General features: G+C 32.3%; 2 pseudogenes; one reads left to right on the forward strand and one right to left on the reverse strand.

Moving 5' to 3' along the window:
* The first annotated feature begins 13,675 nt into the window (after nt 1-13,675).
* Nucleotides 13,676-14,946, forward strand: LOC149572126 (protein CYPRO4 pseudogene; annotated as a pseudogene).
* Nucleotides 14,947-17,568: 2,622 nt separating this feature from the next.
* LOC149572127 (EID1-like F-box protein 1) lies at nt 17,569-55,196 on the reverse strand (annotated as a pseudogene).
* Nucleotides 55,197-72,089: the final 16,893 nt, after the last annotated feature.

A 72,089-nucleotide genomic window follows, 5' to 3' on the forward strand; every position in this document is an offset into this window, starting at 1 on the left:
CAATAGAAGAGTGGAGCTAGTTTTTAGTTTTGTAATTCTCTTCTTTCCTTTGTTGACTACCTGAGGGAGTTTTATTTCAAGTTCTATTCTCACCTTTACTTCATCATAGGTGCCAAATTATGCAGCTTTATGGTCAATAGGCTCATTTAATAGTGCTTCAATAATGTCCTTGGTTTCATCAATGTTAACCTGATAACCTTAGAGGCTTAACCCATACATTTCTCAGTCTAATTGCTTGAATATGTACTTTATCATAGTCAACCATACGACAAACATCATCTTTGTAATCATCAACAAGTTTCTTTGGTATCCTAAATCTGTTATTCATCTTTTCCTTAAATGCATCAAAGTAGTTATCCATAATACTATTATAGTTTTCTCCCATTTTAGCTATATATTCATTGATCTGATAAATAAAGAGTGAACCATTACAAGGATTTTTCTTTGAAGTTCTTATACTCTCCATATTTTTGTTGAACTGATTTAGCATCAACTTAGCGAGGTCAAGTGACAAGTTATTTTTGACCACTTTGTATGAGAGATCCACTACTTGGCATGATACACTATTGAGTCTGCTTGATCTATATATTTTGTGCATGATGACATGTATCCTAAATTTCAATTCCATGTACACAACTAATCTTCATTCCCCTTCCATCCCACTAAACAAGGGTTTTCTTTTCTAGTTCAACCTGACTTAGGGCTTTTGTCATTTTTTCTTTTGCTAGCATAGGAAGACCAATGATCCTATGAATCATCTTCTTGGTTATCATAAAAGGTTGTTCTAACTACAACTAACCATTATGCACATGACTGAGGATAAATCTTATCCATTTGATCTAAAAATCTTGTGGCATCTGTGAAATATGTGCCAAACCTTTGGCTTCAAGTTGTTGATGTTCTAGTTTTAGTACGCGATTCACACATAACTTCTCCAGGGTTTCATCCATTTGTAGAGTTCTAATATATTGAATAGCACACCAAAAATGTGAATGAATATCATTTATCAATAGTACCCTTAATAGAATTTGATATTGTGCTCCACTCAGATGTAGGGTTTATGTGATATTTGAGCTCATCTTGAAGTCTGATGCCTTTCAGTCCACATCTTGAACCAACATATTAGATCCCTTCTTTGATTTACTACTAGTGGATGCCATTTTCCTCGATAGGGTTTGAGAGACCATGAAAAACTTTTAATGGTAATTCATAAAGATTTTTCAGATGCACCAAGAAAGCTCTGCACAAATAGCTCTCAAAAATTCATGGTGAGAAATGAATTCAATTTACCTTTTTTTTTATATCAAATTTTGCCTTCCAATCACCAAAAATGCCTGGTACAATCACTTTGCTGATGATAAACTATCTTCCACTTGGCTTGAATTAAATTCTTGGTATAATCATTCATGACTCAGTGTCCACAAAACAATCTTAGTAACTCCTAACTATGCTCGATAGGGTCTATAACCTGACCTTGCTTGGTAAAGACTAGCATTTTATTAAATGCTCGATAATCCCTTTGTATCTTCAATGATGATATGGATCTTTTCATTCTACTAACTGGAACTGATGTGAGATGCCTTCTTTAGAATCCTAGTTCTAGTTCTCCTTGCAAGAGATCAAGTGGAAATGCTTGAGTCACCCAATTCTTGAGTGACATGTTCCTCATTGCTTGGACTTGCATTCTCAAAAGGTTTTGGAGTCCATTGCTATCTCATTTTCTTTGTGATATTATTAGCCTTGGCTTTATTTTCATCTTTAATTCTTCTAGTATTCATACATTTCTTGGCAAGATAACCAAGTTCTGTACAAATGAAACATCTTCTGGTAGTGTCTTTTGTCCTCATGTGATGTTTTACACAATTTATTCCAATGTGTCCAAATTCTCCACAGTAATGACATCTGCACTAAGTGTTATAGTCCTAACCAAATATAACTTCTACAATCTATTCTTTTGGGTTCAATATCCTAGTTTTTCATTGTGAATATTTGTGCCCATGTTTCTTACATTTGTGACATTTGCCTTCAAATTTAAGTTTCTCTTTGCATTCATTAGGTCTATGACCATGCTGATTGCAATTGTAACATTTTCCATTGAATTTATCTTTCCCATTGCTCCAACATTTTTTTGATGTATCCCCTATCTTACCACAATGACTCCAAGTAGGTCTCTAATTCTTTTGAGCTCCTTTCTTTGATGATTCATCTTGTTCTATATATCCAATTCCTACTTTTCCTTTTTGTTTGTAATGTCTTTGCTCATTCAATTGATCCATATATGCTTGATATTTCATCATCCTTTCATTGATTTTCTTTTTAGTGTTTAGGTCATTCAGAAATCTTTCAATTTATGATCTTAGATCCATGATTTCTTCATTTAAATTAGTGAGTTTGATTAATGAAGTTTTCTTGTTGAAGGGATAGGTGTTGAATTTAATTGTTCTTTCCTTCTATTTCTTATTTTGTCTTATTTTTCTCTTCCATGACTTCACACAATCTTATTGACTAAATTTCTTTCTCTCTTCTTAGTTTTCTTACCTCTTCTTGAAGGTTACCATTTTTCTCTAGTAGTTCTTTGATTGCTTCATTGGCTTCATCTAAATTGTCTGAATGAATGTATTCAATTCTTTCTTCTATGTAGAGTTTTTCATTCATTTGGATTGCAAGATCTTTTCTTCTTTTTAGGGATTGAGAGTGTTGTTCCTTTACATTCTTGATTTGTCCAATAGCTAATTTCATATCTAGCTTCTCATTGTCAATAGCCTTATCAAGTCTGAATACCTCCATAGCCTCTAATCTTTGCTCAAGCTATCAAACTTCTTTCCTAAGAACCACAATGTTCTAATACCAATTGTTGGAAATATATGTGATAAGCTAAGTTACTGAGAGGGGAGGGGTGAATTAGTAACCTATAAATCTTAATCCTTTATTAGTAATTAATCCTTCTTCTATATTTTGATCTAATATCATGAATGAAAAACTAAAGTATCAAATATTCATAACACTTTTGACACACAATATGGTGACCCAAAAACCTTCCAAATAGAAAGTAAAATTGGGGTGGGGATGATATCCACAAGCTTTATTACTATAGTATAAAGTTTTCCTAATAAGGCTTACAATGATCACTTCTGATGATCTACCTTATTAGGAGCAAGAAGGACTACTAGGTCCACCTTGCAAAAGGATTTACAAACATAAAATAAAGTATGTACTCAGTAAAGAGATTTAAAAAAGACTATTAAGTCTATCTTGTGAAAGGATTTAACTGATACATGTGTTAGGATGCTTGGTTTTTTTGAGTGAGATCCCTTTGGGTGTAATGATCACCTTGCTATGATAGATAAATCTTTGTTACTCCTTATACTGATGTAGCTTTTGTACTTCACACTTCTGCTCTTCTCTTCTAGTTACATTACTTCCATACTATGTCATTCTATTGGATGTGATACAATACATTACATAAGTACCCATCCAAATTAAAATTCAACAAATTCGGCTACAATACAAGTTTACACAAAATACACAAAGTCAGCCCAACTACAAGAACTTGAGTTTTTAAGACTAGCTTGTCAAAGTTCTAATACTCAACATCTACTATCAATATTTGGCATCATCGTGCATTTGATAGATGTACAAGCTTGGTCCATATTGATCACTTGTAAGTAGTCTAGACTCTATTTGCACTAGTGACTCAGTAAATACTATGAAGGTTGAAATATAAACTGAATCACCTGATTCACACTGCATAGCTCAGTCAATGGTATCACAATGAAATCAATATAAACTAAATCACTTGGTTAACATTGAATGACTAGTTAAAACTAGATTCACATCACTATAACTACAAACTCAATAAGTACTGATGAACTTGGTTTGCACTGAGGAACTCAACATACACTGAGATGCTCGATTTACACTGTTGATCACCAACTTGGTAGAAATAGTTTGGCACAAATTGAATAATGTTCCTTAAGCATAGTAGCAATTGTAGAACTTAGTAAAGCCTAAAATGCTTGGTTAACACTATTAACTATAAAATAAACTCGGTAGATACTATTTGTCTAAATAAGTGTGTGTCACTAATAACAAACATGACTATAAATTCAACATTAGCAAGACTCTTCTATTAACTAGGACTTCTCCTTTTTTAGCATCTTCATCAACATGCACAACTTTGACCTAGCCTTTTGTTCTTTGATTGGTCCTTCCTTGGCACTGGGAACATTTAAATGCTCTATTCCCTTCTTCTCTACAAAGAAACCATTTTCCATAGAAGCCTCTTCATCTAGATCCTTGTTCCATTCCTCTTCCTTTCTAATCTCTATTATTTTGATCATGCAAATGAGTGGAATCATTTCCCCTCTAGTTTTGACTACTACTTATCTAGCCTCATCCTTATTCTTTTGATCATCATTTTAGATTCCATAAGACTTTCTACCATATCTTTCCCCTTGATCTCTACCAATATTTTTGTTATCAAATTTTTTTCTTAGCTTTTCCTCAAATATTAGGGCAAGCTATTATGCCTCCTCAATAATGATCACTCAAACAAGACTCAAATCCTCTTTAATGCTTGTCCTTAACCCATTAAAATAATTGAACACTTTCTCCTTATTAGCTTTTGCATGGCTGGTTCTAATGAGAACTCAGTAGAACTCTTTTGTATACTCTTGAAAAAAAATTCTTGCTTGCTTCAACCTTTGTATTTTCTTCAATAAATCAAGCTCATAATCTATAGGAATGAACTGTTGCTTCATTTTAGCTACCATCTAATCCCATCTAGTGATTTTGTCTTTTCTTCTCTTATTTTGATCCAACTGGATCTCCTACCACTAGATCTTTGGATGACCCTTCAGTTTGGCCTTCATAAACTTGACCCTATTTGGATCTTCAATATATTCATATTCAAAGTACTCTTCCAATTCATTAATCTAGTTGATTAATTCCTTTGGGTTGAGATTTCCCAAAAATGTGGGAATGTCAAACTTAGGTCTCTTAACAATATTGGAAATGGCTTTAAAAATCTTTACCTCCTCTAGGTTAAGAACTTCCTCTACTACAACTTGGCTCACATTTCCTTCTTCTTCTCTTTCATCCTCACTTTCATCATTTCCTATGACAAGATTTATTCCTCTACAAATCTATTCTTGCAATGCTTGCATTTTCCTATGGAGGGTTCAAAAATTCTTAGGCATAACACCTTTTACTCTTCCACCACACTCTCTTCATGGAGGCATTTTTGCACATCTACTAAAACCCTAGCGAAAACTACCTCACAATTTTCAATCTATCTACATGGTAATCCCAAATCATGGTCCTAGTGTGAACTACCTCATAATCAATGATTTTTCCACAAACTTAGGAACTCCAGCTCTAATACCACTTGATGAAGGGTACTCCCCTTAATACCATAAGTTACACATAATAGAAACAAAGAAACAACAACATTTGCAAGAACAAAATATGGCCTTCTTATTATCGCTACAAATGCAAAATTAAAGAATTTATAACTACAATATGCTAATCGATGTAGGTTCCTTCATTATAGTAATCTACAAGACAAAGATGTGAACTATCACCTAGAGTTGTCTTAGATAATGTTTGGGCCTTTTTAAATAGGAAATTTTATGTCATCCGAGAAGGTTCTAGACACTCAAACTTAATACCTAGGGCTGACAGAACCTAACAATACATATAGAGTTGGCTAAATATACTTTTTGACATTTATTTTAGAGATTTTGGGTAGCCCATATTTGGAAGACCATAACTCTCGAACTGTTGCTTCAATTGGCTATTATAACCACTTTTTAGAAACCTTAGCTCATGCTCTATAGGCTAGGATTGGCACAAGTGTCCATCCATCAATTTTTTGGGCCTCTTCTGGGGCCTCTAAGTTATTAAAAAATGATCCTAAAGTTTTTATACCAAAATTACACACCAAAAATCTGTAATAAATTTACAAACACATATAATCTGGCCATGAAACTCTACTAACAAATTGATATAACTAAAGTGAATCTTCACCACTAAAATTTGACATTCTAAGCTCATATGACTAACTTACCAAGCATAAATCCTCTATAGACAACAACTTTACATTAAGAAAACACTTATTGAAACAACCAAAAGGAAATATATTTGGGTGATGCAAGATTTCTCTTACACCTAGGATGCTCCTACATAAGGCACCTGAGGTAAATTAACAAGTGACCCCATTACATCTCAAGTATTAAGAGGAAAACCAAGATAGTTAACCTCCTCCTTTTTTAGCCATGATGAATCTTCTATCGGCTTCCCTTTCCTTTTGACTAGGTATTCTTCATAAGTTTTTTTCCTTGTACTTTCTCCAACATGAATGTCCAATATTTCCTCAATCTCTTTTGTGGGTGAACTAGTTGCTGGAATACTCCACTGCACTTTTTTAACTTCATCCTTATCACCTTATTCATGGTACTCTATCAAATTTGAAATATTCAATTTAGTAGGAAAATCCATTTTATAGGCATTTCCATAATCGTGCATTTCATCTATCTTGTACGATCCAAAATTCTCCATTTTTAGCTTATTATTTGTACCCACTAGAAAATGATCATTTTGCAAATCAACCATGATATAATCTCCAATCTAAAATTCTATATACCTCCTTTTCATGTCTTCTTGAGCCTTATACTATGTATTCATCATGATAATGTGTTTCCTTACATCCTCATGGATATTCTTCAGTTGTTCAGCAAATTCTTTTGCTCCAACACTCCTTATCTCTCCTTTATCCAACTACCTCAATTCAGAAGCATTTGTAAGACTGATCCCATATACAATCTGGAATGGTGATTTACTAGTACTCATTTTGATAAAATTATTATATGAAAATTTGTCCTATGATAAAATTAGATCCTAACATTTTGGCTTATTTTCAACCAAACATCTCAATGAATTTCCCAAACTGTGATTCACAACTTTTGTCTACCCATCAATCTATGGATGATATTATGAACTGATCAACTTCAAATTTGTCTTAAATTTCTTCCACAATGTATGCCATAAATACCCAAAAAATTTGATATCACGATCTAAAACTATAGGCTTTGGTAGACCATATAGTCTAACTACTTCTCTGAAAAACAACTCTGCCACATGAACAACATTATTAGTTTTCTTGCAAGGAATTAAATGTACCATCTTTGAAAAAATTTCAACCACAACAAAATAGAATCATGCCATCGCTAAGTCCTTGGTAATCCAAGAGAAAAATCCATGCTGACATCGTCCTATGTCTTATTTGGTATAGGTAATGGTTGATACAACCCTCTATTTTGTATCATTCCTTTCCCCGTCTGATACACTCTACACAAACTTATTCACATCTTGATCTAGTTGTGGCCAATAATAATTCTCAGGAACCAAAGAAATGGTTTTATCTCTCCCAAAATGTCCAACCAATCCTCCCCTATGCTTCTCCTTGATAAGATTCATTGTCATTGAACTTTTAGGAATGCACAACTAGCTTTCTTTGAACAACATACCATCTTGGATTATGAAATCCAACCACTTCACCCTATCAAGTGTAACAACTTTTTGGACAAGCCTTCCATGCTTGACAAAAATTAGGATCCCCTAGATACAACATCTTCAGTTCCTTAAATTCAACCACCTCAATCCACATCTCTATTAGAAAAATTTTTCTTCTACTAAGAACATCTACAACTCTGTTAGACTTCACACTCTTGTTTTTTAACACAAATGTATAAATCTACAAAAACTCAACCCACTTCAAATGCCTTTGGTTCAATTTTTTTTCACAATTTAAATATTGCAAAGCTTGATGATCATTATACAAAACAAACTCCTTAGGAAGAATTTAGTGTCTCCACTTCTTCAATTCTTGAACTATAGCATAAAATTCATGATTGTAAACATAATATTTTTTGTTGGCATCATTAAACTTCTCACTGAAAGAAGCAACATGTCTACCTTCTTGGCTCAAAACAACTCATATTGCAGTACCACTAGCATCACAATCTACTTGAAACACCTTGTTAAATTATAGAAGTGCTAAAACATGTTTCTTTGTTACTTTTTGTTTCAATAGATTAAAATTATTATACTCTCCTATAGCCCACTTCAATTCTTTTCTATCCCCACTCATTATTTCAATCAAGGGTCCACAAATACTGCTAAAACCTTTTATGAAATTTCTATAAAACTAGCCATTCCATGAAAAGATCTTACCTCTATAGCAATCTTTGGAGTAAGCCATTCAAGGATAGCCTTCAATTTCTTTGGCTCCATTTTAAGACCTCCTATTGAAACTACAAATCCTAGGTACATCAACTCCTTCACAAAAATGCACTTCTTCAGGTTTATCAACAAATTTTCTTCCCTCAAATTATCAAACACATTTTGAATATGCATCAAATGATCCTCCAATGTCTTAATAAAGATCAAAATATCATCTAGGTAAACAATGAAAAACTTACCTAGAAAATCCTTCAGTACTTCATTCATGAGCCACATGAAAGTGCTTGGTGCATTGGTTAGCCCAAAAGGCATGAATAACCATTCATACAACCCTTCCCTTATCTTGAAGGTAGTCTTCCACTCATCACCTTCTCTAATGTGAATTTTATAGTAGCCACTCTTAAGATCTATCTTTGTGAAATACGCAACTCCACTCAAATAATCCTTAATATCATCCATCCTTGGCAATGGAAATCTATACTAGATTTTGATCCTATTGATAGCATGCGAATATGTGCACATCCTTTGTTTTCCATTATTCTTTGGTGCTAATATTGTTGGTACAACACATGGATTCAAACTCTCCCAAATCAATCCTCCTCTAACAACTCATTAAATTTTCTATTCAAATCTTTACTATTTGTTGGTGTCATTCTATGTGCTCCCTTGTTTGGAAAACTAGCTTATGCAATTTGATCCATCTAGTGGCTAATATTCCTCACTAGGGGTAATCCATTAGGTAAATTAATTAACACACTATTAGAAATCTTTTTTAATTATATAAAAAATAAATAGGTCAACACTTCATACCTTGGAGAAACTCATTTCCATCAATGAAACATATTCTGGCAGCACTACATACCTTTTCTTCTTTCTCACTTAACATTTTCAAATTATGCTTCACTCCATTCTTGGCCAGATTGTAGGTATTTGTTCACCCATCAAGTACAACATGCTTTTCAAACCACCGTAGCCTACCCACCAACATGTGACATATGTCCATTGGTGTGATATTGCAAAGTACCTCATTTTGGTAGCTTCTAATCTTGAAAATCACTAGGCATTGCTCACTGACAATGACCTTGTGGTCATCTTGCACCCATGAAATGTGGTATGGACACGAGTGTTTTTGTGCCATAAACTTCAAATTTTTGACCATCGAATCTAACACTAGATTTTTAGTACTTCTACCATCAATGATCACATCTTAATACTTATCTTCACATCTACACCTTTGCAGAACAAGTTCCTTCTTTGATCCGATTCATCCTCGCCATTTAGCAAGACTCTAGAATTTTAACTAGAACTTATCCTCTTTCAGCATCTTTATAATGTGATGATCTATCATCTTCATCAACATTTGTAATTGTGGCCTAGCCTTCAATTCTTTGATTGGTCCTTCCCTCTCTAAGGGAATATTTGAATGCTCTATGTCTTTATTCTCCAAAGTGAAAACATTTTCCACAGAAGCCTCCTCTTCCAGATCCTTTTCATCTACCTCTTCCTCTCTAATCTCTATTGTTTTCCTTATGGAAATGAGTGGGATTATTTCCTTTCTAGTTCTAACTACTACTTCTAGCCCCATCCTTGTTCTTCTAATCATCATTTTGCCCTTCATAGGACTATCTGCTAGATCTTCCACCATGACCTCTACCACTATTTTCATTATCAAATTTTCTATTTAGCTTCTCCTATGTCTCTTCAATACTAGTCACTTGAACAAGAATAATCTCCTCTTGAATTCTTGGCCTTAACCAATTAAGATAACAAGCCATTTTCCCCTTATCAGCTTCTACATGGTTGGTTCTAGTGATAACTCAGTAGAACTCTTCAATATACTCTTGAGTAAATTTTTCCACTTGCTTCAACCCTAATTTTTTTTAACAGATCAAGCTCATAATTGATAGGAATCAAGTCTCTCTTTATTTTAGCTACCATCTGATCCTATCTGGTGATTTTGTCTTTTCCTCTCTTATTTTAATCAAACTAGATCGCTTGCCACAAAATCTTTGCATGACCCTTTAGTTTTTCCTTTGCAAACTTGACCCTATCCAAATCTTCAATATCTTCATATTCAAAGTACTCTTCTAATTCATTGATCTAGTGGATAATTTCCTCTAGGTTGATATTTCTTGAAAATGTGGGAACATCAAACTTAGGTCTTTTTCTTGAATTCTCAAAATGGCTTAAAAAAAATTCACCTCTTATGGGGTAAGAACTTCCTCTACTATAGCTTGATTTAGATTTCCTTCTTCTTCTCTTTCATCCTCATTTTCATCATCTCCTATAACAAGATTCATTCCTCTTCACATTTGTTCTTGCAATGCTTGCATTTTCATTTAGAGAATTCTAAAATCCTCAGGTTGAACACCTTTGACTCTTCTACCATGCTCTCTTTGTGGAGTAATTTTCACACTTCCACTAAAACCCTAGTGGAAATTGCCTCATAATTGATGACTAGTCTAGACACTCAGCCCAAACCATAGTCCTAGTGCAAACTATCTCACAATTAATGATCTTTCCTTACACTTAAGAACTCCAACTCTGATACCACTTGATGAAGGGTGCTCTCCTTAATACCATAAACACATAATGGAAACAAATAAATAACAACATTTGCGAGAAGAAAATATGGGCTTCTTATTATTGCCATAAATGTGGAAATATAGAATTCACAATTATAATATGGTAACCCACATGGGTGCCTTCATTACAGTAATCTACAAGAAAAAGCTATGAACTATCATACAGAGTTGTCATAGACATTGTTTGAGCCTTTCTTAAATAGGCAATTCTATGGTGCCTGGGAAGATCATAGACACTCAAAATTAATATGTATGGTCGATGGACCCTAACAATACATGTAGAGTCATCCAAATACAATTTTGAAATTTATTTTATAAATTTTAGGTAGCTAACTTTGGAAGACCATAACTCTCAAATCATTGCTCCAACTGACAATTATAACCACTTTTCAGAAACCTCAACTCCTGATGTATAGGCTCAAACCTATGTAAGTGCCCAACATTTGATATTTGAAGCCTCATATAGGGTGTTTAAGACTTGTAATACTAATTCTAAAGTTTTTATACCAAAATTACACATCAGAAATCTATAATAACTTTATAAATACATATAATCTATCCATGAAACTCCATTGACAAATAGATATAACTAAAATGAACCTTCGCCACTAAAACTAGAACAATCCAAGCTTGTATGACTGACTTAATATGTAGCTAGCCTATATAGAAAAAAAATCTACATTAAGACAACCCTTATTGAAATAACTAAAAGGAAATATTTTTGGGTGATGAAAGATTTCTCTTACACCCAAAATGCTTCTGTATCAGACACTTGGGGTAATTTGAGAAGTGACCCTGTCATGTCTTAAGTATTAAGAGGAAAACCAAGATGGTTAACCTCCTCCTTTGCTAGTAATGATGAATCTACTACTGGCCTTCCTTTCTATTTGACTAGGTATTCTGCACAAGTTTTGTTCCTTGTATGTTTTCCAACACGATTGTCCAATATCTCCTCTTTATAGCTGAACTAGCTGCTGGAATACTCCACTGCACTTCTACAAATTGATCCTCATCACCTCCTTCATGGTACTCTGTGAAATCTAAAATATTAAATACTAGTGAAATATTCAATTTAGTAGGCAACTCCACTTCATAATCATTTCCCAAATCATGTCTTTTCTATCTCACATATTCCAAATTTCTTTATTTTCAATTTATTATATGTACCCACTGGAAAATGCTCCTTCTGCAAATGAACCATGTTGTCATATCCAATATAAAATTCCTTATACCTCCTTTTCATGTCTACTTAGCCTTATACTATGTATTCATATTGATAATGTGTTTCCTCACCTCCTCATGGATATTCTTCAGATGTTTAGCAAATTGTTCTACTTTAGTACTACTTATCCCTTCTTTATCCAACTGCCTCAACTTAGAGGAATTTTTTGGACTACTCCCATATACAATTTGGAATGGTGATTTACCAATTTTCCTTTTGACATAATTATTATTTTCAAATTTTGCCTCAAGTAGAATCAGATCCCAACCTTTTGGCTTCTCTCCAACCAAACATCTTAGAAAATTTCCCAAAGTGTGATTCACAACTTCTATCCACTCATTAGTCTTTAGATGATATGATTAATTGAACTTCAAATTTTTCTTCACTTTCTTCTACAATATATGTCATAAATACCTAAAAAAAAATTGTATCATGATATGAAACTATAGTCTTTGGTAGACTATGTAGTCTCACCACTTCTCTAAAAAATAACTCTGCCACATGAACAACATCACTAGTCTTCTTACAAGGAATGAAGTTTGACATCTTTGAAAACTAGTCAACCACAACAAAAATAGAATCATGCCCTCATTGAGTCCTTGACAATCCAAGAACAAAATCCATGTTGACATCCTCCCACGACTTCTCTAGCATAGGTAATGGCTAATACAACCTTGTATTCTACTTCACTCCTTTCATTAGTAGAATTTTGCTAAATAAATGACTATGTGACTAGAACTTTTAGTCATAGGACTAAAATTTTTAGTCATGTGACTAAAAGTGATCAAATTCTAGTAATGTTTTGTAATTTATAGGTGACTAAATAAATGACTTGTTTGATCATTAAATAAAATCACAAGGTTAGACAAAGATAAGTGACTAAATAATTGATCAAATAAATGACTAAATAATTGGTCATTTCTATACTTTGTGAATATTATATTAAGAAAAGTATAGTCATATGGTGTGGATTTGAGGGAAAGTTTTGAGTGTTTTAACATAAGGTAATTGATTGGAGTTGAAAATAAGGGAAAGGAAACATGTAAAAAATTAAAGTAAAAGATGGAATTTGATGTGTCTTTCTAATATTGGATGATTGGACTATTTTGGATATTTTTCATATTGAAAAGGCCTCAAAATGGGAACTTTTTCATTCTGATCTACAATTTTCATGTATTGAAGATTCCAATAAATTTATGTGGAAGATTAAAATGATGTTAAGACTTGAACATTTGAATTTTTTCATTTTTTAAAGAAAGATTAGAGATACTTTCCAAAATTTTAAAGGAAAGAGAAATTTGATATGAATCCATAATAGTTTTTTTATAACTAAACATCTTAATAAGTTATATCCAATATTTCTTTTTAAATTCTAAAATTAATTTATATCCCTTTTAAAGTTTTAATGATGACATAGATCTAAATTGGTACCCATAAATCCCAATGGCTAGTCTTTGATAATAGTATTGTCATTTCATTTGTTTGTAAGGGAGATCAAGAGGAGGATAAGCATGAAAATAATGACAATGAGAATGTGGAGGAGGAGGAGGGTGAGGAAAGTAAGAAGGGCTCCAAATGCTAGTTGGATGATTTCCTACTGATTAAAATATTTTATGATCAATTAGGAATGGATTGTCTCAAAGGGTTTTGTGAAGAAATTTTTTTGAGTAGAAATATAATAGGAGATTTTTCATGGATTTAAAAAATTTCATTTTTTATAATAGGTACTTTATGGCCACCATTGAGGATGAAGTATTAGAGGCATACAAATATTTTCCATGGGTAGTGAGAGTCATAGATTTTTGGTTGGGGAATCAGGGGTTGAGGAAGTGAAGAATATGGGTAATGGTATCTAGGGAAAGAGCTTGATGGTTAAGTTTCAATTGGGAGAGTTGAGGTTTGGAGGCTATGGAAGTGCATCTTTATCAATACTCAAAAGGCATTGCTCATGAGGGTTGGGCCCAATATATTTCTAATGATCCCTATAGCAGAGGTTCATTCTACCAGGGTTCATTAATTAGACATTAAAAGTTGAAATTTTTTCATGGTGTTAAAATTTGAGAGGAATGGAACTCCCATTACAATGAGAGATATGGCCAATAGTAACAAGGGAGCACAATTAGATGCTTTAGAATTGATCTTCTTAGGGTTGGATGATAATCGGTTGTGCAGGTAGAACATGAGGGAAAAGTATGGTAATGTGAATATATTGATATCCCTATGTTGAATTGGATAGAAGGCCATCAATTTTAAAGAGACACCAAATTCTAGTGCTTTGATACTATAGGTGATGGGTGTGTTGTTGTTTTTTCTACTAATGTGATGATTAGGATTTATTTGACAAGGTAAATGACGATGGTTATGCAATTTTTTCCTAACATTAGTTCACTAGTGTCCTATGTGGATGATATGTATGATGGAAAGTAGGTTTTGCAGACCACTAATACTTACCCAATTCTCATTAGTACTATTTTCATCAACAAAGATGGGAAGACCAAGTTTGGATTTACTAGTAGAATGGGGAGCAAGATTATAGCTCCAAAGAATCTTAAACTAAGTCATATGGATTCACATAATTCAAGAAATAACAAATTTCATGTTGCACAATTCTCTTTGGTTATTGCTAGTTGCAAGCAAGAGGGCCATTTTGTTGCTAGTGTTGGTAAGTTTACTGTCATTTGGAATTTCAAACAATTCAAAAACAAAAATCATGATTTCTATAAGAGTCAACAAGGGTTGAAAAGTTGTTACTATTACAACATTATTCCAAAATATGAATTTGATGTTGATGGTAGATTCATTCATTAGAAATATATCATTATACATAATCTTGAAACTCCTTTCATTGTTCCAACACCTAAGAAAGTTAGCTCTTTTAGCATAGTATCTGGGAGGTAATTTCTGTTTATAGTATTTTGATCTCTCATTTGTTTTAACTTATAAATAAATTCTTTGAAACAACCACTTAAATATTTTGTGTTCCTTTTTAAATTTTTGTGGTTCAATATTGTATATTTTTTGCCTTATGCAATACAATATACTTGGAAGGTCATATAAGTGTAATTAAATATATCTATAGGGGGTAGTTTACTTCTTAACGATCCATGCAAATATATGATTTATTTTCTCCCTTCTTCAAAGATAGTTATATTCTTCTCTATTAACTAGAGGACATGCAACTGTGCTTGTCAAAAGGTTTCAAAGAACATCATCTTCATAGATCTTTCATCAACTTGTCCTCTTAATTCTATATTACTTTCAAGTTGTCTACCATGTCATTTTGTAGTTATTCATTTTGATAGTAAGTGTACTTTGATAGTTTTAACTAGAAAAAATAATGAAATGATGCATATATTCTATCATGTTTTTATTTACATCTTATAATGATAATTCTCTGCATAGGGTTCAAATTGAAGCATTTTATAAAAAATTTATTGCAATGTTTCGATCTTTCATATTTCTAATATTATATGCATCGTCTATGTGCTTATGAATATTTTGGCACTGAAATGGAGAATAATAATGCATTCCTTGATGAAAAATGGTTGTTAATTTAAATAAAAATTTTGTGCCTCTTTAATGGTTTCTATAAATATTATTTGAAAATTAAAAAATTTCCTTTTTTCTTATTACATAATAGGGCCCTACCCAAAGCAAAATATAAATATAATGGGAGTTCCAACCTATATCTTAAAAAATGATAGACTAACCATTCAAAAAATAAAACATAAGAAATTAAACCTAATTCCAAAAATAATCATTAACCAAAAAAAAAATCATTGACAAGGCCCCATCCACAAACTATAAACCAAAAGGACTAGCCCCTCCAACCACTTTGTTCACTACCACATCTTCTTTACCAATTGAATGAAATACAACTGTATTACCCTCACAAGGCACATAAATTATGGGAAATGGTATTATATTGACCTCCTCCCATGGTTTTGCTTTCACTAGTGTCCCATAAAAAAAAATTGGCATGGTGAAAGTACTAGACGCCTATAGATTCCCTTGAGAATATAGTAGCATAAGGATCTTCACCACTGTGTAAGGTACTACCACATGATCTAAGTAGCTAGAAAAGGGGACTAATGGGGCATAAAATCCAATTATTTCATAAGTATCAACTAATATTCCATATGCATGTTGTATGTACAAGGAAAGACTCTTTCCACATCTATATTGCCTAAAATTCCATTGCCAAAATCACATTTTGAAAGTAATGCAAGAAAACTACATCAAAAGAAGATCAACAAATTTATTCATCTTGATAACAATGCCAAAGCTTCTAATTAGGAAAAAATCCTTTATGATGACTTTTGATTATGTTAAGAGAATCAAGTTTTACCATTACCTTCTTGAGTTCAAGAGAAGAGACCGATGAGATCTAAAAATTGAAGGGTACTATACTATGATTAATGATTATGTGTGTATTGTTATGGTCATTAATATTAATGGAAATGTTTGATTTGTATTAGAAACATGACTTAGACTATCTAAATAGTGTATATTAAATGGATTCAAGGGTCAATGACTTACATATCCAAGTCCCTTCCACATTTCATGAATAATCTTATATATTTAAGAGACCATTACAAGTTCATTTTCAATGAAAGATCGTACTAACTATGATTGTTACTATCATAATGATAGTTTGAACAACAAATTCCAAATTAGAGGGTATAAATAGTATAAGATCATTTATGAATGATCAATTTTTTTTATCAAAAACTTATCCAAATTTAGAAAATTGTGGGAGACTCCAAATTCTTTTTATGATTTATGATTAATTTTTTTCATACACTAGGGTTTGAAGATAAGATACTTCACCTCTAAAATTCCCACAACTCATAATTTTAAGTAATAAAACTAAAATATCCCTTAATCCTTGAAAATGTGAAGTCTTAAGTCTTATATAGAACTATAAAATTATGCAAGCATTTAGACCATATTTGTGTAGCAATGAAGCAACTAAAGATGGCAAAAATATGGGATTTGACAATTCCAAAGATAGTGAAGGTAGGATACAAAAGCCTCTGTAGATAGAAAATAATGTAAAATTGATGATCCAATTATAAAATAATAATTATATAAAAAATATAAATCATTTTAAAAAAATAAATTAATTGACAAGCAACATAACATAAAGGAACACCAGAGTTTTTCTTTATTAAAAATATTGCTTTGTCCAGAATTATGTTGGGGTAGTCCCCAACATTATATGCCTACAAATTATGGAAGCTAATCCTAAAATTAAAAAGGTACATAATAGAAATTTAATTATTTGTTATTAAGTACCAAAATAATATTATCAAGGTTATAATTTTTCTCAATCCTTAAGACATGACATTCTCCAAACAAGAACATATTATATGCCCAATAGAAAAAATAAAAAATAGAAGAAAATCATCAATCACATGTCTCAATTATCATAATGATTTGAGTATACAAGAAAATGTAGAATAGAGATAAGAGAAGAATTATTAGTATTACAGACATTTTCCCATGCTAGGTTACCCTCTATTCTTCCCCTTTCGACACACTATCAAAATCTAAAATGGGAAGAAAAGTTCAAATTCCTATCAAGTGCCCTTTGAGACAAGGGAAACACTCTTTGATCTCTATAGGAATCCAACCTCCTAAATGAACTTTAGGAATCATCTTTTTCAATGTGCAATCTCCATACCTTTATCTTGCAATAACCATAAGTATCTTTTGGATGTAGTTGGGCTTGTTTCTCAATGAGCATCCTCCTTGTTTTAGATTTTGAAAATGCTTTAAATATACCTAAAAATAATCCCATGTAACCATCCTCTTCTTGGTTAGATTCTCACATGGATCTATCACATATAATGTATTCGATTTGCATTGTGGAACAAGAAGACTCTTGTCAGTAGTATGTGAAAACCTTGTCCTATCTACAATGTGACCTAGTATAGCTCTAGACAAAAACCCATTGTTAGGATTATGGCATCCAACACAATAAAATATGAGCTTCCCAAGAGTGTTCCAATTTCCATCTATGGTGTTTTTACCAACCCTAGTAAGATCAGTAACTATTTTTGGTGCTTGTGACAAACAAAACTCTTTCCAAAGTATCTACTTTAGAAGATCTTCAAACCATTTGCAAATACAAGATATGGAAAATAAAATTTATTGGTATTTTTATAGGTATACAAAAAAGGGTCATTTGGGAGATCTTTGGATGTCACACATTTCAGTAGTTATCCAAAACTGTAAAGTTAAATAGCTCACATATTTGGCTTAGAAGGCCAACTTAAGGACCCTTTAAGATTAGGCTGACAACTTGTGGTTATCGATAAGGAGAATGATGCGCTTCTCCTTGTAGATGAACCTTGGGAGTATGTTATCTTAACACTTCTTAATGTTAAATTGAGATGTAATTGGTTAATTAAGTTCTTCTTTTCATCATTCTCAATCAGTTAAGCATAATAGTTAATGAATATTGAAATTTGATCAGTTTTCATCTACCAACTCTCAATTATCAATTTTCATCATCTAATTTAATTGAGAGAAAGAGGTATTTTTAGGTGTACTAGAAGAAAAAATTTGAAGACTTGGAATGTCCTTGGATTCAGGGCATTGTTTGAAATATCAAGAAGTACTAATGACATCATTCTTAGAGTGATAATTAACACTAAAATAGAAAATTTTATTTGAACCCTAATTGAATCTGCATTTTGCCTCTATCGGAACTATTATAATATTATAATGGATATGTTCACTTAGTGGAGAATGTGAATTATGAACTACTATGACATATGATAGGCACTATATGTTTCCAAGATGAAGATGGAATCATTTCATTCTCCATATTTAAAAAGGTAACTTTTTTCTAAGCTATTTTATGCGATGTTTTATGTTTACTTTTCTATAAAAATTTTCATAGTTAAGAGTAATAAATGGTACACAATTTTTGCATTATTGGGAATGCTTTCATTAAGGATTTTTCTAAGAATTGCAGGTATTAAGGAAGATGATGGTAGCATGAGTACACCTTTTATGTGGATGTGAGGAGATAATGGGAATCATAAAAAGGTAAGATCTATAAGAGTTTAAGTAAATATAATTTAACACATTAAATTTGCCTCCACACTCATTTTCTTAAATTTGAATAAAAAAATTAATTGTTGAGATTAATAATAGTAATAACATTGTCAAAAGTTAATGTCCGATCAATATTCTTACTAGCTATACTTTGATAGACCAAGATTCTCACCTTTTCTCATTATAGTTTATGACTTGGGGACATTAGTTTTTAAATCATCCTCATTGAAACACTTGTAAAATGTTAACAACAACACATGTCAACTACTCACAAAGTTATTTTTTTATAAATTCTCAATAGTTTTAAACTATATTTTTAGCTAGAACTACCTATACTTACCTACATCTTAGTAGAACCTACACATCTAATCCTTTCTCCATTGGAATGCCCATTTTTAGTCCTCTTAGAGGCCTCAGTAGTTATATATGGAGTACTTAATCCCACCTTTTTGTATTCTATTATAATGGGAAAATATGATAAATCTCTTCAAAAACTTCACAATGCCTTGAAAGCCAATGAGAAATAATGTTCATACATCCAAGCTTCTACTCTTTCTAGGGAACACCACTACTAAAGTACAAGCAACTCAATGTTAAATCTGTAGGAAAAGTACAAAGGAATGTTAGTTGAATAGATTTCCAAGGTTAAGCAAAAAATGATTGATTACATAGTATAATGTTAATGTAAGAACTACTATACTAGTTTACATAAATTATAATTTTTTCAAGCCAAAAAGTGGACATTATGCTAGTTTAGCATAATTCTTTAGAAAGGAATAGTATAATCTACCAATTTATAAAAATAGAGCCCAATGACTAATTTTGTACGCATAGAAGCAATATTTAAAATTTTGTCATTGGTAATTTAGGATTGGAAATCGAGTGAATATGTCTTCTCTTGGTATAGAATGACATCTTAAATAACTATTACTACTTTCTTATGATGTTTGATGTGTCTAGAACTCAGAGGTTGGGAACATTGACATGAAACAAGTTATTTAAGTTTTAGAATGGGTGGCATGGGTTGCAATAGTTGGAAAATGTTCACAGTTGAAATCCAATCCCGTTAGTAATTTACATTCCAAACAATAAGCCTCAAAGTACCAACAATGTAATATCTCTTAATTTGGACTATCATTATGAAGTAAATTAATTGCATCTCTAAATAAATTTGATTCTTCATATGGGACTATGTTTTAATCTTCATAGTTTTTTTGTGGAACCAATAATGGAAATCACAAGAAGTAAATTTTAACTAAGATAATGTGAATACACCTTTTATGTGGATGCCAACAATCTTTTCAAATTCCAAATATTGGTAGTGCTTTGCAAAAAATTCCATCATCTCAATTGTAGTCACCACTTAGTTTTCCTTTGTCCATGTATTCACGATCAATATTTATAGATGCTAATGGAAATTTCTCTACATCTGTTACAACTTCAAGAATGTCTCCTCTTAAAAATATATTGAGCTCTTTGACTACAAAAGAAAGTTCTCATTATTTGAGTTTGCATAGAACCACTCAGAACTAGCCTATAGTGTAGCAGCTTGCTATAACCCTAACACTTGGTATTTCTAGAGAATGCCAACTTTCTTTAGGTTCATGAGTCCAAAAATGGTTATGAAATAATTTAGTACTAGATAGAATTTAATCTCTACAAGTTATATAACTAGAAATGGCCAACATTTTGGTTATGATACTCTAAGAGTATCCCACATCATGCCAAATTTATCATTGATAACTAATGTTTGATGGGTTGATCAGACATTATGAATCTACAAAGCAATTTTGAGCTTTATACATGCTCGATTTAGAATAGTTTTTGATGATATCATCTCGGTGATTCTATTGCACATTGTAGATGGAAAATATGGAAGATGGTGTTATCAATCACCTTCTTCCATATTACCCAGGTGAAGGAACTACATATTCATTAGGGTTGGAAGTTGTAAAGAAAATATTGATGAAAGTTGGAGCCTGTCACTACCTTATGGATGTTAAAAAGCCAATAGTTATCTTCCTATGTGATGGAGGAAACAATTGTGGAGGGGATCCCTTGTATTACATGTAAGGGATGAAAAGAGAAAGTCTTAGAATGATACTTCATACAAAATTGTTTTGAAGGGATCCCATATTAAACATCTTGATTGAAATGGAAAAGAAAGGATTCAAAACTTTGAGAAAATGTTGGATGAGATTCATCTGGCCCATAACTTTGAGCATCTAGAAAAATGTTACTAACCCCAAGTTGTGGCATTGATGTCAAATTTTGTAGTGGAAACAAAGCTATAGACAAATATGTGAAATGTGGAAACATAGATAGTGTATGTGAACTATTTGATGAAATTCCTAAAAGAAAAAAAACTTTAGAAATTTCCAATTAAGTGGAATTTCCATCATTCTCAATGCTTATGCCAAAATGGGAGCTTTGAAATAGAGAACAAACATTCATAAAACTATAAAAGATAGATGAATTGTTAAGATATTATACTTGTTAACTACTATTGTATACAAAATGTGGAATAATGGACACACCACTTGAGATGTTCAAAAAATGCTTAAAAGAAATGTGGTATCATGAAGAGATTCCACGATATACTCTATTCAAAATTCTTAAGGAGCTTCTAAGACTTTATAGGTAAAAATCTAGACTCCACAACCTTTGGTAGCTTCCTCTTTGTGCATTCCAAATTAGAAGATTTGGATAAGGGTATGAATATCCATGAAAAAAAAATAAAAGGAGGATTTTTATCTCATATTGTAGCTATAAATTCTTTGGTGCACATGTATGCAAACTATGCAATGCCTCAAAAAGATGTCATCTCTTAGATTGAAATTATTGTTGGATATGCACAAGATGGAGTTTTTGAAATGGCTTTCGAAAATTTCATACAAATGTAATTGATAATTGTGAAGGAAAATTTCACAACCCTTACCATAATTTTCCTTTTGTGTCCTCAAATAGGATCTTTGGAATACATTATGGACATCTATCAAAGCAATAATAATAGACGCATTTTGTCATATGTAGTTGCAATTATTCTAGTAGATATCACTAGTACATTATAGGTCAAATTTTGACCTAAGTTTTTGACAAACATATGAAGAGACCTTTTAAATACTTATTTTTGATTTTATGCCCAAGTTGCTCAAAATTTCAACCAACTTAGTGTTTCCCAATTTGATCAAAATTTAGACCAACTCAGGTTGTATTAATAAAATAGCGAAAAGTTTGAATTTTTTCATTTGTTATTTTGTCTTCATGTGCTAGTGTAGGTATTGGAACTAAGTATTGTGGGAGCTGAGAATTTTGTGCATATCTCATAGGGTGTATGTGGGCTTCCAGCTATGAATATGTGTATACTTTGATGTCCTAGTTTTGGCTCATCTAAATCTAACCACCTTGCTAGCTTTCATAGTTAGTAGGGGTTATCTTTATAAGATTTTGTGTGTATTAAAACTATGAATTATTGTATCTAGAAAGATAATCAAATCTTTTAGTGATTAGTATTTGAGATTGTGAGACTATGTGTATGAAGTTTTAAGTTGGGATCAGAGGTGCACTAGGTGGCATTAGGATAGTGAGAGCTAGGTTTTCAATGCACAACTTTTATACCAAAAGATGCACCAACAATACCCCATATAATTTTAGAGAATCATTGTTGCTCTACTTCAATAGTGTAATGTCCCTTCGATGATGGCATTGTTGTTTGAGAAGGAGACATTGAAAGAAATTTATCTTGCAATGTACGAGAAGCTCAAAGTTTAGAATGATTTCATCTATGTTTAATGGAAAAAGAATTTCAAGCAATATAATTTCCTTGTGCTCTTTAAATAAACCTATATATTAGTGGGATTATGATTTGTGCTCAATAATTAATGAAATTGATCACTTCTTTCTATAGATTGTTTCTTGTGGAGTAGTAATCGGTACATACAATTTTGGTGCAATAGACTTTAATGATACACTTGTGTGCAAGAAATCTATTGAGTCTCAAGGATTCTTTGAAGAGGCATCCAAAACACTTGAAACTCTGTAAAAGATATGCACCTCAAACTTGAAAGAATATAAAGTCATTTTACTATCTGCATTTGTGATTATAGATTTCTAGAGAGAGGGCACTGAGATTATTTTGAGTTCAGTTATCAATGATAAGATCTTGGCAATAATGAACTCACTTGAGGATCATGAACAAGGATGGGAACTTCATTCATGTGTGAATTCTACTATAATAATCTACCATAGATTCAAAAAATGTGATCAATATCATAATCATATATGAAAGATTCTTTAAATAAATTAGTTAATGAAATGTAAAATAAAATTCTATTTACCAAAAAAAAATAATTAACAACATTTTAATAAATATGATTTACCTAAATGAATAACTATATAAAATAATAAATTAATGATATAACTATGATTAAACAATAACTCATTCCCTCATAGATAAATGCATAAAACAATGATAATACAACAAAAATCAAACTTTAGTGACTGGAATATTAACACTAGAGATATTCATGTTGGTAATTTCTCTCACAACAGAACCTAGTAGTTGTTGTCAACTAGCCGACAATACTTGAATCATATTTGATTTTGTGAGTGCATATATTCTACAATTAATTACATGAGCACACTACATCATGAGCCAATAAAAATATTATAATGTTTTTTTAGCTAATGAGAAAATGACACTTGGTATAATGTGGTTAACTATTCTTGATTTTGAATTTTTTGATTGGAGAAGACAACTTGGTGCCACCTCGTCATCCTTATCATATAGCTCTATTTGAGAAGATGTATTTTGAATATTGGTTTGTACAATGTGGCTATTAAAAATGTAAATTTTTCTTTGTCAATTATTAGAAGGTAACTCTCTAAATTTCTAACTTTTATTTTCTCTTATGAAACTATCAAATTCTTGAGGATGAATGTGTTGACCCATGTTCTCAAATGTCTCATCTTGCAAGTCTTCTCTATCTATTGAGATCTTTCTAATGCCTTAACTTGAATTTTCATCTTGAACTTGTATCTCAATCTAATTTGAACTTGATTTCATTAGAAGATGCCTTCATGTGATTATACCTGGCTTGATCTTGAACCTAAATTTCACTTTGATGATGTATCTTCCTCTCATTTGGACATCTTGAAACTTGAAGTGCTCCTCGTGTAGCTTGATCTCATTCAAAGTCTCAAACTTTAGCTTGTAACATCATCTCCATCTTCCACCTCCCAAACCCTACATCTTTGACCTTGCAAAGCAAGGACGGAAAGAATCAAGTTTATTGAATAATAAACTTTGGATTTTTTCATAAGAGTACATTGCATTAGTATAAAAATAAGACTTGGATCATGGATTGATTCAAGTTTCAGAGAAATGATCATTCCTCCTAAAAATCTTGAAATGAACTATATATCAAGCTAGAATAGATTAATCATATATTTCTTCCAAGTGAAGGTTGGTTTCCTTCGTTTTTGCAAGTCTTGAGTTAAAATCTAGGAATAAGTAAGTCTTTTAGTTCAAAAAAGTTACAAATTTAACTCTATTTATTATTCCCATCAAACATTGAAATGAAATGTTTATATTAAATCATATTTCAGTTTCCCTAAGATTTCAACCTCCCTCTAATGATCATCCACATATTTAGATTGCAATATGATTTAAATTAATCATGAATATTTTGTACTAGAGAGTACATCGCTGCTAGCCCTAGGATAAATTGATGTTTTTTAGTTGTCTATTTAAGGGTTGGAGGGTTGAGTTGATCAAAATAGTCCAAAAAAGAACTTAAAAAAGAAGAAGTCTAAAGTCTATCAAATTTTGCTTGGATTCTTTTTCTGATTTTAAAATTTCATATTCCAAAATTTCAAAAGTTCCAAAAAAAAAATTCATCCATACCTTTAGTAGGCATTTTTTCATACTTATATTTCAAAAAATTATTTTAAAAAAATAAAGTACATTTTGCATACATCTCATATTTAGGTGCATTGGCATACATCCTTAGACATCATGCCAATTTTCACAAGATCACAAGCTTCCACAAGGCAACAAGGTCCATACCAAACCATGTACATTTCAAGTGACAAGAAACCACAAATATTCTTTGATCCAATACAAGAGATACATGTGAAACAACAAGCTTTTCACCCAAACATCATGGAAATTTCACAAACATCTTTTGATTTAACAAAAGAATTTGACCCAAACATGACATACACTTAAAATAACATTACCTCTATTGATCAAACACAAATGAAACTCTCAACAACTTATCATCAATCACTTGAATCTCACATATTCATTATTGAAAGGTTGAAAAATAAATTGGATAAAGAAGCCAAAAAGGTTTAAGAGAAAAGAAAATCAATTATAAAATGAGGCTTTGACATGGCTAAACTTGATAAGTAGGAGATAATTTTGACATCAAATCAAATTGCGATATTGTTATCAAGATTTCACTATGTTATTTTGAGTCAAACTCATTCACACATGTTTCATAAGTAGTGATTTAACATGAATCCATCTCTCATGAGAATAAATGGAACACTTGGAACTCATTGGATCTAGGTGATGCTCACAAGGGTGAAGCATTAGGACTTCCATTACAAACTTTATAACTATCCATTGTTGATATCTACTTGAAAAGATCATTGACTAGAAAGATTGTTAAGAAGTAGATTGTTGAAGAAGACTATGTGTTTCAATAATTGTTTTGTCATTGATGTCAAACCTACTAATTTCTGGTAAGATAATTGCTTATAAGATTCAAGTACTATCACTTAGTTGATTGATGAGGAGGATTTGATCAACAAGATGTAACAAAAGCACCTAGAGGAAAGGTTGAGTTATGCTTATGTAATCAAGTGCAAGGATTAGTTAAGATAGTGCTAACATGATGTATTGATGATCTACCTAAGTTTACAAAATGGCTAGCTAAACTGAGAAAGTTTAGAAGAATAAGTTAAATAAAGTTTTTCTATCAAGCTTGTTCGAGTGGATAGTAGGTGCTGAGAAAAGTTAGTGCAAGCTGAGTAGAAAGTCAATTGGAGCCAAGTGACAACAAATTCTAGTGGATGCCAAGAAAGATAGTTGATGTTGAGTAAATTTCAATTGATACCAAGCACCAATAAAATCTAGTTAATGCTGAGCAATTTTATAGTTGATGTTGAGTGATGCAGTATGTGCTGAGTATCAGAAGATTGATAATGCCAAGCTGTTGCATTGTGACAAAGATCAAAGATTCTCCAAATATAAGCTAAAAAGTTTTTTTTCTTGGAACTTTTGAAGTAGGAGGAGGATAAGATTGATGAGATGGTGCCATAGAATTTGATATAAACCATTTTTAGGTAAATTCAAATGGATTCTAAGAAAAGTTTCTAGAAAAGACAAGATATGGGGTAGATACATTGTATCCTACCTAATCCATCAAAAATCCTAATTTAGATGATGGATAATGAGTAGGAAAATATTCTAATTTCCTTTATATAGGAATGTCTAGTCATGAAGCAAAGAGGTTAGAAAGGTTGGTGTCATGTGTGAGAACTCAAGGAGGAGGAGGAATTAAGGGTTTTGCTTCATCAATTGACTCAAGAGAAGTGTCTACAATGGCATACTAAGCAAGAAGGCTTAAGGAGATCGATTAGAGCTATAAAGTATAAAAGCCAAGTAAAATTGAGGACTGAATAGAGATATATAATCTGCAAGTGAAGTTGTAAGTTGTATCAGATCAAAGCTCTACTTTTACTCTCTAACAATTGTATCAGTCTAGGGTAAATCCTTTGGATTAAGGTTGACCTAAATGTCAATATAAAATCCTTTAATAGGGTGGAATTCCAAGAGAATGGCCTAAAGTCCTCACTTTTCTAAGGATGACTGAAATCCCTTAACCAGATCACATTTAATAGTATGTATTGTAACCTTTAACAGGGTGCACCTTTCAAAAGGATCACTTCAGAAGAGTGAAAAGGAGTAGCATGTTACTAGTGGTTTTTCCCAAATTAGATTTCCATGTTAAATCATTGTATTGAATGTGTTATGTTTCATGCTTTACATTTCTACAATTTGATTTCACAATAACCTGCAAGTTTTAAGTATTCACATACATGCATGAATATGAATGTTTTATGGGTTCACTAAGATAAGAGAAGTTTTATTTGTATAGCTGGACCTTGAATAATTGATTCACTCCTCCTCTCAGTTATTCTAAAATAATTCCAACAATTGGTATCAAAGCCATCTGCTTAAGAGGACTAGTTTTAAGGTACTAGAGGCACAAAGATCAAGACGTCTAAAAGAGAAGTACCCAAGCTCAATAGAGATAATTTTCTTGCATGGAAAAGTTTGATGAAGCTACACCTTGGAGGACTTGGAGATCATGCATAATCTACCATTATAGCGGAATGTGTTGATCCAACAAGAGCCCTAACTACTAAAGATATGAAGAATAAAAAGGAACACAATTAGGTGATGTTGGAGATTGTCTCTGCTCTAACCTATATTGAATTTGATGATATTAAAGGTTGTGACACTACAAAGAATTTGTGGGATGCCATGACTACCATCTATAGAGGAGACAAAAATGTTCAAAGAGCCAAATATGAAAGCCTCAGAGCTAAGTTTAATGACATGAGAATGGAAGAAGGTGAGAATATTGCTCAATGTGTTGCTAGGATAAAAGAAGTTGTTAGTGCAATAAGAGCAGCTACTGGTCATATAGATGATGATACTATGTTAAGAAAAGTCTTGAGAACATTAATACCTGTCTATGCTATTAGAGTTTTTTTAATCCATGAGTTGAGATGTATTCTAGTAAATGATCTAACCCTTGAAGGTTTGGTAGGTAGACTTACTACTTTTGAGCTATCTCACTTTGACAATTACAAGCCAAAGAGTCTTGAATCTGCTTTCAAAGCTAAGTTGTTATTAAAGGATTCTGAGGAGGTAAAGTAGAAGAAGAAGAAAAGAAAGATAAAATATGCATCCAATGACAATAATAAAGATGAGTAAGACATTGAACAATTGGAAGCACTACTAGAAAGGAGATTTCACAGAGGCAAAGGCAAGTTCAAAGGTAAGTTACCCATCATTTGTTTCAATTGCAATAAATTGGTGATATTGCTTTAGCCGGTTGTACATAGAAGAAGAACTAAAAAGAAGGAAACAAGTACAAAAATAGAAGAAAAGATGACAATACAGATTACAAAGACAAAGGGAAGAAGTCATGCTACATTGCCTATGAACATGACTCTGATGAACATGATGATGAAGTGGTATATGTTGCAATGAAGGACAAATCTGATGAAGATGAGGCAACTGCACTTGTAACTTGTGTGAACAAGAATGATAGATGGATCACTGATAGTGGATGCTCACATCACATGACTAAAGAAAAAAGCAATTTCATTACCTTATCTTGTTATGATGGAAATAGTGTAAGATTTGGTATTAATACACCATGTTTAATAAAAGGAAAACAGTCTATCAAACTCATAGACAAGATTTAATGTGAAAATGCTTACTATGTTGAAGGATTAAACTATAACTTGTTAAGTGTGTCACAATTGAATAATCTAGGATGCAAGGTTGAATTTGAAAACAAAACTACCAAGATATATGATACAAATGGGAAGCTAATTCTAAAAGGTGATCAAACTAGAAACATTCTATTCTATCTAGATATAGAAGATGCTACTTGTCTTATTGCAAAACTTGATGATTTATGGCTTTAGCACAAGTGATTATCTCATGTTAATTTTGATAATTTGGTAAGTATCAGTAACATGAAAAGAGTTAGAGGTTTTCCTAAGTTGAAGAAACCTAATAATATAGTATGCAAACAATGTCAGCTAGGTAAAATGTCAAAGTCAAGATTTAAGAGTAAAGTTTATACCTATAAAGAAGTACTAGAGATTGTTCATACCACTTGTGTAGACCTATTGAAGTGCATAGCTACAGAGGAGATAAGTACATAATGCTATTTGTTGATGATTACTCTAGGATGATGACAATCATGTTTCTAAAATTAAAATATGATGCTTTTTAAATGTTTAAGTGGTACTTGGAAAGAATTGAAAAAGAAATAGGTAAGAGTCTGAAATTCTTAAGATAAAAAAAAGTAGGAGAAATCACTTCAAATGAGTTTGAGATGTTTTGTTATGATAGAGGAATCAAAAGATAGACATATACACCTAGGATCCCTCCACAAAATGGAATTGCTAAAAGAAGAAACATGTCTATAATGGACTATGCCAGAACACTTATAATGGAGAAGAATGTTGCTCTGAAATACTAGAGAGAAGTTGTAAGTACTAATGTATATACCTTGAATTGTGTGCAAGTAAAAAAAAGGTTCTCATTCAAGACCTTTTGAACTATGGTATGGATATCCACCTAATGTGAAAAACTTTAAGGTATTTGGAAGTAAGTGTTATATTCTTAAAGACATTAGGAATGTAAAGTTTGATGCAAAAAGTGAAGACGGTATATTCCTTGGTTACTCCAAAAGAAGAAAAGCTTATAAGTGTTTAAATACTAACACTAACAAAATTGCAGAAAGTGCAAATGTGAATTTTGATGAATTTATAGAAGTACATGAGGCTGAACCTATGAAAGAACAAGAAGAATACAAATCATTTGAATACTTCTATGAAGGAATGTCTGCTAAAGAAGATGTTAAAAATCAAGTTACAAACCAACAAAAAGTCTCAGTAACTACTGAGTCACATCCTGTGAATGTCGAGTTGCATTTAGGAATCAAGCTAGATTCAGATGCTAATTTGTAGAATTAATAAAATACACATTCTAATTCTAAGATTAGTATACATGAAAGAGATGCTAAGATACCTAACAGAGATACATGCAGTGACTCTGAAGCTGAAAGACAAAATTTAGAAAGAAGAGTTGAGCCAAGATTGTCTAAATATGTCAAAAGAAATCATCCTGTTGATCAAATCATTGGAAACAAAGATGTTAAGCCAATGAAAAGAAATAGATTGAGAAGTAAATCATGTTTGTTAAGCATGAAGGAGCCCAAAATAGTAAAAGATGCATTGGAAGATAATGATTAGTATAAGGCCATGGAAGAAGAGATCCAATAGATAGAGAAGAACAAAGCATGGAGTCTAGTTCCTAGACTAGAAGACAAGAATGTGATTGGCACCAAGTGGGTATTCATAAACAAGCTAGATGAGAATGGTGAAGTAACAAGAAACAAAGAAAGATTAGTTTGCAAAGGATATGCATAAGAAGAAAGAATTGACTATGGTGAGACATTTTCCCCTATTTCAAGAATGGAAGGAGTAAGAACTCTACTTTCTTATGCTCCATACAAAGGTTTCAGAGTTTATCAGATGGATGTTAAATCAACATTCTAAATGGCATACTAGGAGAGGAAGTCTACATAGAATAGCCAAAAGGATTTTTTGATGAAAATAATAAGAACATGGTATGTAGATTACACAAAGCCCTATATGGATTGAAGCAAGCACCAAGAGAATGGTATGAGAGACTTCATACTTATTTGGTGAAGATTGGATTTGGAAGGATTGATGATAACAATAATCTATACATAAAGGCAGAAAAAGAAAAAATTATTTTGTTATCAGAGATATTTGTTGATGATATCATATTTGGAGGACAAGATGCTTTATGTAAGGACTTTGCAAGTTAGATGAAGCAAGAATTTGAAATGTCTATGTTTGGAGAGATCAAATTCTTTGTGGAATTTCAAGTATATTAGATGAAGTATGATATATACATCACTCAGTCAAAGTATGACAAAGAGATATTGAAGACATTTGGACTAGAGGATTCCAAACTAGTAAGTACACCTATGGTGATAGGACACAAGCTTTCAAGGAATGATGATTTAGCTAGGGTGAATCAGACACTATATAGGTCTACAATTGGAAAATTACAATATGTAGTACATAGAAAACATGATATTGCATTAGTTATAGGGATAGTTTCAAGATTTTCTACTAATCCTAGGGAAAATCACTTGATGGTTGTGAAGAGAATAATGAGATATCTGAAAGGACCATAAGAGTTTGGTTTATACTACAAGAAGAATGAAAATTTTGAACTAAGAGCCTATACTAATGTTGATTGGGTTGGAAACATTGATAATAGAAAAAGCACCAGTGGAGGAGAATTCTTCTTAGGAAAAGACTAGTTACATGGACTAACAAAAAATAATGTTGTACTTCCCAATCTACTACTGAAGTAGAATATGTTGCTATTGCTATAAACTGCATAAACATTGTATGGATCAAATAGCTACTCAAAGGAATGGAGGAAGAAATCATAGAACCAGTGATATTTTATTGTAATAATACAAGTGCTATCAATATATCAAAGAATCCAATAATGCACACAAAGATGAAGGAAATTGCAATCAAGTATCACTATGTAAGAGAGTTAGTTCAAGACAAAGAGGTGGAGATGGAATATTTTAACTTAAAGCAGCATATTGTTGATATCTTCACAAAACCATTACCTAAGGATGCCTGTGATTATCTAAGAGGAAAACTAGAGGATATACCCCTATCAAAGGCTATATAAGAAGTAGAGGGAGTGCCCTGCATCAAACAAGCTGATGTTCATATGATACAAATTGATGCAGTGGATCTTACTTTAGGAACTGCCTAAAGTATTCACATAGTTGAAACTTCAATTCAGTCACAAGCAAGGATATAGAGGCAAAAATTGAAGAACCTACAAAATCTTATATCTACATGTATTAAAGATACCAAGTGTTTGATATATGTCTTTGGCATTATTTTGAAAGGGGGAGAAAGTACATTAAAATAATCATCAATAGTACAAGAGTTTTACTGATTAAGTGTAAGAAGAGATAAGAAGGAGAAAGTCCTAAATTGATCTATTGATTAGAGAGGGAGAAAGTAATCAAAGAGGGAGAAAACATATCAAAGAAAGGAGCAGAACAAAGAGGGAGAATTGATCATCATCAAAGGGAGTTGTAAGAAAGAGTTTTTGTAATCTAATCAAAAGATGGAAGTTGCTGATAGAAGGAATAGAAGTTTTATTTTTGGTATTGTCTTACTATTTTAACCTAGTTAGTTTGGTTGAATAAGATGTTCATCATTTGATTAACTTGCTTGATTAGTTTGGTTTGCCATCAATGCCAAAGAGGGAGATTGTTGATATCTAATTGAAAAGATCATTGACTAGAAAGATTGTTAAGAAGGAGATTGTTGAAGAAGGCTATGTGTTTCAATCATTGTTTTCTCACCGATGTCAAACCTACTAATTGTTGGTAAGACAATTTCTTAGAAGATTCGAGTACTATCACTTAGTTGATTGATGAGGAGGATTTGATCAACAAGATATAACAAAAGCACATAGAGGAAAGGTTGAGTTATGATTATGTAATCAAGTGCAAGGATTAGTTAAGATAGTAATGACATGATGTATTGATGATCTACTTAAGGTTAAAAAATGGCTAGCTAAACTTAGAAAGTTTGGAAGAATAAGTTAAATAAAGTTTGTCTGTCAAGCTTGACCGAGTGGATAGTAGGTCTCAAGAAAAGTTAGTGCAAGTAGAGTAGAAATTCAATTGGAGCCAAGTGAAAGAAAATTCTAGTGGATGCCAAGCAAGATAGTTGATGTTGAGTAAATTTTAGTTGATGCCAAGCACCAATAAAATCTAGTTGATGCTGAGTGATTTTATAGTTGATGTTGAGTGATGTAGTATGTGCTGAGTATTAGAAGATTGATAATGTCAAGCTACTGCATTGTGACAAAGATTGAAGATTCTCCAAATACAAGCTGACAAGTTTATTTTCTTGGAACTTGTGAAGTAGGAGGAGGATAATATTGATGAGATGGTGGCACAAAATTTGATGTAAACCATTTTTAGGAAAACTCAAATGGATTCTAAGAGAAGTTTCTAGAAAAGACAAGATATGGGGTAGATACATTGTATCCTACCTAATCCATCCAAAACCCTAATTTAGATGATTGATAATGAGTAGGAAATTTTTCTAATTTCCTTTATATAGGAATGTCTAGTCATGAAGCAAAGAGGTTAGAGAGGTTGGTGTCATGTGCAAGAACCTAAGGAGGAGAAGGAATTAAGATTTTTTCTTTATCAAGTGACCCAAGAGAAGTGTCTACAATTGCATACCAAGTAAGAAGGCTTAAGGAGATAAATTCTTGAAGGGTGAACAAGCTATCAGTGCTACAAAGTATTAAATCTGAGTAGAATTGAGGACTGAACAAAGATCTGTAATCTACAAGTGAAGTTGTAAGTTGTATTAGATCAAAGCTCTACTATTACTCTCTAACAATTGTATCAATCTAGGTTAAATCCTTTAGATTAAGGTTGATCTAATAGTCATTGGAAAATCCTTTATCAGGGTGGAATTCCAAGTGAATGGCCTAAAGTCCTCTAACAAGGCTCACTTTTAACAAGGTGATTGAAATCCCTTAACTGGGTCACATTTAACAATGTGTATTGTAACCTTTAACAGGGTTGGCCTTCAAAAACATATCAAGATAATCAAGGTCACATACAATGAAATTTTATGTATTAAAATTACCAATAATTTGTTATCTTTCATCACTATGTTATCCAAAAAGTAAATTCAACTAAAAAATACTTTAGAGCTGACTTTCTCATAAAATCTAGGGGCACTTTAGAGTTAGCTCTAGTTATATCTTAAACTTGTATAATGAATTCATCTAAAATTCTTAATTAGTTCAAGGTATAGGGTTTCATTTATTACTATATTTTTGTTTTTCTTAATTTTCATCAAAAAGAAAGGCTTAGAGTGATGTGAATGTAGGATTTAGTGAGAAGCAACATTGGTGAATATTTTAATTTTGATTTTGACATGGAGAGTTATAGTTTGAATAACTATCCATGAGAATTTATTGTAGTTGTGAACGAGAGTAAGAATAAAAATGTTTAGATTGTGTAGTAGTACTTGAGGAGCTAAGAGATAAAACACTTTGATTATAATATCTAGCTAACATGTTCTCCTTGAGTGAGCTCAAGTACTCCTTGTGGGCACAATGATTCATAGAAGGCCACTATGATGTAACAAGATCTCATGTGTACCATGTTGACTATAAACTTACCGTAGATGAATAATTAATTACCAAGGTGATGAGCTTGTTGATTAAATATAGTCTAATGAGAATTATGTATTGTATAATTAACAAAGAGCATTATAAGTGGACAACTTCTCATTGATTATAATATGGGTGAATTTGAGCAAAGTGACAAATTTTTTCTTACAAAACCATATATGAAAAAACAAACATTGAGTACAACATGTCCAATATTTTTTTGGATATACAAATTAATTAGACCAATTTTTTCTTTCAAAACCATATGTGCAGCTATAAACATTAAGTAAAACATCTCCAATATTTTTGCACATATACACATTAATTATACCATTTTTTTCTTTCAAAACCATATTTTTAGATTAAGTACAACATGTCCAATAATTTGGTAGATATATTTTCCTATGAAGAAAGCCCATGCTTGGAAATATGAACCCAAAATGTTCAAAATAACAAGACAATTGCTAGATTGTGGTCTTAGTTCTAAAGAAAAGTTGATAAATGTAATTGTCATTGCAGAAAGTGTAAGGGTTTAAAGAATCAAAGAATTCTAATCACAACAACCTAGATTTATTGTAATAAACATGGTCACGTTGAAGGGGGCCATGATTTTTTTCAATTGGTGAATGTGGATTTTCGGGTGGAGGAACATGGAGGTGTGAATATCCAAGCTAAGGATAACACTCCCATGGAAGAAGATGATAATGTGCCAAAGGACATGATTGAAGAAGATGATATTGGCATAGCTAATGAAGATACTCACAATGATGGTACTAGTACATATGGTCATCATGATGAAGATGGTCTTCATATACCTATACTTGAGAAGGCATACGAGCCCCTATACCAAGGCTCCCAAACAACTCTTCTCTCTACTATAGTGATGTTGGTGAACTTGAAGGTTATGAATGATTTATCTAATTTAGAAATGTCACGTATGCTAAGGTATACTATTTTTGTCATTGTTAATGTTATCATAACATTACTATTCATTATATTAACAATTCATATTTGTTGTTGTAGGTTGATAGGTGGGTTTTTGTTACCATCATCAAACATTTCTACCTCATTCGTACTTATAATTATGTACCATTATGAATCAAATTAGAATGAAGTATCAGACAATACATGCATGTCCCAATGATCACATTTTATATCATAAACAACATTAATTTGCAATAGAATGCCTTGATTGTCATATTATTAGATATTGGTCAGATCAAATTTTAAAAAAAGCTACCTCACAAGGTGGTGGCCTAAATTTCCACCTATCTAAATTTCTGTGAAATCTTTTGAAAATCAGGTAGAGTTTCATTCTCATTTGCGTAGGGTTTCTCTATATTTTTATTTTGCTCATAAAAACCCTAGGGTAGATTGTTTTGTCTTTTTTTTTGATGCAATACATTAAAAATTGGATTGCAAATAATTAAATAGGGATATACAGAAAACTTTGACTTGTACATTTTATGTCCCTAAGTTTTGGTCTATTTTTTTTTATTTCTCATGTCTCATTATATGTTAAGTTGCAATGTTGAGACAACACTTTAATCGCAACATTGCCCCCTTTATATCACTAACTACATTTAATGATGCAAGGAAGAAAAAAGTTTACTAAGAAGTTTATTGTAGTGCCAAAGCGGTTAGTGCTAGCATGCAAGTTCATGATGTAAAGGGGTGAAACAATGGAAAGTGCATGATCACAAATCAATGAAGGCTTGGAAGTTTATAAGTTGTGATGAGGCAATAAAATAAATACATTTTATACACTTGAATCATCACATGACTGCAAGCCTTAGATTAACCCTAAGAGTCTAAGTCAACACAATGCAAATAGAGGGAAGTGGTTATTTTGAAGGATTATCCTATGCTCACTGTTGGTTAAAGGAAACTTGAGGTTAAGGTTACAAGGTTGCAAAAGCTTTTACTCATACGTTCACAAGTTTAGATGTTGAGTTAAGTATTCAAGTTACAAATTAGTAATGATAGAAAAGATAGTCAAGTTAGCAATTGGTTGCAAGATCACATAGATAAGATGAAGACTAGTGGTTTAAGTTGCAAAGTAGTGATTGGTTAAGAAACAGTTGAGGAAAACCATTTTGCATGATTGTATGGTTAAGTGATGAGGAAAGATTGTAAGCTGTGAAACCATGAAAGAAATCTAACAGTCAGAATAAATTCTCATCTCTCTTTCATAAGGGTTTAAATAAAAGTGACAAATTAAGTTGTGATGGAGCAATTAAGTGGTTAGGTAGTCATGTTTTAGACCATTGCAATGTCAATTGAGTTTATGATTGACTCAGGGTCAAAGCTATGAAGTGGTGAATGCTTAAGATTGCATTGTCACAAGGCTTAGCTATGGATATATGTTTGAGGTTGTAAGCTTGCGAGATGAGTTCAGAATAGTTAAAGTTAAAGGCTAGTGCAAGACCACAAGGTTTTTAGTCAGCATTAAAGATCTTTGTTGTGAGATTGTGAAAAGAGGTGACAACCAAACAAAGTGAAAATCACATCTTCATGGGTCGAAAGCTAAGGTAAAGAAGTGAAGTTGTGAGATTGTAAATAATCAAAGATAACAGTTAAAGATAATCATTACATCTTCACATGGTTTCATTTACTAGTAGTATTTTAAGTTATGAAGTGGTGAAGAAATTTTTTTGGACTTTTGCAAGATTTCAAAGGCAAGTAAAATTTTGAGTTGTGATGTTGTGAGATGAAGAAAGTGTTGAGAAAAATGCTTAGTGAAACATCACATGGTTAAAGTAAGCATCATTTGTGGAAGTTGCAAAGAAGCGACAAAGTAAATATATGAAGTGTCACATCATTGAAAGCATGAAAGATGTTAAGTTCCAAACCATAGAGAAGTCACAAAGTAATGAATAAAGTAGTCATCACTAGATAACAACAATCAGAAAGATAAAGTGAAAGGAAGTTTCAAAGGAGCGAACAAAAGGAATTGCACCATAGTAGGCCAGACTTAGCAGTTAATGAAAAGAGGCATGAGGTTACAAAATAGAAGAGATAACCTTATTTGCATGGTTGCAACTTGAGATAAGAAAAGAAAGGAAACCATGGAAAAGTAGTGATAAAGAGGTAATCACATCATTACAGCTTGTAGTTTTAAAGTATAAAATCAATTTTAATAGTTGTGTCTTAGATGGATAAAAAGAGTATGAGCCGCAAGTAAAAAAAAATGAAGATATTTCCAGCTTTTTTAGGATTGATAGGTTTTGAATTTTTCCAATTTTAAATGCCATCAATGTGATACTCCTTTTATAGAGATAGATAAATTCTGAAAGACACAAATATTTTCACTACCAGTTACATTATTTCTTGAGTTTTTAGAGTGAAATTTGAGTTGTAGAAGTGATTTAGAGTGATTTTCCAGCATATAACATTTAGATTTGATTGAATTATTTGAAGAAATGGCTCAAAAATAAGGATAATTGATTGCATAGACCGTAATTAAAGAATTTGCATCACAAACTAAAAGCCCTAGTTTATTTGTAGAAGAGTGGGTGCACATTCTACCTATTTCAACTCATGCACACTCTATAAATGACCATGTTTTCAGAGATCCATATGTATTCTATAGAGATGCATAGGTTGTAAATAGAAATGGATATGAATTGTTCTAGTTCTTATACAAGAGTAGAATGAAGAAGGTTCCAGTTTGCAACCCTTAGGTCAAAAACTTGGGCAAACTAATAATGCCAGAGGTATTTCTAGATATGGACCTAGTGAAAGCATTGATCAAGTGTTACAATGAAGTCAGTAAGTCATTCCACATCAAAGACAAAAGCATTTTCCTTAATTGACATCAATGACTTAATTGAGAATTTCAAAATGTAGAAGAGATTTTATATGGGTAGTGAAATTACAAGACACATCCCTATGTGCCATAAAGAGAAAGGAGAAATTCCAAAAAAGAAGAAAGTAGAGAGAATCATGCCTCTTCAATTCTTTCAAAGGCATTTCCAAAATTCTATTTTCAACCTTAACAAATTCCTAGGTTTAGATGGAACCATGAATGCCCTAGTAGGATACTATGTCATGACTCTTAATATTCAAAACCCTAACACCAATGTTGGGTATGATTATGTGACATATATCATTGACAAGATCCATGAAGAGATCATTGTTTCACAATAGGGAAAAATGAAAAATTTAGGTTCCCTCACTACTCTCTAATTGTGCACTTGATCCTATTCAAGAATTCTGATTCATTTGATCAAAGTGTCTTTGAATCCACATAGGAATGGGGAGAAAGGCTACTAGTGCAAAGATGGAAAAGGGTATGGAAAAGGTTCTACCCATATTCAAATTTTATTTCTTTCTATAATGATTTTGTTCATCCTATTCTAAATTTTTTTGGATTGGCTAATGATAGAATTCCTAAGAGTGTTAGGAAGGTTGTTAAACCTAACATGTGTTTTGATGCTAGGAAAAAATTGGCACATGATTGGGGGAGTGTCTTTCTATTTGAGGAGTATATCATGACTAGAATATATGGATGCCCTCAACCACCTCATATTCAACATAAATATTTCCCTGAGAGACTAGGGTTTGTAGAAGTATTTTGGAAATTAATTAAACTTAACAGAGAATACCTAGGAAAAAATGTCAAGAAAGGAAAATTCTTGTGTAGATGCACCAAGGTAGGAGATTTTGAGATAGGAAAGAATTCCTTTCAGGAAATTGATTCCTACCTAAGAGCCTACAAATTGCTAACTGGGCTAGCCAGAACATATGACCCATGCAGTGTAGTAAAGAATGCCCTAAAAAAAGCATGAGGGGATACAATTTACCTCCTACAAAACCTATGTGGGAAGATATTGTTATTTCTAATAGATTGGATGAGACTGTATGTAGAGAAAGGATGATCGAGCTCCATAATATTGTTAGTTTTGAGTAGGAGATAAAAAAAGGTAGATCCATCCTTTAAGGGATTCTATCTTGAAATGGACTACTAGGTTAGATTAGAAAAATGTGTCAAAATTTTTGGTCAGATATAAGCCTAAGTGCCAAAATTAATAAGGAAGAAAGTTGATCCTAAGTACTCTGATGATGACATTATAGTAGAAGTCAATGATGAGGAAGAAGATCAACCTGAAAGCTCACAATGGGAAAAGTAGAGAAATAAGAAGTAGAAGATGGTAGAAATTCCACAAAGGGCTCAATAAAAAGCCTTGCAAATCTTGCCTAGGGGTACCCAATATTTTGATGATGTTAGGAGGAGATATCTAATAGCTAAGGCCTCTAAAGATGAGCAAAGGGAAAAGAAACTACAACTACAGGCTCAATTGATTGATGATAGAATTATTGAAGCCAATGAATTTATGAGTGATGACAACTTCATCAAGACTAAAGAATTTAAGAGCTTCTCATTCAAATTGAAATAGAATAAATTATCCTTGCAAATGAAACTAGGTGATTCTAATGAGGTAGTTGCTGAGTTAGTTTAGAAGATACAAGACTATGATCTTGCCAATGAAACCCTCACTATGGAAGAAGCAAGAGACTTAGTGAGAAGAAGTGGAATGATTTTCTTCCCAAGATGGGACATAAGTTCTTCTTTCCTACTAGAACAAATGAGAAGACAAGAGAAGCCTATTTCATTTGAAGATGAAAATCAGCTTGGAGAACTTAGAGGGTAAGCATACAATATTGATGCTCAAAAAAAGGCAATATGGAGTTTATCTCCAGAGGATCAAAAGCCTACCCTAATGGAAATCAAAGAGTCCCCAAGGGGAAATGTGATATTTTGGAATGTGCACTCCACCTCCAACAACCAGATATATGGGATGCAAACATCTATGGCACTGTTAGGTAAGAACAAGATGGATGTTCTTCAAGCACAATTGGAGGGAGCCTATGAGTGGTTCATCAAGACCAAGAGGAACTATGAGGAAGAAATGAAGATGACATATGTCTTAGAGTAAAAAACCTTAAAGATGGAGAATGAGATAATAACATTGAAAAACACTATTAAATTAGCTACAAAAATCTAGGATAGAGGTGTACAAATAAAGGGCCATGTACCTAAAACAAGGGAGGCATCAGGCCAAGCAATGTAAGTTGATGAAGGTGACTTGGAATCAAGCAAGGAGATTATGATTAAAACCATTAAGAACTTGTTGGTTCATAAAATAAATTTATTGAAACTAGCCTCATAAAATGTGTGTAGTGACTATCTTGTGTTGCAAGGAGTTGAATATAGGTGTCCAGAGTTTGTTGCCCTATTGTCTCTACTTTTCATCGCATGGGGTCCATATACTCCATTTTTTGATAGTTTGGTACCTATGCTAGCATAGAAGAAGGATTTGGCTAAGGTAACTATAATAAACACCAAAAAATGATCAACAAGGTAAAGGATCTAAATGGTTTCTTTGGTGGAAAATTGCAATTGATCTAGAATAAAATGAAAGCAATTGCCACAGGAACACCAAATTTTGTTCCTACAATTTTGAAGAGTGATGGAAAAGTTAAGGATTTGGTGGAATGTTTAGCATCCTTTGATAGCATTTCAAATCATCCTAGGTTCCTAGCATACTGTAATGATGGGGCAAGTATAGAATTGACATGCTCTACAAGTTAGAAACAAAGATGTCAAAAATAACTATAGAGGTTAAAGAAATAATAGATGCAAAATGGAACAAATGTCTTTAGGAATTAGATGAAGTTAGGGATGCCAGCTAGACTGATGTAGACACAAACATAGCTATTTGGGAAGTTATTGCAGATATCAAGGCCCTACCATCTAGTGACAGTGATTAGGCAATTCAAGCATGCAGTTAGGATGCAATTAGAGGTACTAGGAAAAAAGAAAAGACAAAGAAAGTGACATGAGCATGAAGACAATAATATTTGTTAAAGGCACCTACTGAAAAGTGTCATCGGCTAGTTTTGTAGCTACATCTAGAATTTTGATCCATATACAAAGAATTTTTGTAATGAAACAATATAAAATATCTTTATATTTTTTTTCCAATCAATTTTTTACATGTGTCCTCCCATATGAAAATTTTTAGAATCCTTCCTAGAAAATGATTTCTAAGATGTGGAGTTGGGGTTTGAAGTCTGTATAAATTTTAGAGTTTATACTATCTTTTTAGTCAGTCTAATAGTCTTTTGTGTCAATGTTATATGTTGTATTCAATTTTTTAATCTAGTAATATTAATGAATCTTGAATGAAAGTTTGTCCTATCTTGAGTTATTCTTGAGTTTAATCCAGCAATGTGTTATTTTCAAGGAAGATTAATATGAAGGAAGGTTTTGCAATATCTATGTCTCTAAATTTTGTCTTCATTTCCATGTTTGTGTAATTTTCAGATTGAAATGAACAAGGTTCTTTGATTTTAACGCAACTTGGATGAGTTGTATGTCTTTTCTTTGATTTATTTTAAATCAAGCAATTAATTAAATGCTTTCATTGAATTGATAGGGTTGTAAATTTCTAGAATCCTATTGGTGGAGACAAGTATATAATTCAATATAATTATTTGATGATCTTTGAGTGAAAAATCTTTATGTAAATTTGAAGTATTGAAATAGAACTTTGAGACTTTATTCCCATTTGTATTGATATTATCTATAGAGATTCTACTCCTATAAATAAGAATAGACAATCCCTTCATAACATTGTCTCTTAAAGACATGTCTCATAGACGAGACTATTCATCGATTTGCAAATCACATTACAAGAGATTAATCACCTTTCAATGATTACTAGCAATGAGTGTATAATATAAATAATAAAAATTGATATATGTTAACATTAATATTAAACAACAATTCAAGCCACTTGTAATAATTTCTTTCAATGATTACACATCCTGATTGCATACTATGAAGGAGACATATAAAATGTTCCTCAACCAATATAATTGACCAACACAGATATAATTGGTTTCGACACTTGTAACATATAACTATGATATGTCATCGGTGAATATAGCATTCACTAATGCTTAAAACATAATTAGAAATGCTGATTCATATAAACGGCTAACATGTTGACCAAGGCTAATAAACCTGATCACTATATATATATATATATATATATATATATATATATATATATATATATATATATATATATATATATATATATATATATATATATATATATATATATATATATATATATATATATATATATATATATATATATTACAAATGATTTCAATGTTTTATATAAATAAAAAATTAGGTTAAAATGAAGCATGTAAATGTAAGTCTTATGTAAGTCTTGTATCAACAATAATTTCACATACCGCATTGCTAACATTCTTAACACTCCCTCTTTAGCAGTGAGGGTGAAACATCTTCACAAATCTAAATAAGGATACCACGCACATGTGGATGATTTTCATGATGTTTGGTATAGATCTAGCCTAATAACCATGATGGATATCAATGTGTCCAAAAAATATCTGGCCTAAGAACAATGACACCAATATTCCTCAACACTTTGAAGAAAGATTATCTAATTTGAATAATCATAATGATTTTATGGTGTTTGACAGATTTTGGCTTAATAACCATAAGGATATCAATGTGTCTGACAAAGGTTCCAGCCTAATAACAATGACACCGATATCCTTCCATATGAAGGATTGTCATCTATTGTTAAGATTGTCACCTTACAATAGAGACATAAACAATCATGGAGAAAGATCGTCACCTTTCATAAAAAACATGTTTGTAAACAATTTAAATTCAAATTAATATTAATATTCATGATATTTTTATGAAAATGTGATTACAAACTTGTCATACCAAGTTTAGCTCTAAAATAGTCCAATTTCACTCTTGCAAGATCTTTGGTGAAAATATCAGGATTCTAACCATTTGTGTTAACATAGATCAATTTTATCACATTTCTATCTACCATGTCTCTGATGTAGTGAAAATGAGTTTGAATATGTTTAGACCTATTGTGGAATACTGAATTTACAAATAATTAAATGCAACTATGATTGTAAAAATGACTCAAAGTGGAGTCTAATTTCTTTCCAAATAGACCAAATAAAAGCTTTCTTAACCATACTACTTCTTGTGCACCCATGGAGGTTGCCAAGTATTTAGCCTTAGTAGAGCTTAAGGCAATTGTAGATTGCTTTCTATTGCACCATGATATTATTGCAGATCCAAGACTATAATAGTATCCAAAGGTACTTTTACAATTTATAGAACAACTAGCCCAATCAAAATTTGTATAACCTTCAAGATTGATTTCAACATTTGTGTACTTTAGTCCAAGGCCAATAGTGCCACGCAAATATCTTAAAACATTCTTTTTTTCCATTAAGTGTATTTTCTTTGGCTCGCACATGATGTGACTTAATACATTTGTAGAGTAGAAAATATCTAGTCGAGTGTTAACCAAGAACATGAGAGATCCAATGATTTTCCTGTAGAGGGTAGGATTAATAGATTCTAAATTAGTTGCTTCCTCTTTTAACTTTAGTAGATTAGTTTCCATAGGAATTGCAAGTGGTTTGCTATCCATCATTGTAAATCTTTTCAAAATATCCTAAGTATATTTTCCTTGATTTAAAATATGTAGTCTTTCTTTTGACACACTTCTAACCTTAAGAAGTAATGTAGTAACCCTAGATCTTTCATGTCAAATTCAATAGCAAGATCTTGTTTGCATTTGGCTATTAAATGATCATCACCAATAATTTAGAGATCATCAACACAAAGAACCAATATGATCATGTAATTGTTAGAAAGCTTAAAATAGATGTTAGGATCAACTTCATTTTTTGAATATCCTAATTTGGTGAGATAGTTTCCGATCCTTTCATATCAAGCACAAAGTTCTTGTTTGAGGCCATATAGAGCTTTTTTAAGTTTACATACATATAGGTTCTTATCTTTTATAAATAAATAAAAACCATTAGGTTGTTCAATATATACTTCTTCATTTATGACCCCATTTAAGAAGGCAGTTTCTACATCCATTTGATGCACCTTCCATCCTTTTGTAGCTACTATTGCAATAATTGTTCTAATAGAGGTGAAATGAGCAACTAGAGCAAAGGTTTCTTCATAGTCAATACCTGCCTTTTGAGAAAAACCTTGAGCAACAAAACTTACTTTATGTTTCTCAATACTTTCGTTGGATGCATATTTGATTTTATAAAACCATTTAGAGGAGACCACAAATTCATCTTTAGGTCTATGTACAATGTCCTAGACATCATTTTCTAGTATAGATTTATATTCTTCAATCATAACATCTTTCCATGCTTGAGAGGTTAGAGCTTCTTCAATAGATGTAGGTTCAAGTTTTGCAAGCTCAGTTACCAATGCAGTGTAACATGAATTATTTTGGGTTTTTTTACCTTCCTTGGAAATTTCATCTGGTTCAATATTATTTTCTTCAAGCAATTTCCTAGCCCACAAAGGTCTCTTTTTGGTATTTGAGATGACTCTATCTTCAACATCTTGTATTGACTCAGTATCTTTAGATATGTTCTCCCTCTAAATTCTAGATGGTGGATTTTCATTTAAGTCTGTAATAGACTCATCATATGTACTAGTAGACAAATTTAATGTAGTGTTCTCTTCAAATATAACATCTCTCCTTACTTCAACTAATCTTTTTCTAGGAACATATACTCTATATCCTTTCAAGTTTTCAATATACCCAACAAATATCCCTTTCTTCCCTAATGGTTTAACTTAGTTCTTCTTTCTTTAGGTATATGAATGTAAACATGACAACCAAAAATTCTTAGATGACTTAAGTTAGGTTTCTTTCCTATAAAGACTTCCTCAGGTGTGATATTCTCTAGAATAGAGTGTGGACACCTATTTTGAATGTATACAATAGTATTGGTGGCCTCTTCCCAAAATGAGAAGTGAAGGTTTTGATCATGAAGCATAGCTTTGGCAACCTCAAAAATGGTTCAAGTTTTCCTTTCTACTACCCCATTCTGTTGGGGATTATAAGGCACAATATACTCCCTCGTAATCTCAACAAAAGTGCAAAAGGCTTTGAATTTTTCAAAAGTGTATTCTCCTCCATTGTTCGATCTTAGAGTTTTAATTTTCTTTGAGGCTTTATTTTCTACCAATTCTTTGAATTATTTGAATTTTGATAATACTTCATTTGATTCTTTGACTTTTAAAAAGAAAATCCAAGTTTTCCTAGAGTAATCATCAATAAATATTATATAATAGGAGTAACCCCCTAGAGAAAGAGTTGGCATGTGCTGACATAAATTAGAGTGAATTAGTTCCAGGATAGACTTGGACTCATGTTCACTAGGAGGAAAAGGTTTTTCATATTCTTTCCTAGAGCACATCCTTTACATATACTAAAATGTTTTCAATTTTAGCTGGGTATTCTAGAGGTTATTTGTTCCATCTTAGGTAGTGAAGTGAAATCAATGTGCCCAAGTCTCCTATGCCAAACTTCATTACGATTTTTATTTTCATGATAAAGAGCTAGTCTTTGAGTGTTGCAAAGTTTATATAGAGTTCCATATCTAATTCCCATGGTGATGGCATTTTTAAGATTTGAATTTTTGGGCCAATGCAGAACTTTGTCTTCATTGAATGTAATTTGAAATCCTTCATCAGTTAATCTAGAGACTGAAATTAGGTTTCTTTTTATTCTAGGTATGAATATAACATCTTTTAACTTCAATGTGACTCCAACCCTTATTTGAATGGAACATGTCCCAAATATCTCTTATAGGGTGAGTGGAATTATACTCAATAGTAACTCCTTCAGTTTTGTAACTTTCAAGTGCTTAAAATTTTTTCTTTGAATCCTATTATATGACAAGAAGCACCACTATCCATTATCCATACATTTTCATTTGAGTTGATCTTTCTTGATAAGGCTGAGTAGTATAGTAGATTTTCCCCTTCCTTGATTTTAGCTAGAGAAGTTAAGATTCCCTCCCTTTCTAGAAATTTTTTGTAAATGTTGGAATTATGATATATTTGCCATTAGTTCAAAAACTTATTCAATTCTAAATGATTATCTATCTCATCACTTAGTCTACAGTGTATATTGAGCATTCGGTGGTTACCTTATAAGTTCACTAGGTAAACAGTTCTCACCAAGCATTCCAGAGGATACCGCATGAATGAGAAGTTCAGCAATGTTTACCGAGTGAAAAAAATAAATGAAGGACTCAGTGTTTACCAAGTGAAAAAAGTAAACAAAGGACTCAATGTTTACCGAGTGAAAAAGGTAAACAAAGGACTCAGTGTTTAACTAGTAAAAGCAAGGTAAACGAAGAAGTTAGTTTCTACCGAGTGACACTATATCTACCGAGTCACCAATGGTTATAAAATTCCAAGAAATGTTGTGTGATTAGTATGGATTGAGCCTTCACTTCTACTAAGTGCATGATGATACCGAGTAATGTAGTGGATGTCGAGTATCAGAAGGTCACCGAATCAGTTCAATGAACCTGAGTTATTTACTATTGGGTTGACTTAGTAATATTTTGTTCACTTGTGTTTTGATGGACCTTGAAATTATAGTTATTGGGATGGTATATATGTAATGTATTATATCATTTGCAAGAGTGAGAGAGATATTGAAAAATGTATCAAGAGAGACATGTAATGTTTTGCAAATCAACAGAAGAGCAGAGTATTCAACAAGGTCTACAAGGAGCAGTAAAGATTCATCAGTCATAAGAGGTGATCTATACTTCAAGGATCTAATTAGAAAATCAAGTTTGTAATTAGATCCACTGTTTCATCCTAATAGATGAATCCATTTTGTAAATCCTTTAATAGGGTAGACTTAACAGTCTTTGTATAAATCTCCTAACAAAGTGCATACTTTAGTGTATGTTTGTAAATCCTCTAACAAGGTGGACCTAGCAGTCCTTTGTGCTCCTAATAGGGTAGATCATCAGAAGTGGTCAATGTAAGCCTTAACTAGCCAACTTCATATTGTAGTAACAAAGTTTTGTGGGTAACATCCTCACCCTAGTTTTACTTTCTATCTGGAAGGTTTCTAGGTCACCAAATCTCTGTGTACATGTGCAATGAATGTTTGATCTTTCATTTATGTAGTAGATTAGATGAATGAATGATGAATGGTTAAAATGCTGAATTGTTTAATTTTTTTATAAGTTATTGATTCACCCTCCCCTCTCAGTAACCTATCTTATCCTGAATGTTTCCAACAATTGGTATCAGAGCATTTTTCATTCTCAGGACAAAGCTTGATAGCTTGAGCAAAGATCAAGGATAATGGAGATATTCAAACTTGACAAATCTATTGAAAATGAAAAGCTAGATCTAGAAATGGCCATGGCTCAAATCAAAGAAGCAAAGGAGCATCTTTCTCAATCTCTAAAAAAAAGGAAGGAACTTGCAAGACAAATGAATGATCATCATTATGTTGAAGAAAAGGTTGAAGACCTGTTACCATCAAGCAGTTCAAATAAAGCTAATGAAGCAATCAAGGAACTCCTTGCAAAGAATGGTTCTCTACAGGATGAAGTAAGAAAGCTTAAAAGAGAACAAGAAATTCAATCAATCAGGCTATGTGAAGTTTTGGAACAGAGAAACAAGGAAAATGAAGACTTAGAGGTAAGAAATAATCAATCCCTTTAGCATGAAGATCCTGTAGGTCAACTATCTAATGCAAATGAAGAATTTATGAATCTAAGATCTGAGAATAAAAGTTTCAGAAATGATTTAATCACTGAAAGATAAATAAATGCAAGCTTCCAAAGTGATCTGAGATCTGAAATACAAATCAATGAAAGTTTTAAAAATGACTTGATCACTAAAAGGAAAATCAATGAAAGAATGATGAAATCTCAAACAAACATGAATCAATTAAATCAACAAAATGAGCATAATCTTCATAGACAAAAAGGTAAAGCCGATCTTGGGTACAAGGAAGAAGGTGAAACCTCCAAACAAGATGCCCAAAGGAAGCAAAGACCTACTTGCAATCACTGTGGTAAGTTAGGTCATACATCAAACAAGTGTTGGAGAAATGGAAAAGGCAAATTCAATGGAAAATGCTACAATTGCAGTCAGCATGGTCATAAAGCTAATGAATGGAAGGACAAGCCAAAGTTTGAAGGAAATTGTCACGAATGAAAGAAGCATGGTCACAAGGCATTCTAATGCAGATCCAAACTATTCAATCTAGCTGAACAACTTGTTAAAGTAATCTTTGGATGGGACAACAATACTTGGTGCAGATGTCATTATTGTGGAGAATATGGACATGTTGGCAAAGTTGGCATGACTCAAGGATATATGAAAGAAGACATTGGATATGCAATTATACTTTTGAGTAGGGTTATGGGTTTGCTAGTAGCCAGACATTTGAACATCTTTATGGTGCATTTCATTGATACCATCAAGATGAAAAAGATGCCACTAGATTAAGCCTCTTCTTTAAATGAAAATTTATGTGAATAGATGGAGGTAATAAGGAATAAAAGGAAGTTTTATATGACTTCATATCTAGTGTACTTGTTAGCCACAAGGGCAATAGATTATCCAGGGTTGTACATAAATGGTAGCATGCAAGATCCAAATGCATGGCCATACATAATCTACCCTTAGTTGGTGAAAAAGAAGCTCTTGGATCAAAGAAAAGAGTACAAAATTTTGAATGACACATTCATATTTTCCACAATTAGATGCATAGAAGGAGATTATGCCAAGAGATTGTTTGACGTTGCAGTGGAAAAAAAAATGGTACTTGGAGCATATTACATTCAATTCAAAACATTTACATATCTAAGGGTAGCTAGCACCATAGTCAACCCAAAGAAGCTCCTAAGGTACCCTTGTGATAGACTCATCCACTTGGATATTGCTCAATAGATTTCATTTTCATATGATAGGGTTAGAAAACAACATAAACATTGTTGGACATGGCCTCTGACTATAGGACCATTTTGGGTACTTCACAAACAAGATATTTCATCTTTTGAATGTGAGTGGGATCAATATCCACTAGAAGAGTACAATTCTCCAAGGCCATGTTTTGACAATATCGGGAGGGTACAATATTTGGCAAGAAAAGAATTCTGTCATAAAGAAGCCATCAATGATCACTGGATGAATGCTAAAAATGACTATGATATCTGAATAAGGGATTATTGTAGAATGAATTTGTACTTGGTGTAAAATGCCTTAAAAATAAAGATCCCATTGGAGATATTGCAACAAGACTCAGGGAATCTGCTTGATCCTCTATTCAACATAGATAAAATTAGGGAAAGACCCATAATGAATGTTGAGGTTGATAGAGAAGAGAACTCTGACATTGATCATAGGATGAGGCACATCATTAAAATGACATAGGATTGGATCAAGAAACCATTTCAACTTGATCCAATACTTGAGATGATAATTTTCCATGCACAAGTCTGCCCAACCAAAGGTAGAGGGAAGAAAGTCACCATCCCCACCTTTGTAGCTTAGTCACAAGTAAGGCCTAAAATGGTATACCAACTTGACTAATGAGTTGGATACTATCACCCTCAGGAGAGAGAAGGAAAGGGCAAAAGAAAGAGTAATTCTCCTCAAAGAGTAGAGCCAAAAGAGGGTGAGATCCTAGCAACCCCAAAGTAAGAGGAAGTAAATGTACAAGGGTTTGAGGATCTTGGGGCATCATAAGTTCAAGATGACCCACAATTGCCACCAGTTGTTCCACCAACCAAATGGAGACAGAAGTTGAGGTTCAAGAGGTTTCTCCACCTCGGCAGACTGAATAGCATCCCCTTCTGTGCCCAAGAAAGGAAGAAAGATTAATTATTCATTCAAGAAAAGGAAAAGGATGATCAAGAGGGTAGTTTCTTTCCCATCTATTCTAGAACCTATTCCTGAAGAAGAGGAAGAAGAAGATGATGAGGGAAATGTACCTTTAAATAGGAGAACTCCGCTAGCAAGAGCCACGAAACAAGAAAGAAGAAGAAGTTTCACTACTACACTACCATCAATCCCAGAAGAACCTCTATAGATGACCACATTAGAGGATGAAATGTAGCAATGGATTGATGAATAGGATGTGGAGTGAATTGATATCTTTAAGATGTCAAATTTTTATTTCATGCCCATGGGTACAGAATTGGTGGGGGATAAGATCAGGGATACACCAACAAATGAACACCAATAGGAAGACTGGACTCAAATGGCACTAGAAGCACAAGATCCTAAGATTCCCCCTCCATACCCATTGCAAGTCATAGTTATGGACAAAGTCTCTACTACTCCCCTACCATTAGGAGTCAAAGAAGAGAAAATCCAAAAGGAACAAGAGGAAGAGCCACAACAAGTATCAACCAATGAAGTGTTTGAGGAAGTTCAAATGGTTCAATATCCTCAACAAGCTTCCTAGGACACCAAGGTAATAATTGTGGGCTCTACTAAAATAGAAACTAGAGAGGAAGAACCTTCATAGAGGGAGAGAATCCCAAAAAGGAGCAATAAGGGAAAAGGGGTAGTAGAGCATACTCCTTCATCCTCAAGAGGTAGTCCTTTGGTGGAACAAGTCCCAAGGTGGTTGCAAAAAAAATGATAAGAAATAAAAAGAAACAATTCAATGCCAATGAAGAGGACATGATTGAGTTGATTAAGGTTCTAAGAAAGCTTGAGTCCCCATCAAAAGAGGCTAGAGCATTAAAATTCATCAACAGTGACTAAAACCAAGATTTATTTGCACAAGTGGCTATTCCTCCTACTGATACAGATGTAGAGGATTTGATTCCACATGGTTATCAAATTAGAGAGGTTATTCTTGGAAAGACCACATTAGATATAGCCAAGTTGATGGTCACAATGGGGATGAAGGAGGTGTTTAGAAGTTTAGAATAGGATGGGGTAGAACTAATGAAACTTTGTAGGAAAAATGAAATCCTAAAAGAATATGAAAACTCTAAACACTATACTTCAAAAAAGAGATAAGGGAAGTGTATAATTAGACCCATTTTTGAATGCCTATCAGTAGTGGTAGGAAAGTTTTGAGGAGAAAAGTATTTTGATCATCCAAGGAAATCTGAAGCTACTACATGCTATGAAAAAAAAATGGATAAAATGGTGGCAATTTTGAAGCAAGATTTCAGTATTATGGATGAGGTACGTGCATGGGGAAAAGATTAACAGTTGTTACAAGTAATCAAGGTCAAGAGATACATAACACTTATGAATGTATATATTATAGAAGAGCTTGATTTGATTGATGATTGTATAGAAAAGATAGCGAATGGTAATAAGGTAATCGAATCATTACATGCAGAGATCCACCGACTCAAGGACCAAGCCAAAGAGAAAATTTTGGAGGTAGAGAAACATTACAATGATGCATGCCTAGACATATTTGAAGATGATGCATAGGAGAAATTGATACCAGTTGAGGAGGTAGTCCAAAAGTTTAGAAAGATTTTTTATGAGGCTTCTAATGATGATGACATGTGACAGGCATTCAGAACAGAAGAAGCCTTATTAGAGTTGGATACTAAACTCATGGATTTTGCTGAGACCCATACAGAGGTAGATAGTTATCAGCAAAAGTTTAAGGATAAGTATAATGCTTTAGATTTATCAAAAGTGGAAAAGATCACTAAGATTATTGATAAATTCAAAGTCAAGCATCCAGACATAACTCTGGTATAAAGAGGGACAAAACCCAGAAGCCAGAATTTTAATTTTGACACTTGGTGAAATTTTGTAATTTTGGACCTCTAAGGTGCACTAGTGTGCTGGTGTGTTGCTGCACTAGGTGTCCTGGTCCACTTTTTGGTTACTAAGTGTTGGAATAATTTTGAAGAAGTCAAAGGTGTGCATGTGCATTGATGCACTTCCTTCCAAGGTACATTTTTTCCAAAGGTGCACTGATAGTTAACTAGCAGTTCCAAGATTAGAGCTTGCCATGCATTGGAAACACATTCTGACAATAGTTTAACTTTGATAGATGCCTAGTGAAGGATTAGCTTCTATTTTTGACACTTCTAGACACTTCTACTTCGACTGAAGGCTTTCTTCTTCTTATTTTCTCTCAATTTCTTTGTTTCATGACATGTAAAGGCTCATGCATCCAATTAAGAATATAAAAATGGATGGAGTCCTACTAAGCACTAGTTAGATTGTTAGTTTATACATAATTATTTTTTTAATTAAATTAAAAAGAATATTATTGCATGAAGATATCGCTCACTATTAACACAAATTGAGGAGATGATTTCTTATAAATACAAGATTGTAATATGTAATCAAGGCCACCATTATTTTGCAATAATATTATGTTTGTGGTGCTCACATTTGGAGTGTAGTAATTCTTGCCTAAATGTGTCATATTTTTGTGAATTTATGTTCATGGATTTATGATTGAGCCAAAATTTTATTTTGTTATTTCTAGTTGTGTGATCTATTAATTCAAATGTTTGCTACAGTTTTATGAATTTCACTGATGTATCTAGCTTCAAAAGAAATCACCAAATTGTGCCTACATAACTCTTTTTCTCACATGATCACACTTTCCATGGCCTTGTGATTTGATGAAGAGTGAAAAATCATACGGTTATTAAGTTTCCCATCGATGATTGCATCAGTGGAATTAAGGAAGTGTTGCTCCTACTTTCATTGGTTACCTACCAATTTCTTCAAAAGCTTAGCTCGCAGACTTGTTGTTTTCTATAGCTTATGTTTGTTAGGATTTTATGTTCACATTATTTTCTTTAAAGTTCTTTTTATTTTCTTTACTAACCCCTTGTTAAAATAGGAATTCATACTGGCTACATTGTTAGATTGCATTCATATAAAATAAGAAAAATACAAAAATATTTTTGTATGTTTTATTTTGAAACAAAAAACAAATTCTACATCTCATCCAAAATTATTCTAACTAACAAAGGCCTCCTCATGAACAAAAACATTTATCTTCAATTGAGTAGATTCTAGTAGGTTGCAATATCACCTAGAACCTTGGAGTTGATTCACAAGATTGACAATTCAAGAGAAGAGTTTGAAAGAATTGTTGCCATTTAGTATTGTGTATGATGATAGCTCAATAGGTACACACATATTTAGAAAGAATGTGTACCCAAGAAACTATCTCAAGTTAACACTAATTTTTCTATTAATGAAAGGATATATCACATAGCTCCATTTTCATTACATGGTTTGGGCCTATTTTCCATGGATGACATAAAGTTCAATTATAATAAAGTTGTTGAATTGATGGAATATGTAGAACCTTGTTACAATTACAAAAATTTCATGTAGATTGTACAATTAAAAAAAAAAAGTATGCGTGGGTATGCATTGTCACCAAATTATATACAATGCAAAGAAAATTATCAAAGTAAAAGGCTCTTTATCTATATTGATGGAAGGCCAAAAGCAACGAGGAATATTGCAACATTTATAAATAGTTCTCAACTTGTGTCAACTAATAAGTGGTTGAATTGTATATTTGAGGCACGCGAGGGAAATCATGTTTTTGTATGTGCAATAAAGTCAATAAGTGCATGGGAAGAGCTTCTGATAGACTACAATTTGAATCTTGTAGATAAAAAAAAAATTCCTATTATGGGACTGGTAAGTATAACATTTCAACAAATTGTCTCTAATTAATATTGACTCCAATATAAATCTAATATTTTATTAATAAATTATTTTGATGAGTCTATTACTTTCATTTCATTTCTGATTGCTAAGAATTACTAATCTTTTTTGCAAGGTGACATGGATACACCACAAGGCATAGACATGGATGTGCTAGCTTACACACCTTCTTTAGTGAAGATAAAGCTTAATTTGTGTAATTGTACAAATTATATAGGAAAAAATTTCATATTAGCATGTTCATTTTTTTATGGCTTTGGAGTTGTTTTGATGAAATTTTACCGATATTGATGTCACAACTTGATACTTATTGATAGGGAAAAGTGAAAATGATAGTAGATCAAATATGATCTAAAACTTAGGCATCATTTGTAGATGACATCACGTGTAGCACTAACCCTTTATTCATGGCCCATAAACTTATAAAAAAATATATAGTGATGAAATTCTTAACCTTTTCCTTGATCGAAACATAACTGAGGAGACAAAGGCACTAAAAGAAGAATTGATACTTATAGTCAATTCTTTGAAGGTAAGCAATAATTAATCTTAAGCAATAATAAAATTTAAATGGATTTTTATATTTTATATTATCTTATGGGTCATGATCTAAAATATTATGTGTTCTTTTTACAATATTTTGTGACACCTGTGAGACCACGTGGTCAATATGGTGAGGGTTTTAGTACACAACCTTAATGTAATTCACACTTTCTCTTTACAACATTATAACACTTAACTTTGATATTTATATATTACAAAAGAAAATAAATAATGTTGCAAATGTATTTGCTAACAATATGGCTTGCTCCTTTGGATGTTCTTGAAAATCAAGATTTGATTTATGCTCCAAAGTCCATAAAACAACTCCTATGAGAAGAAAGAATGCATTAGTTGTACACCACATTCCTGCATCAAATTTTTGCACTAATGTAGTTATACAAAGATAACCCTAGTATGCATATGCAAGTTAGCTCTTGTGCACCAAAAAATGCAATTTTAGAACTATATCTTTCCATCCATAGAAACCAATCACAACTACAACTGCCATCATTCCATACATATTATCCGTATATGCAACCACAATAAGAAGATATCCATTTCTCCCATAGAAACTAATCATTCCATACTGATATGATGAGAGAGTTGGATATGTTTCTCCAAAGGAAAGAATTATTACATGAAGTTCATTGGCTACATGTGAAACAATATGAGAAATAAAAGGAGATTGTAGCCCTACTAGTGCAACATTGTTTTTTTTCATCAACATTATAACACTTAACTTTGATTTTTGATGCTTCTAGCTAGTATCCCATTTGATCTTTCTCCATTGAAAATGTCTTTTCTAACAATGTATTCTTCAACTTATGATGAATTTTGGATACCTCCTTTGGCCATCGCTTTAATATTGCTAACTATATTGTTGACAATAAGGAGCTTGCATACATCTTTGACTATGCCAAGTAAAACTACTAAAACCTTTTTTTGCTATATTTTGTAATGTTCTAATCATGAAATTTATTTTTGTTGGGTAGATTTTACACTCATGGATCTATTTTTTTCATAATAGAGACTAGTAATATTGAAGTTGAACCATTTCCAAGAGCAGCCTATGTGACTAGTACTAGTTCATTTGCAGGGACATTGTTGCTAGACAAGAAAAATATGTTTTCATTAAAATTACCAAAGCTTCTATGTGCTTTAAAATTGTTATTATTTATAGTGCAATTGTAGTTTACATATACATAACTCATTTTGGATTGATAATACCATGATTTTTTTGTAGGAAATGATGTTTTCTATGATCATGTTTTTGAAATGACATTAAGCTGTTTGGACCCACCATATGTAAAAGGTATGTAGTTTCATGTCATTGCTACAATATTTTTCTTTTTTTCTATTTATTATACTATATTAAAGTTATTGATCTAACAATTTTTATTTTTTTTAAAGGTGGAATGAACAAGGTCCTAAAAAAAATCAGCTCATTACATCTTTTGAGGACCTTTTTGGAAAAAAAGATTTTTGATAGTGCCCTACTTATCAAAAGAGTATCCAAACATATAAAGATTATGAGGGACCAATATAGAAGGGGTCTAAAGGATAACCCAAAGTACAAGAATCCTCCTATGATTCCTTCAATGGAGTGGAATGAAATAATAGAAGATGCAAAAGAGACAAGGCTACGTGGTAAAGGAAATGAACCAATTCTTTAAATTGTTCTTTAGATGTTTCCCTTTGTTCTTCTAGTTCCCCATTTTGTTCTTGAATCTTTTGTAGTACTTATTCTTACACCAAATTGTTGAATACTTCCTCATATTCAATGCCTTGGAGAATATAATCACCCAATTTCTATGATTTCCTATAGGCATGAATGTATCCTTCTAGATCATAATGAATCCAAGAATCCATGGTGTACATGTGATATTCATTCTATAATTTCTCACCAATATTTTCATATGAATTAGTTGCAAAATAATTAAAATCACCAAAAGATAAATTTTCTAGAAGGAAAGTTTTCTTTCTTTTTTTACCTCTGAAATGTTGTTTGCTAGATTCAAACATTTTCCTTACAATTTCTAGATATGCAATTCTATTAGGCACTAATGCTTGTAATCTATATAGCCTTCCTTCAAACCAAAATACTCTAATACAAGTGAAGTAGTCATATGCATACTAGTCTCCCAAATTGTGTTTGATTTTCTCTCCCAACCCATTGTCCCTAGGTCTTAAAAATCTTTTAATATCAAGGATAATTGAGAGAAAAGATTGGTGTCTACACAAAGTGTACAAAGGTTGAACAAAATGATCTTCAAATATAAGGTAACCAAAAGCACTAAACCTATAATCTCATACTGGCATCCACATTTGAATAGGCTTCATTTCCCCATTAGACTCCCTCAAATTCAATTTCAAACCCTCACCCTGCAATCCTCTTATTTGCCCAAAATATAAAACCATATGCATAAGCAAGGAATAATGTTTTAAAGTAGGGTACTAAACTTCTTTAAAATTAACAAAAGAAGTATGAATGCTATCAACAATATACTTTGTGTAATCATAGAGTCTAGGCTCCAACATTTGAATGCCTGATGCTAACACCATGGGCCCAATTTCCATCAAATTAGATGCTTTCATCCCTCTTGCTTGTCCACATGATTCATATGTAATGTCTAAGTATGTCTTAAAAAAATTGATGCTAAATGGAGGTCTATCTTTTGTAGATAGAGTCTCCTCTCCTATTTTGTGTAACATCAATTTCTATTGCATATATGAAATATTTAACCTCTCATACTCATTTTTCAATTATGTGAATGAAAACCTTTTAGTTAGACCATCAGTGAGTCTAAAAGCTTCATTTAGAGATTCAATAGATATCTCCTTGAATTTTTCCCTATTGATGTCATATATGCATCCATCTTCAGCATTATATTTTCTTATAATGACCTTGAGTAATTCCACATTCACAAACATATTTTCCATTGTCAATTTTCTCAAATTCATCTCCTGAGGATGACAAATAGGTGCCTTGTTATTTCTCCTTGTATAATCATATAAAAAGAGCTCATAACCCTAGTCCTATTCCATACATCTCCAATGGCACTATACTTATCTTCAATTTTGTCTGGGGATACGAATTTGCTTCTTCTTGACTTAGGACTTGCAAAATCCATCTATTTAATGAGGTCTTCATTCAATTTTCTTGGTGGCACTTCATCATCTACTTTCTACTTCTTATCAACTTTACCCTTTTTAACTTTCTTGGCTTTCCTCTTCTGTGTATAACTAGAACTCTCCATGACACCTTTTGAAAAAAAATTTGAGTACAACTCTTTATAAAATCTGAATACAAACATAATTCTCACAATTTCCCTTTAAGAATTCATGAGCTCAAGCTAGTAAAGATTTTTTTTTATTACCAAACAAACTACATTCATGCATTTACTTTCCACACTAATTGAAATATAAAGCCATTTTTTATCATTTTAGAAATGAACTGGCTGTTAGAAGTCATTTTGTGCACTTATTTTTGTGCCTAATGAAATATATTCAATCATTTGATCACTACAACATTCATTGATATAAATATATGAAATTATAATTACTATAGCCTATTCTCACAAATAGAAAATTTGTTTTAACTTCATGTCTATTGCTATAACAATGGTGATATCACCATCACTTATCTCTATGCTAGAAATCCTTCATCTGCAATCTCTGATACACATTCTTTCTATTAGTTATGGTGATGTCAAAACTTTAGCCTTTGATATTGGCACTTGAAATTTTGCTATAACATATAGTGATATCCCACAGCTCATCACTGATCTCTATATTTCCATAACATGAAATGCGATTAGTGATCACATTTAACTTATCACCGCAACTCATAGTGATGCCATTTTAATAATAAAATCATCCATTGCTATAAGTTGTAGTGATTTCCAAGTTTTATTGATAATTTCTATATCTATTTTTTGCCCTCATTACTTAGTGATAGATGATGATCACTATAATATACAATGATATATGAAGACTTATCATTGATCGCTATACTAAAATTCGATATCCTCTACTAGCTGATGAGATATATTGCTATAAGTTATAGCAATAATTCAATTCTATTTCTCATCACCATATTGATAATAAGTCTTCTCCACACAATGATGAATCCAATCACTATATGCTATAGTGATATCATACCCTACTTTAAGCTGCCCAAACTACAATCGCTAAAAGATACCCCGATATCTGATGCCTTGTCACTATAGTTGTAGCTATAATCTCAACAATGAGAATATCTTCATGAATTAAAATAGGACCAAGGCCTAGATTGATCAATGGATATTTCCATGTGATGAGTAAGCCCTAGGAGTGCAATTCTGCAACAAGATTCCTTGACTTGAGTGCTAAATAACTATTTTCTATCAAAACACAAAGAGAGGCAATAAATGATTCCTTAATTTGATCACAAAATCTATCTAGGACATACAAAGGTAAGAAATGAAAGTAGGTAAGAGGTGAATAAATATTTGAAAAATATTGATTTCCACTAGAAGGGACAGACTTATCTTCTGGAGCAAGTGCAAGATGATGCTTTCATTTGATTGATCTTGAAAGAAGTAAGAGGATTGACAAGTTAAAGGTCACTAGGGAAAGAATTAAAGAAGTAACACACATAAAAAAATTTCTCTCTACTCTTGGGGATGTTATATTTTCTTTAGCTAATAAGATTTCACATGTCTTAGATCATAACAAAAAACTGACCCAAATTCTTTAGGATTCCTTAGGTAGCCAAGAAAATACACTCATGTCTATACATCTCAATCTAGATATTGACTCTTACTCAAAGACAATCAAAACTTTGAAATTTTCAAAGAGAGTGTCTAGCTTGGAACTAGGTTTTGCACATAGCAACAAGGAAAGCAAGGATTTTAGAGATCTCAAGGAATAGATTTCCAAATTGAAGGAAATCATTGCACAAGAAAAGATGTTGAGCTCAAGCATTTACAAAATTGAATCCTTGAATATGTCCTACACATTGTTAATAAATATCATATACACATTTTGGAATTTTTTGTATATGAATTCTATGCAATTGTTGTGATACCTAATCTTATTATTATTAATTATGTGACTATGACTTCTTTCAATCAATTGAGGTTTTTGACTCATGCATTTGTTATATTTTCTCAGTATTCAGTTGTGTGTTTTTATAAAATTTCTTAAGAAATTAGATTTTAAAACCTTAAAAAATTACCAAATATTTATTGCATTCGGATGGTTTCTATACAAGTCACACATCAGTGATATACAAAAGATCATTTTTTGTCTTTAACCACTATAGAGATGATTACTTTAGACATATACTGAAACTATTATGCATGTTAGTATAGGTATTAGGCAATTTAACACATGCCTTGGTAGAAGTCATGTGCTAGTCTTGTGTGCTTATTTATCTCAATCTCTCCCAAAGCATTTCTAACATATTTTCTCTTTAAACATCTCGATAGATTTTTGCAACAAACTCTAAACTCACCTTCAATCCAAGATCTATCCAACATAGAGTCACCACCTTGGAACACTCTTAGAGGATGATTATGACTATCTTTAGTATGATTGTATTCTCTTGTCTCATTTGATGTTTGAATGTTTTGTATAGTCTATTTTCTTGATCCCCAATTGAACTAACATCATTCTTTCATCATTATTGTTAAGAACTTGAGAATCGGGTAAATGAATTGCTTGCTTATGTTTAATGCTACATTGATTAGTTGTTTCTATTAGAACCCAATAATTTTTCCTATAATTGTATTTGAAGGTATGCTTCCTACCTAGCAACCTTGCACTTGGGGCAACTAGAGGCCTGAGAAAACAAAGGGAAATGGAAGAAGGTTTAATGACTATCAAGGACATAGAAACCTTGAAGCTTGTAGAGGATATCATGAAGACTTGTTATGAGATGTATTCTATAACAACTACTAGACAACTCAGCAATAGAAATTATACATTTTCATACACAAGTGATCTACATTGGAGGAATTAATAGCATGCATTAAATACATTTGGTTATTTTTCTTACTGCTCATGTTTTCTATAGCTTATTATGAGGGTATAATTATGAATTTGAAACTTTTGAAACATGAATTTTATGAAGATGAATTATAGGAAGGGAATAAAAGTTCTGAGTTCCTGGATGACATACTAATCAAATATGCAGATCACCATAACCTTCTACAACATCAGACTATGGAGGCTTTTTTTGTGTTGCACAACATAACTCAAGATCCCAAGTCAACATTAATTGTATCCTACTACATGTCACAACATCTAATTTTTGCAACTATTTTGAATCATTGTTTTTCAATTCATTAGCTTGTTTTACCTTTCTCTACTTCTTGATTATTTTATAATGGCAAGAGTTTTCTAAAAATTGATATCCAATATTACTATGCTAAATAATTGGCATGCTCATTTTATATTAGTATATAGGAAATTGGAGCCAACATGTTAGTCTTAGCACCAAACTCCATCATGTCACCATATATCCATTTTTTGTTTTAGCTTTAGAAGTAGTCAAATCTTTTAGGAAAAGTTTGGAGGTGCCAATACAAGTTAACTTCCATCTTTATTGCCAAAGAAAGGGAATTTTTTATAGCTAGATGGTCTTTCAGAATTTATTACCATGCTAGTTCCTAAATTGATAACTTCTAAATGAGAGGTTTTTACAAAGAAGAGCACTCATTTTAATGATTTCTTCCCCCAAACAACCACAATATGTTTTGTTCCAGAGAACATGCCATACTATTTTGTATTTTGACATACAATACACATCTATTAGCCATGTAAGAAATAGTCTTTGAAATAGTCAAGGTAGATATAATGAGTTGTTGCAATTGAAGGGTACAATACATTTTGTTATGAAATATTTAGGGAATAATGAATTCATGTTGTAGGGAATTATGGGTTTTGATTGGGTAGGAGATGCAGGTGACAAGAAGAGGACTTTAGGATATTGCTTTAGAATATGACTTGTCTAACAAAGATATGCCACTTAGTGTAAGTCTAGTTCAACTTTTCTAAGTTTTGTTTTAGATAAACTAGTAAATACTAAATGCTTGCTTTTTTTTTGGGCATCGACACAAGGTAATGATTGATTTTCATTTTTTCCATGTAAGCTTGAAATGATAGTAGTGCTTCATATGAAGTTTCATATGTTCTTAGTTAAGTTTTCTATTGGCAGGACCATGAGAATGATGATGCAGGGGAGGAGGCAGAAGATGTTGATGATGAGATGGTAGGCAATGAAACTCTTAAAAAAATTATACTTAGACCAAAACAATAAAATAATTAAAATCAATAAAAAAGGTGCTTAAAAATTCATAGGTTATAGATGTGTTGTGGTATCTTTTAATCTTAGGCCCTTGTTTGTGTGAGCATAGCTAAAAGTGTAATGGGGGAAGTTACAAGTCCTGCAATTGGTACTATTTTAGCTTCTTTATCCTATTCATGACTTCCATAAAACTTTAATTTGTGGACAATGTTTTCACTTAATTATGATATATATGTTATATATAATGAATGATTATGGTATGTGATTGTCCATGGTTATTATAGTATCATATTGTTATTAATGGTATAATGTGAATGGATGCTTGTTTGTTAAGAGGGCCCTTGCAACTTGTGTGAAAGAAGTTAGAGGACACAGATCAAATGCAATTGTCAAAAAAAAAATTCGACTCTATCTTGGAAGGAATTGACACCAAGAGGATCTGAAGGACTTTGTGGGATGATAATATTGTGTTTCATTAACTCGTGTAGTGATTCTTGCATGTTCATGTATTCTTGTTTGTTGATTAAGAGTTCAAACATGATTGAGACACCTATTAGTTAGTTGAGGTCTTTTAGTTTCATAAGGGAATAAGTCACCCTCAATGTTAGGGATGTGTGACATGTCTCCCTAGAAAAATTTAAGATGTAACTAAGCCCACTCTCTTAGACAATGTATAAAGTCTAGTTTTTCCAGAAATTGGTGGATCAACCAATGCATATGTGATATACTTAAATTTTGCCTTGATTTTTTATTCACTAAGTTATTACTACAAATGTCTACTATGTATGATTTCAAAGGAATAAAGTGAATGACTTGATGATGTGTTAAGGTTAGTGTTGAGTCTAAGGTTACACCTCATCACGAAATAGCTACTTAAGGAAATGCAATTCTCTTATAGTTAGATTCATTTAATTAGCAATAAATTCTTTTATTGTTTCTCATGGAATAATTGTTTATGTTTAAAATGAATCAATTATCAATTATCCTACATGCTCAATAAATCTTATCCTGGAAGCCATCTATAATTATATGAATGCATGGGCTAGCTTAATCTTCTTACCTTAACCATTAATCATTTAGTTGAAACCTTGTGTTTCTAGGATCTTCTATCATTTTATGAATATGATATTAAGTGTGTTGGGTACCCTCTATTTTGTGTATGGATTGAATCATGTTTGATTTGGTTTACCTTTAACACATGTGGGTGTGAGGGAGCTAAGCATCAATAGGATAAGGTTAACTCATGTGCCTACTCATGGTATAGGTGGGCTATCATGCTATGACCCCAACATATATTTTCTCCCTCTCCATGGTCTAGATGTAGGAAATGAGACACCCTAATAGATGGGAACCTCATCCATTTGTAGCCACTTGTAGTGTCATCAATATAGGTCTGACAAAATATCATCTCAAGATAGTGGTAGATTCATCAAACTCGTGATCTTTTAAATAACGCAATACCTCAACATTATCTTGCTTCCAATGCTTAGCACATATTGTGTTTCCTGGAATATATTGTGAAATTATCGACACAAACTATAGTTTACTAGTGCTCAACATCAACTCAACTTTACTCAGAATCTACTATTCTACTTAGCATACACTAGAATGAACTTTTACTCAGCTCCAACTAATTTTTTGCTCAGCTTGCACTAACTTTTCTCAGCACCTACTATTCACTCAATCAACCTTAGCAAACAAACTTTGTGTGACTTTTGTTCTTCTAAACTTTCTTTGTGTAACCAGCCTTTGTAACCTTAAGAAGATTATTAATACATCATGTCATCATTGTCTTAACTGATTCTTGTACTTCATTACATAATCATAACTCAACCTTTCCTCTAGGTGCTATTGTTACATCTTTTGATCAAATCCTCTTCATCAATCATTTAAGTGATAGTACTTAAATCATATAAGCAGTTGTCCTACCAAAAAATAGCAAGTTTGACATCAATGACAAAACAATGATTGAAGCATATTGATCATACTTGTATGTTGTCAATAATCTCCCTCTTTGATTAGCTTCTTCAATATATTCTCAAAAATCTCCCTCTTTAGCATTGATGGCAAACCAAACTGATCAACCAAATCAACCAAATCGTAAACACCTTGTTCAACCAAATTGGCTAGGTTAAAATAGTAAGACAATACCAATACCAAAAAGAAAATAATTCCTTGTATTGAATTCTCTCCCTCTATTAGGAACTTCCATCTTTTAAATATGTTACACAACTCTTTATAACTCCTCCTAAGTTTCATCTTATATCCCCCTTTTACTATATCTCCCTCTTACTAGGTAGATATTAGGATTTATCTCGCTTTCCACTATTTCTCTATCTCCCTCATCATACTTTTGTTCTCCTCTGATCAACTATATCAACAATTATCTCTTTTATTAGCAATCATACTCTTGATCAAAAATATTATCTCCCTCTTTGAAAACAATGCCAAAGACTTATCATCTTTAATCATGCAAATATAAGCTTTTTAGTTTCTTTATTTTCTCCCTCTATCACCTTGCTTGTGACTAATTTGAATTTTTAGCTCTTTGATTACTTTAGACAGCTCCTAAAGTAAGATCCTCTACATCAATTTTTAACATTGAACATCATCTTGTTTAATGTAGGGCATCTTGTCACTTGGGTAAAAGCACAAACTTGTGTCAGCCTTTTGTAAAGAAAAAGGCTAACAAAAGTATAATTGTTCACCTTCAATGACATAAAATTGGTATTATTATTTTCAATTGGGAAATGAAGTAAACTAATGAAATCTATAGAAATGGATGATGTTTAGGACTATAATTTTTAATAATTATTTGGAATTAGAATTGATATATTTTCCTAATTTTCATAGATAAAGTTTTAGGTGCTAAAAAATGCTAAAAATTAGGAGTCTAGTTCCCACCACAAAACAATATGGAAATAAACTTATTTCCCTTTGATCTCAAATTATTTTATGGATAACATATTTATCTAGAACAATCAAAAATAAGCATCAGCTTCAAACCAATATTTTCTCTTTTATAAGGATTGAAATCTCATCTCACATGAGATCGATAGCTTTCATCTCCCACCATATTTTTCAAAAAAAATATTTTTTAATGAGGAGAAAAATTATATATTCTGGAAGAGGACTCTCTCCTCTAGAACGTAATATAATTTTTTGAATTTTTGGATATGATCTAATATTTTCTTTCTTTCTTAAAATTGACATCTTTTTGAGTGTTAAAATACATGGTTGTAGAATTTGTTAATTACAATATACTATACCTAAATAAAACACTATAAACTCTATATGAGAACATTATTAACTCCAAGCTCTATAAAATGGTGTTGACATATTATATAAAATATATCATAAAAAGTAGTAAGAGTTATTGAAATGCGACTTTTCTAAAATAATTTTATTTATTTAGTAATTGGATACAAGCTAGTATAAAACATACATTTAATAGACTTTTCCAATTGGAAAAGTGTGAGACCATATATAACTTAGCTAGAATGAATTGATCTAGATCATTTATTTATTTTTAAATAGATTTTAAGATAGAAATACTCAAATTCAGTCATTTTGATAAGTCAATTTGAAAGGTGACACAACTTTGTACTTTTACCCACTTAGATAGCCTTTGATAGGGGTATCACCCCTAGTTTACAACTTCAATACTCATGACCATCCTCAGTTAATGCCTTTGTGAAGATATTAGAAATTTTCTCTTTAGTGATAACATATTCCATCTTCACCTCTTTATCTTGAACTAACTCTCTTAAGTAATGATACTTGATTACAATGTCTTTAGTCTTTGTGTGCGTCACTGGATTCTTTGATATATTCATAGCACTTGTATTATCACAATAAAGTATCATTGGCTCTATGATCTCTTCTTTTATTCCTTTGAGTAGCAGTTTGATCCATACAATGTTTGTGCAATTTACAGTAGCAACAACATATTTAGCTTCAATAGTAGATTGTGAGGTGCAATTTTGTTTCTTGCTAGTCCATGTTACTAGCCTCTTGCCTAAGAAAAATACTCCTCCACTAGTGTTTTCTCTATCATCAATGTTTCTAGCCCAATCAGCATTAGTATAGGCTCATAATTCAATTTTCTCATTCTTCTTATAGTATAGACCAAACTCTTTTGTTCCTTTCAAATGTCTCATTATTCTCTTTACAACCATTAAATGATTCTCCCTAGGATTAGTAGAGAATCTTGCAACTATCCATATAGATAATGCAATGTTAGGTTTGCTATGTACTACATATTACAATTTTCCAATCATAGACTTGTACAATATTTGATTCACCTCAGTTGAATCATCATTCTTTAACAACTTGGGTCCTATCACCATAGGTGTACTTACTAGTTTGGAATCCTCCAATCCAAAAGTCTTCAATATTTATTTGATATACTTTGACTGAGTGAAGTATATACTATATTTTATCTAATATATTTGCAAACCCACAAAGAATTTGATCTCTCCAAACATAGACATTTCAAATTCTTGCTTCATCTAATTTGAAAAATCCTCACATAAAGTATATTGACCTCCAAATATGATATCATCAACAAAAATTTCAGATAACAAAATATCTTTTCCTTTCTTTGTCTTTATGTATAGATTTTTATTATTATCAATCCTTTCAAATCCAATCTTCACAAGATACTTATGAAGTCTTGCATACCATGCTCTTGGTGTTTGTTTCAAACCATAATATCAACAAAACCTTTTGGTTGTTCTATGTAAACTTCTTCCTATAATATGCCATTCAAAAATGTAGATTTAACATCCATTTGATCAACTTTGAAACCTTTGTATGTAGAATGAGCAAGTAGAGTTCTTACTCCTTCCAATCTAGCAACAGGGGCAAATGTCTCTCCATAGTCAATTCCTTCTTCTCGTGCATATCCCTTGCAAACTAGTCTTTCTTTGTTCCCTGTGACTTCACCATTTTCATCTAGCTTGTTTCTAAATACCCATTTCATGCCAATCCCATTTTTGTTTTCTGGTCTGGGAATTAGAGTCCATGTCTTATTTTTCTCAATTTTTTCTCTCTTCTTCCATGGCCTTAGTATAATCTTCATCTTCTAATGCATCTCTCACTAATTTAGGTTCCCTCATGCTTAACAAAAATGTATTACTTTTCAATGTATTTATTTCCATTGGTCTAGCATCTTTATCTCCAATAATTTGTGCAATAGGATGATGTATTCTCACATATTTGGACAATCTTGGTCTAGCTCTTGTTTCTTCACTTGATCTTTCAATCTCAGAATTCCTATGTGCATCTTTGTCAAGTAACTCAACATCTTTACTAATCTCAAAATTAGAATGTACTTCAAATTCATTCTATAACTTAGCATCTAGATGTAGTTCAATTCTTGAATGCAACTTGACAGTAGTCACTAAAACTTGTTGTTGGTTTGTAGCTTCATTTGCAACATCTTTTTCAATAGATATACCTTCATAAGAGTATATAAATGATTTTTATTCTTCTAGTTCTTTCATAGGTTCAGCCTCATATACTTCTATATATTCATCAAAGTTTACATTTGCACTTTCCACAACTTTGATAGTTATAGTATTCAACCACTTATAAGCATTACTTCTTGAGGGATAGAATAAGAATATACCTTCTTCACTTTTTGCATCAAGTTTACCATTCTTGAAATCCTTAAGAACATAACATTTACTTTCAAATACCTTAAAGTATTGGGTGAGTATCCATACCATAGTTCAAAAGGTGTTGAATGAATACATTTCTTGACTTGTACATGGTTCAATGTATAGACAACTATACTTACAGCTTCTATCCAATATTTCAAAGCAACATTCTTTTCCATCATGAGTGTTCTAGCATGGTCCATTACAGATCTATTCCTCCTTTTAGAAATATGATTTTGTAGAGGGGTTCTAGGGGTAGATGTATGTCTTTTGATTCCTCTATCATTACAAAACATCTCAAACTTATTTGATGTGAATTATCCTCCTTTGTTAGATCTCAAACACTTCAAACTTTTACCTATTTCCTTCTCAACTCTTGCTAAGTACCACTTAAACATTTGGAAAGCATCACATTTTTGCTTTAGAAACATGACTGTCATCATTCTAGAATAATAATCAACAAACATCATAATTTTCTTATCTCCTTTGTATCTTTGCACATCAGTTGGTCCACACAAGTTAGTATGAATAATCTCTAGTATTTTTGTTAGAGTACTATTTTGTTTTCTTACTACTTAAATAATTTTGATTTAATTAATTAAGTTATTACTGTTTAGTGCTTAAACTTTCTCTTAGGTGCATTAATAATTAATCCTTATATTAATTATTAATGTGAAACCTAGCTTTCTTAGGCTTTAGGGTTTCATTCACCTTTAAGGTTGAATGCTTGTAATTTCATTTCCATAATCTTGGAATACATTTTGCTCTCACACTGTTGAGATTTTCAAGCTCTTCTTTTTCCTTCTCTAGTTTCACTTTAACACAAGTTATTTATATGTAGGCATTCTTGGTAATCTATGAAGTTAGTTTTCACAACTTCTACATGGTATCAAAGCATCCCTACTACTTCTTGGTTTGGAGATTTTGAAGCCATGATTCGGAGACAGAACCCTCCATTTTTTTGAAGTTTTTTTCTTCAATCAAGAGGAGGTGCATTCTTTTGGTACACTTTGGGCAAAAATGGATGTCACCATCATGCTTAGAAGGCCTTGTATAGTTTAAATTCATATAAAATTTGAAAATTTTGGCTACCATAGCCTCTAGAAATTTTTTTGGCCTCCTAGGGGTTGTACAAATATAAATATTGAGGAAAAAAGTTTTAAAATGCATTTTCGGGTTGCTTTATCTAGTGGCCACCTGTGTGCCATTGGAGGGTTGTCTGTGCCTGGTCCACACGCAGTTGCCCCCGATGCAGCTTGCACCTAACCACCGTCAGTGCTTAGCTTGGCTACCACCTGCACTCAGCCTAGTTGCCACTATAGCTGGTGGAGCACTAGCCACCTGCCACTACCACCGGTGGAGTAATTGAAAGTAGTATGATGTTAGCATTCCTATTGCTAACATTAGCAATCCAGTCATTGACATTCTCAACCGATCATTTTTTGCAACTACTAACATCACCTTTCTTATTACTGATGTCATTTTCTAGTAGCTACATTTTTTTCTTGCGATGAGCATTTTATGGCCATACAATCATCAAATTTTTTCCTGTCCCTATAATTTTCCAAAGAGGTTAGTTTTGGAAGAGTAGTTCATTTTTTGGCCATAACTTGAGCATACATAGGTCTTTTTTTAATCCAAAAGAAGTGTCAAAAAGATGGTTCTCAGCCAAAGATGATGATGTAGGTTTTTTTTTTTACAAGGCCATTTGGACTCCTATTTTTTGCAATAAAGTTGAGGCTTCTATTTTCTCCTTCTCTGCATCTAGCATCCAAGTTTTCTTCTCAATTTTTGTGCTTTCGTTATTTGGTTCTTTGGTATACAAGGGATAAATTTATACATTATGGGGGGTGCATTTTTATTTCTATCATTTAATTTTGAAATGACCCTTCTACTTCTATCTTCTTCTCTCAATGGTGAACTCTTATGTCACCTACCTTACACCTCATAACTACCATACTTGGAAAGGACAAATGACTAGATTTCTTATGGAAAAGATGTTATGGTCATGCCTTAATGTAAATTAGTGAATTCTATAGAGGCCTTATGAGTTTCTTATGTAGAGTAATAAGATGGATGAGGTAATGGGCCTCATTGCAATGAATATTTCAGATCGGTTACTATTTCACCTAGATGGTTTAACTACACCCAAGGCTATGTGAGACAAGTTTTCCACCTTGTTTGGCACAATGAATCAGTTTAAGGTTCTATGGATAGATGCAGAGTTCACCTTGTTGGTTCCTAAATCTTTCACCAGCATTGAGGATTTCTTGATGAAATTCAAGTCTCTTTGATCTATTTTACAGGTTGCTAGAAAGACAAAGTTAGATGATGAGTGTATCTTTCTAATACTCTCAAAGCTTTGAGGTCCTTATCAAATTTTTACTTCTACCTTCTACTCCACTATGGATGCTCTAGGTGCATGAAATGCTATGCCTCTTTCAAGACATTTTGTGATAGGTTAACTTGTGAGCAGCCCAAGCTTACTCAGATAGATTCACTTATAGGTTCACAGTTATATGCATTGGTTGCCAAGTCACCTTAGGATACACAGAAGCTGAAGCTGAAGCAGATATTAGAATCCTCTTCTCAGCACTCTATTGGTCCATCATCTTCTTCTAAGAAGGAGAAAAATAAGACTGAGACTCCTATCTATTCATATTGTTAGAAGGGACCTCATGATGAGTAAAATTATTTTTAGAAGAGATTTGATGGCTATGAGAAATAGATTGCATATTTGCAAGCTCTTCTTTAGAAGAGCACTATATCCTCTCCATCCTCTTTTACCTCATAGGGGTCTACTTTTCAGTAATCTTCCAGATCTTTAACATCTACACCAGATTTTGGATAGGGTCATGCATTATGAGCATCCATTGCATTCCCTCCCTAGGTCCCTTAAATACTAGATTCAAGTGCTTCTCACCATATGGAATCTTCTGAAGAGGCCTTCTCCATTATTGAGGCTTCTCCCATTCCTCATATTCTCATGGGGAATAACACTACCCTAACAGTATGTGGGAAAGGTTCAATTCGCATTCAAGGTGGCACATTTAATGATGTATTGTATGTTCTAGCTCTATTAGCAAACCTTCTCTCGATTTATCAGATTACATGAAGTGGATAAGGGAAGATAATTGAGTTCACTGTAGATTCAATCTTCATTTGGGATAGTGTAATAGGAGGCCTTCTTTCTACAAGGATTGTAGATCATATCACCCATCTCTACACCTTCTCACACTTTGATCCACCATCTCTACTATTAGAGCACAACTCTTCTCTTTTGTGAGGTCATCATGTGGTGCAATCAGGACACTTGAACCTTTGTATTATTCTTGAGATCCCTATTTTGACTATAACACCACATCAAATTGAGGTAATTTCTCTTTAGTGGGATTCTTCTTCTACTTTGTGTGACCCTCCAGCTACACTTAGTGAGCCTCCCGGCACAATTGTTGAGGATTCTATAGAGGACATTCATCTCCTCCTTCATGATAGTGTTAGGACACTTGCATTGGGGATGCCCTTTCAAGATCCTCATGTTTTCACCTTTGACCATTAGTTAGGCCTTCTAGTCATTCAAGGGTTTCTATGTTCTATGCCCTTGTTTCTTTGACATTGGAGTTCCATTAGTTTTCTCATTTCTATAGGGAGCTTTGGTGTCTCTTCTCTCTCCATGGGGGAGGGACTAGTTGTACTTATGGTTTTGAGAGAGATTCTTGAGCCATTTTTTTTTGTTGTTTTTTTTTCATCTCTTTTTGGAGAGGATTTTTTCCCATTGGGTTTTCTCCTTTGTCTCTAGTTTATAGAGTTTTCCTTGTATTGGGTACCTAATCAAGCCTTGTTGCCGAGACCCATTTCCTACTTTCATAGTTGTGTTAGGTTAGCTTTTCCCCTTCACTTAGCTTAAGGGGGGGATGTTAGAGTAATATTTTGTTTTCTTACTACTTAAATCATTTTTATTTAATTAGTTATGTTATTACTCTTTAGTGCTTAATCTTTCTCTTAGTTACATTAATAATTAATCCTTATATTAATTATTAATGTGCAACCCAACTTTCTTAGGCTTTAGAGTTTTGTTCACCTTTAAGGTTGAATGCTTGTAATTTCATTTTCATAATCTTGGAATGCATTTTTCTCTCACACTGTTGAGATTTCCAAGCTCTTCTTTTTCCTTCTATGGTTTTACTACAGCACAGGTTATTTGCATGCAGGTATTCTTGGCAATCTGTGAAGTTGGTTATCACAACTTCTACAATTTCTTTGGAGGTGTAAGTTTTACTCTTAAAACTTGACTTTTTCATTTTCCTATCTAACATTGTTTGCACGTTAAATTATCAGGCTTCTTCAACTTAGGCAAACCTCTAAATTTCTTCATGTTACTAATACTAAGTTATCAAAATTAACATGACATAAGCTCTTGTGCCATAGACACACATCACCAAACTCTACAATAAGACAAGTAGCATCCTCTATGTCAAGATAGAATAGATTACTTCTAGTTTTATCACCCTTTCCAATTAGTTTCCCATTTGTGTCATATATCTTAGTAATCTTGCTTTCAAACTTAGCCTTACATCCCAAATTATTTAGTTGTGACACACTCAACAAATTATTGTTAAGTCCTTCAACATAGTAAGCATTCTCACATAAAATCTTATTTGTGAGCTTGATAGAACCTTTTACTTTTATCAAACACAGTGCATCATTACCAAATCTTACACTATTTCCATCATAAAAATTCAAGGTAATGAACTTACTTTTTGTCTCTAGTCATGTGAAGTGAACACCCACTGT

Source organism: Cupressus sempervirens, chromosome 2 (genome assembly GCF_028749045.1).
Source record: "Cupressus sempervirens isolate cs-2001-9-10 chromosome 2, ASM2874904v1, whole genome shotgun sequence".
Lineage (NCBI taxonomy): Eukaryota > Viridiplantae > Streptophyta > Pinopsida > Cupressales > Cupressaceae > Cupressus > Cupressus sempervirens.